This window comes from Pelodiscus sinensis, chromosome 6, assembly GCF_049634645.1.
Source record: "Pelodiscus sinensis isolate JC-2024 chromosome 6, ASM4963464v1, whole genome shotgun sequence".
Lineage (NCBI taxonomy): Eukaryota > Metazoa > Chordata > Testudines > Trionychidae > Pelodiscus > Pelodiscus sinensis.
This window is the reverse complement of record NC_134716.1, coordinates 53,890,295-53,951,242: the sequence shown is the minus strand read 5'-3', so window position 1 is coordinate 53,951,242 and position 60,948 is coordinate 53,890,295. Positions and strand designations below refer to the sequence as shown.

The window sequence follows — 60,948 nt, the reverse complement described above, 5'->3', positions numbered from 1 at the left end:
TGTCTATTAGGTCAGTGCCAACCCCAGCTTTGGCTAATTTAAAGAAGCATTCAACAGTGACTGAGGTGGTGTGGGTGGAATAGCAGAAGCTTGGTTTTATTTTTCTTCAGGCAGAAGCTCTGAGTAAGAAAGAGGTAATACTTCATAACTCTGTGCACAGAAGTTAAATGTGCTGGGGAAAACTAACTCTTGGCTTGCTTTTAGGTCAACGAATGCTTTTATTCTTTGAGAATTTTATCTCCCCTTTTTTCTGGATTATTTTTCAAGCCTAGCCCAGTCAGCCAGCCAGTGATGGAGAGCACCTCTACTGTTACAGCATCTTCCTTTGGCTACACAAGTGGTGAGTTGTAACTGCTGCTTCTGATTGGCTAAGAAAAGCTCATATTGTGTAGTTTAGCTCCCTTACCTGCTTCTCCCCTCACTCAAAGCCCTTCGCTTTTCCCATCTATCCTCTTTGGAGCAAGAACTGCCACTTCTTTATTATGTGTTTTTACAGTGCCTTGTACAATGGGACCCTGACCTAGCTGGCTGCTAAACTCTACCACAATATCGGGGCTAATAATTGGATGTCTACCTTTCTTCTGTGTGACTGTAATTTGTGTACTATCTAAAAGCACTGCTGCTTTGGGTATACACATCCTGATGGTAGGACAGTATCTTGGTTTGTCTATGTAAAAAAAACTTTGTTTCTATTAGTTTCTCCATGATTTGTTTCTATACTCTGATAACCTATAATCTGTTCTGCTGCTGTGGAATGGCATGTTTGGATGTGGAATGTCCAAGCTAATGAATCAAATTGTCAGGTCAAGGTCCTGGTATATAAAGTTGGGATGAGGGGCTCATATTCTGTCTGTAATGCACCATCTATGCCCATGGTGCCTTGTGTGTATGTGTATATGTACAGTATAGTAATGTAAAAAAAAAAAAGTAATAGAGGGATAGACCACCTGATTTATTTTTTTTTGGAAGCTCCACTTTGCAGCATTCTCAAAGGAAATCTAGTGTTTCAACACAAGTCACTGGAAAACTAAATATTCTATAAGTCTTGCTTCTCATCATGTTTAACAGTTAGCATGTACTGCTGAACTTTCCTGTGTGCATTTTCATAAAGGGGATAAAAAGTACCATTGCTCTCAGAAATTAAAATGATGTAATGATTATTCTGTGTTCTGAGTATGTTAGTTGGGAAAATGTACGTCATTTCCTTCGTTATTCAGAAAGGATAAACTGTTCTGGGAATAAATATACACAAAGAATTACATTCAGAACTGTATCTAACTACCACCACCATCTGGTAAATTTTTACTTGCTTTTTTCCTGTTAGTCCCAGGATAGCACACCACCATTCCAAAGAGGGTACTTTGATCACAGTGCTGACTAACATTTCCCATTACATCCAAGATCACATATGGATCTTATATGGCAGGGGGAGGAAACCCAATACACTTAACAATTCTCTCATCTTCTTTCTCATGACTCTCTCAGCTTTTAATTTGTGAGTGGTTTTAGTGCTAATGAAAATGAGGGGTTGATTGTTGGTTGATAGATTAATGTGTTTGAGCTGAAATAGTGTGATCTTTATGAGCTGATCTTGCCAGATACTGATTTCGGTGGAAATTAGACATCACGGAGGCTCAGACACCCAGTAATGAATAAGCCATCACTATGAACATTGGAAATGTTGTGACTTCTTAGTAGTTTAGTAACCTGAATTAAATTTTAATAATTAGAATTTGGTTCCACCATCAAGACAATGCTCACATAACACAGTATAATTACATTAGGTATACAAGAACTGAACTGTTGTCTGGTTGCTAGATACCATCACTTTAAAGGAGGGTAAATTGGAAGACAAGGAATTAACCTGGGGAAGTTTGTGCATAGTATCTCTCTTTTTTTAGTTAATCTCATTGAATAATAACTAGATACTTATTTATTGTTATCAGCACACTTTACAAATAAGGTCAGTATCATTATCCCCATTTTGCTTAGGTGGGAACTGAGATGCTTGGTAGTGAAGTGGTTTGCCTAATGTCATTCAGTAAGCTAGTTTCAGATTTGGGAATAAAACCTAGATCTTCTAAGTCTCAGTTTAGTGCTCTAACCCATACACCATGCTTTCCACAATAGCCTCTTTCCCAGGTGCAAAATTTCAATTTAAACATTTTTCAAATATTTTATATTTCATGAGCCTATGTAGGAACTGCTTTTTACACACACTTAATCTTTTTCTCTCTGTGGCCCAACACTCTGGGTGATCATTTCCCCTTGCTGAGCATTTCTTTTGTATTTGTAAATGCCATTTTCAGATTTTAATATGTCAACCATTTTTGTTCACAGCTGGTAGAAATATAGTACAGAAGTAGCTTAGCTGCAATCAGAGTTATTCACAAAAACTGTCTTAATCCTTAAAGTAGTTTGTAGATTGGCAATGAAACCATGCATTTCTCAGCTTTTGGGAGGGTTTCTTTCCAAGCGCTTCAATAAAAATTCAGGTTGATAATCCTCAACAGTTGTTGTGTAGAAGCCCTTTTGGTGTTTTGAAGCAGTGAATGAGGTTTTTTTATTGCTTTTGCATTATCGTTTTGAAATATTACAAATAGGTTCCAGATGCAGAATTCTGAATCAGAATTTAATTCCCCATTCACTCTAAAGTTGAGTGCTGTGCTGATCTGGGTCTTCAGTTTGGCCTTTTATAAAATAGGGTTTGTTTTCAAAATTTGGACTTGAGGTTTGTTTTTAAAGTCCTCTGAATTCCAAGGGAGATTGTAACTGGCATTTTAGTTCGGGCCAGTCTCTAGTATTAGATTTGACATTAATTTCACTGCCCATTTTAACAGCACTTGAAATGAGAATAGTATGCAATAGTATTTCATGATATGAGAAATATATTTTGGTAAACATATGTTTATTGCATACAATAAGATGAAACCCATTGTTCTATGGCCATTTTAAAAAAATGATTATTCGAGAGTCCACTGATCAGTTATCTCCTTTCAGTGGGCTGTTGGAAATAACTGGTGATCTCAACACATACCGTAATAGCCTGATAACTATATCACAATCTTCCCTCTCTCTGTAATAGATATTTGACTTTATTTTTGGGAGCCTCAAACAAGAAAGCAAGGAATCAATAAGAAACTTGCCCCATCTCAAATGTATGTGGGTATCTAGCTTCCATTGAAATCAACAGGAGCTAGGTGACTTTGAGGCTAGGGCCCTTGATGGTTAGATACCTAGATAAGTGCTTTAAAAATGCCTAATAGATTGATCTCTGCCTATTAAAATCTACAGACATTGTCTGAGTCCTGAAAGTAGCACCATGACTGATGCTCATGATGAATTCTAGGACCACCTGTTCTTATAGCTCTAATTATGTAGTTCATGGCTGTTGGGTTAGTAAAGGGCACATTTTGAAACAAATGTAGAAGTAAATCTTAATTTCAAATCCAGGGAATTTAGATCTGACTTCAGAGTGATTCTTTAATAGAAGAGGGTTAAGAAAGTAAAAATAAAAAGTGGGTCTGGCCCACGAAAGCTCATCATCTAATAAACCACCTTGTTAGTCTTTAAAGTGCTACATGGTCCTGTATTTTGTTTCACTTACTCTGCTCCTAACTCAGTTTTGAGTTGCTAGTCTTGCAGCTTAAATGGCGTCTAGTTATAGGCTGGGAGTAGGTAATTTTATATGAAGGGAAATAACTAGTGTTCCTTTCATAAAGGCAAGGAACTGCAGTCTGGAGGGTATTTGGCACTGTCAGGGTACATCTACACATCAGAGTTATTTTAAAATAACCGATGTAGTGCGTGGCTATACTACAAGTCTTTATTTTGAAATAATGTCGAGCTGGAGGACGACTTACTCCAATTCATGCTAAACCTCATTTCATGAGGCATAAGGGAAGTCAAAGGAAGAGTGTTTCAGTTTATGCTATTTCAGTTTAAGCTACTCAATTGACGTAGCTGAAGTTAGGTATCTTAATTTGACTTTAGCCCTGCTGTATAGACGTACCCTCAGTGATTTAACAAATTATTCAGGAAGAGTAGACTGAGGAAAGGAATCCTTTTGTGTCTGACATTTCCTTTTCTGTGTCCATAAACAATTGCCCCAGTTGGGTTTTTTTGGTTATGTTAAAATTTAATTTAAAAATGGAATTTTGGGTGAAATGGTTACTTTCCTGCTAATACATCCTAAGAGCTGCAAAATCTAGAAAGGGGTCAAATTGCCCTTCTTTTGGAGGACTGCTCTGTTCTTAAGTCTAGATTGCCTTGTTTTGGTGGGTAACTCAATCCCATCTCTACTGATGTTATGATTGTATTGCTATAATATGTTATAATGCAAACCTGAGGGAGCTTGTATCATTGTCTCAATATTCAGTCATCCCGCGTCAGCCTTTTCGAAGTTTGCTGATAAAATGTCAGTACTTTGGGGAGAGCATCAGTGTTTCTAAAATTCCATCCCATTTTCTTGTTTGAATGAATGTACTATTGTGTCCCTTCCCCCTGGTAAATATAAACTTTCCAAGCCATATTGCCTAAATATACATGTATCAAATGATCAAGCCTTAGAAGCCTGGACACACTGCAGATATTTTCTGCATATCCCATGACAATCTGCCAGCCAGTTATCATGAGCTTTTAATACTGTAGCATACTCAGGCTGTGTTATATTAAATTTCCTTTCTATGCTGAATGTGTCTTACAGCCTATTGCATCTGGTACACTGTGATTTTTTTTAAACCCTCCTTTAGGGAGTTTGGATTTAAAATGATCTCTTTGCCACATATTACGGAAAAGCACACATCATTCTTGAGTGAGGAAACCTTTTGTGTTCAAAGGCTTTATTAATCACAACCATCTCTCAGCAGTATGAAAACTGAAGGATTTATGGGAGTCATTCTTTAACTGTGTTTGAAATGACTACCGCATGTTTATCTGAAATAACTCAGTCTTAATATTTTCTTGCCTTTGTATACATTCAGGTTTGAATTAGCTTGTTTATAGGAAGTCTTCAGATCCTTTTTGTTGAAACTTTGGACCCAATCCTTCAACCCTTCCTCAAGTGAAAACCCTTCTTTAAGGGAGTAGTCCCTCTGAAATAAATGAAACTATGTGTGGTTGCCAAGGTTGCAAGATCAGGTTTTATCTGAGCTAGGCTTCAGCCTTTTTCTTCCTCAGCTATATGTTTTGTTCAGAGCGCCAACAAAGACATTCAGATGACGATAACATACTGTAAAGAAGAGCCTGTCTCAATATTTTTGTCTTGTATCATGAGCCAGAGAGACAGCTGTTTTCTCTCCTACTGTAAAGAAGTAGATGCATATTAAACTGGTTTCTGGCTGCCTTTCAGAACAATAAGAAACTGCACACCTGTCAGCTCTTGGCAAGCAAGAATAGTAAAATTACTAACTGTGTTTCCACAGCATTCTCTCACTGACACACACACCATTGGCTTCATTTTTCTCTCCATCACTTCTCAAAAGGCTTAGATTTCTCCCTCGAGGCACAGAAGAATTAAGCAGTTTTTTACTACTGCGTCTCATAAATGGCTTACTTTTTGAAAGGGTACATTTTCATGCTAGGCTTGCTTTATTACTACTATTCTTCCTGAACATTTTTTCTCCAATCAGTGTTTTGCATCTGTAAGCATTTGTGTTACACAGCATCCTGCTTTCCTAAAGGCAATCCAAAAACTCCTTTAGCTAAGGGCTCATTTAGTGATCAGTTTGTCAAATAATGTTCGCAGATGTTTTTTTTCTGGTAGTACAGTGCAGCTAATGGCCATATGAATGATTTCTTCTCATATGTGGCTAGATACAGAATTTGTTTTGTGAAGTGTAGCTTAGCATTGAAGGTTCTTAATCAAACTAATTACATTCGTGTTTCCTTCATCCCTGATAAGATTTTAATCATGGCACTTAATTTTAAATATAGAAATGTGATTGAATAATACTGAAATGTTGTGTGTCTCTAATAGCTTGTGAGATCAGCCTTTGGGGTCATGGTCCTTAGAATAATGGTCTGATCTTATATACTATGTCAACTACAATATCAAAGTACGAAGGGGGGACTTAAGGACAGAATTTGTCTTGTCTCTGCATTTCCTGTATTTTGTGGCTTTGAGCCAGACCCTTAATGGTATGAAAACATAGGCTTTTTTCAACCTCCCAGTGCATGAATAATATAATAATAAACTGAACAGAGGAAGACAATTTAAAATGTGTTCTATACCAGCTGATCATCCCTTACTACCCATCCCCAATCCCTGGTGTGCAAAACAGTTAAAAGCCCACATCAGGAATTCCACAGAAACAATCTTTTATGGGGAATGCTGAAAACTTTGAAGACATTAATCTGAAACGATCTGTCAAAGATCTGGAAGAATGGAATCCAACTGAACTTTAACTACTTTATCCTACTTAAGCCGGAACAGAACTGCTGAGCCGAGCAATTTAAGATTCCCACAGCTGCACTCGCTATGTTTTCGTTCATGGTACTAAATTGTTTCCATTAGCCTGAAAAGGGTTATAAAACCTACAATCAATTTAGTTTCTGGGGCATTGTGTTTTGAATACCGTTTAATAGGGTGTGACAAAAACACATAATTTCTCCACATGTTCTTACATTGCAAGCAGATTTTGCTTGGTGCTAGGCAGTGTACCAAATGCTCTGGACAGTAGAGAAGGCTTTGCAGTTGGAAATAAAGGAACAGTATTAGACAGCTAGAATGCCCAGAGCATGACAAGAATCTTAAATGGAATAGATGAGCACAAAGGAATAATAGTATCTTTATCATCCATTTGTTCCCCAACTCAGCATTTGCTATGGATACAAATCATTAGATATATTTAACGTAGGGGAAAGAATAGGGTCACATTCTGGAAACATAATTGTAAACTCAACTGGACAGGAATAACCAGAGATGGGCTAGGCATTATGAGCAGATGTAGTCACAAGGAATTCTTGCTCTCGTCTAGTTACTTTTTCAATCCAAGACAGTTTTAAAAAGAATAACAGCATTAATTTAAATAAGACTTGTTGTTTAAAGGGCAGAGGAATGAGTACCTAATCTGCTTATATAATAATAATAATAATAATTAATAATGCTCCTAATCTGTTTATATTCTGTACCTCCTCACAAGTTAACTATAGTTTAATATTTACAATGTATCCTGTATGAAGCTACAAAAACAGATAAGTAGCATTTTAGTGGTTTGTCAGAAACTGTGAATGCATATTTTTTAACACATTTTGTAAAACTAGGTTTTTCTGAAATTGTGATGTACAGGAAAATTCATCAGCCCTCAAAACTACATACATAATGGTGTAGTGACACGCTGCATTATTAGCAAACTGAAGTGCAATTAAAAAATGAATATTTTCCATCACAAAATCTAACGTGTTTCCAATAATGGATTAGCTTAATTGGCTTTTTATATGTATTTCATTGCCTATATATACTCTGCTCATTTTAAAAGGAAGCAGAATAGATCTGAGAAGGTTAACTTTGGATGTGTGACAACTGCCCTGGTACAATTTGAAAGTAAAAATGATCCAATGCATGATGTTCCAAAGAATGGACTCATGTACATAAATGGCTGTTTCTAGCTTTCTTTGCTTTAAAATAGAGGAGAGTGTATCTTTATGTTCAGCACCCCCTTTTGGATCCAGAGCTGTGGAGGAGAGACACCTACCCACCCACACAAACTCTGGGTGCTCCTGGATCAAGGTGGCACCTCCCAACACATGGGTAGAAAATAAACCGCCAGAAAGAAGAGCAACTGCCAAAGCAGGGACCTCTGGACATGTTGAGAACTTCCTATAGTTCTGACTGGACTTCTTTGTCCTCAGCTGATTGGCAGTTTGCTTCAGCCTTTCCCCACCTTTTTCCTCATAGTTGTTTCACCTCAGTTTCATTCCACACCTGCCCCTCCTACGCTGGCCCTCTCTTCCTTCCCCTAGGACCCCCACCATCTCCCTTTCCCTTCCATTTAGCTTATACTCTCCTAACTAAACAACACTTATACCCCCTACAAAAAATTGTGGCACTAACATATTGTTTCCTGCCATTCCATTGCTCACTCTGCTTGTGTGTTCTACCTTTCCCCCACTCTGAGTTTGTCTCATCTATTTAGAATGCAAGTTCTTTGGGGGCAGTGGTCATCTATTACTTTGTCTGTATACTTGACTAGAATAATGGGGACCAATATTTGGTTGGGCTTGAGGCATTAAACCTGCAATAAACCTGATTATTATTCAGATTTGTCTAATGTGGGGTATTAACACTATTTCTACAAAGCTCAGGTCATTTAAGCTACAAAAAGGCTATTTGGGAAAGTGCTTGCCAGTTTTATGTGGTGGTTGGGGATTGATGCATAAAACAGAAGAAATAGTAAAACAATGTCAAAATTTTCGCCAAAGTCAGCAATGTCTATACATGATCCTTTGCATCCTTGGGAGAAGCCAATTATCCATGGCAATGAATCCACATAGATGATGCTTGACCCATTATGGGATATACACTTTTGAAAGCAGGATATGCCCACCCTAAATGACCTGAATTAAATTCAATTAATTCAGGACATACTGTGGAAGTTTTAAGACTATTATTAAGCAAAAGACAAATACTTGTTTAAACACTGGTCATGTTTAAAATATTGTTAGTGAAAAAATTTGATTAGAGATGGATGCTGTGCTAGTTATACTGAAATTTCAGTCAGCACAGTGAATAGGGAATTACATAACCACCTCAGTAGAAGTTTTGAGGGAAACCTTGATGCTGCCAACACTCCTAATGTCAATTATAAAAGTTTATTTGCCTTAGACAGTAATATGTAGCTTGAAGGACTATATTTGGTATTGAATGTTCTCTTCAACTTTTTAACCTTTCCTTGGATAGAGATGGAATATATTTTAATTATTGTATTAAATGGAAAATGTTCAAATTGGTAATTGAGAACTAAACTAGTAAATGTGTGTCTATATAAATTTCAAACTAGACATTGTAGAAGGGAGAGAAGGAAAAGTCAGAACTTAAAACAAACTGAAAACATTCTTAACTAATTGAAACAAAGTCTTGTAATTCAGACACTTGAAAAATTTTAGAAACCATCAAGTTTCTAAAATACCCGGCTCTGTCAAGGTCCTTGTTTCCACTATTAATGTAATATATTTCCATGCTAGGATTTAATTATCTTATGCTATCTTGAGGAGTGAAAGTTATAATCTCACAAAATATAGCCCAGCCCTAATGGAGCATGCTCTGTTGTCATCACCATTTTAGTAAGTTACTAAAGCAAAGCAAAACATCCCTGTAACCAGAAATAGTTTGGACCAACTTTTCCAAAATGGATGCTTAAGCTGTACTCATAACATTTGGATCCATGATACAAGGCAGTAGTTATATGAGAGGAAAACTGTAGCTGCATATATACGGCACTCTTAAGTGTAAATTAGTGGTTGTGCAGTTATTCACCAGTTTATGCATTAATTTGCATGAACATCTAAGGCACCTACTTTTGAAAATGTGGTTCCATACATCTAGTATCAAAGACACTCTAGAAGCACACTCCGGGTGTACTTTGGTGGCATTACAGAAGTGATGAGATCTTGGAATGCTGAATGGCATATTTTAGTTATCAAGTAGCCACAGATCATTTTAAAGTCTTACTGGCTGTCATGCTGTTGATTAAGAGAAAGGAGACGTATGGTCAAGGACATGTCATCTTAGATTTAAACAGAAAAAGATCCCAGTCAAAGGAAATCAATCTCTCTCTCTCTCAAAAAAAAAAAGTTTTGGTAAAAATGTATAAGTTTTTGTTGGCCTTCTGTGGCTATATCAAGGAGTACGTATAATATAGTAAATTCCTATTAAAAATGTTTGTCAGTGGTTGTGTGTTCCTGGTTCTCTTCAATCAGCACACAGATGTGCTGAATCATCATGGGGCATACAAGAATTTGCAAGTAACTTCTCTCTCCTCATAACTTCATAGGTTCTAGGCCCATTAGAAGAAAAAAGTCAACTATCTTGGTGAATGTTGTTTCTCTTAGTTTTAGTAAGTGTCCTGGACAGTTGTTTACTGCTAAAGACCTAGTTTAGCCACAGAATTAAGATTTGTTACTTTCTAAGGCTTTTCCAACATGGAATCCATCTTGCTACTTTGTCAGATGTATTTCTCCCACCTCTGAAAATTTTCATATTGCCACCTATGGAAAACTGACATTATGAGCAGGACAAATTGCTTACATCATTTTCATCACAATGTTACATCCTTGTTGCATCTCTGGCAGGTTGAATAATATTGTTTTTACCACAAATACACAGTAAGTGTATTTGATATAAATTATCCTCACGTTTCCCTTTTTAAACATTTCAACTCTGTAAATACACATGGGAGTAGGTTTATAGGGGCCAGTTATGTGCATAAAGTTACTAACTGAAGTGTTGATAAGGACACTTTGGTGTTTAAAACCCACACAAAGTAGGCTATATTAATGTAAAAGCTATACAGAGGTCAGCACTACAGTTATTGACAGGCTCAACATAATGGATAGGAAAGAGAGCTCCAAAGATCTAATGAATAAGTAAGTACAAAGGTGATGGAAAGGAAACAAAAAGAGACAAACCTCTCCAATTGAATCAAACCAGAATTACTTATGCTTCAGCTTTGGTTACTGATTGGCATGATAACTGAGCTAGAGTACAACTAAAAGTTGATTTTTGAACTTATACAGTGCTCTTTTTATCATTTTTCATGTGCATATTTTTATCTTAAGCTATCGGAAAGATGAATTATTCCCACCTCCCCCCATTATAAATGGTGTCTTTCCTGAAATGTGACACTTGTAAGCATTTACTCAAAATTTAGTTCTCTTCCAATATTTTTTACGGAAACTTTGCCACTGAATTTTGATAATGATTAGATGGTGCGCATTAGAGAATGATAATCTACTTGTTTTGCAGTTTTCCTTTGCCTGGACAATCAAGCAGTTTGGTTTTAGAAGCTAAAATATAAAGTTTACTTGAGTTGTGGTACTTAAGAGTCCTTTTTGCAAGACATCAGGGTTTGCAGAAATCATATGTTAGCAAATCACGGTGTCGGTGAATCTGAATGACAAAGGGGAAATTAGTAAAGGGGGAGGTACTGAAGAGTGACTGCCATTATAATCTGATCAGCTGGCCTTCATAAATATAAGATTAGACATGCTGATTGACTGTCAGCCTAACAGTTGCACTTTCCACCCCTGGAAAATGGGTTAATACCCACATCAATGCAGCACTTCATTGCGTAGCCAAAAGGCTTTCCAGTGGGAATGGGGTGAACTTTTGTATAGTAAAATCAATTCACATTTATTCATTGCTGTAATTACTGAGATTTTTATTTAAAAATTCTGGAGCAGGGATCCCAATAAAGGAGGGGTAATTATTTCCCCTAACTAGCATCACTAAGCCATTGCAATTGTCTAATTTTTCATGGTAGGATTCTTGCATATAGATACTATAGCAATAATTTTCACTATTTGGCTCAGAAATAATCCCTCAGAGTGTCTCAGAAGCCTTGACATAAAGGCTTCTGTACACTGGTAATTAAAGCTTCAGAAGTCCCTTCATGGAATAGAAACAGGATATGGACACCTTGGAAATGATGAGCTCTCTGGAGTTATGGGCTACGTCTACACTGGCATGATTTTCCTAAAATGCTTTTAACGGAAAAGTTTTCCGTTAAGCATTTTCGGAAAAGCACATCTAGATTGGCAGGATACTTTTCCGCAAAAGCACTGTTTGCGGAAAAGCATCCGTGGCCAATCTAGACGCGGTTTTCCGCAAAAAAGCCCCAATGGCCATTTTCGCGATCGGGGCTTTTTTGCGGAAAACAGTACTGTGCTGTTTACACTGGCCCTCTTGTGCAAATGATTTGGGCAAGAGGGCTTTTGCCCGAATGGGAGCAGCACAGTATTTCCGCAAAAGCACTGATGATCTTACATGAGATCGTCAGTGTTCTTGTGGAAATTCAAGCGGCCAGTGTAGACAGCTGGCAAGTTTTTCCACAAAATCAAATGATTTTGTGGAAAAACTTGCCAGTCATGGCACAGCCATGCTGTCAGAACTGTTTTAAACCATTTTTCATATTGCTTTGCAAGTAATGAAAAGTACCAACCGTTTTTATTTCACTATGGCAACCAGAGTTTACAATTGAATAACACCTAAATTACTAAAGAAAATCCTGACCTAAGTTTTAAATGTTCTGTTACTACATTGACTTTAAGTTTTTATACTTGAGAAGTGAATGGTATGTTTGGCTGTGATATATTGACGGTTGGACATTTTTTGAGAAATACATTTTGTCAGAAATTGTTGTTTGTTGGACATCAAAACCTTTTGCAGGAAAGGGTCAATTTTGACGAAAAAAATTAAAAATGTTGAAATGAGAATTTGGAAAAAAAATGAGATTTCAATTTTTTTTATCCTAATTCAAGATTATTTCTTTTTTTAATATATATGAACATGTTTTTGTATGGTAGAAAAACTGTTTTTTACCTTTATCTGTTTGCCTCAGATTTAAAAAAAAATAAATCCAACTACCTATTTGTACTGCAGCTGCAACAGAAGGTAACCCTACTGGATTAACCCCTTTTCTCTCTTTCTGTATTTCCTATTCTGTATTTCATTTCAAAGTGAGTTGTGCCCATGAAAGCTTACGATACCATCTACATGTTTTGTTAGTCTTTAAGGTGCTACTAGACTATTGGTTGTTTTTTTAAAGTTTTTCCTGTTACAGACTAACTCGGCTACCCCCCTGAAGCTTTTGTATTTCATATATCAACCAAAGTTTCTGTGCTGAATTTCTGTTTAATTGTATAATTGAAATAAATGTTGCCATTTAAACAGAACTCTCCTCATCTCTGACTAAATGAGTTCAAAGTAGGAACTGATAGATGAAAGGCATTATGCCCTACTGTTAATCCCCTCACGTATTCACTTGCCCATATTGAGCTTTCCTGAAATGGCTTATTCAATACTATTAACCTTACATTTTTATTGTCATAGCGACCTTAAGAGGTGGAAAATCCTGAGTCTTCATCCATGAGAATGATGCAGTGGAGAACATACCCCGTGATACTGTTGAAAGGGCACATAATATAGTGAACCAAAACTTCTAAAGCTAAATAATAATGGATTGTATTTTTGGAGGATAGTAAACAATTCCTAAAAGTACATCTAAACCCAATTTATTTTGACACTGACAGAGTGGTTAGAATTTGCACACTACTTCTTGCTATTTGTGGCTACCCTTTTAAATGTATGATACATCAGCATGGGCCTGGTCGTGGTGTAAAATGTCATGAAATTATTACATCATCAAGAGATACCATGCTTTTTAAATCTTGAGGAAATGTGTATCCACATGGGATGTGGGGGAGGGGGAGGACTGAATTTAAAAAAAAAAAAGACCACAAAAAAGAGAGCTGAAAGGCAGATGCATCCCAAGAAGAGAATATAATTAGACCAACACTTCTCTGACCTAATTAATATCAGTAGTAATAATTATAACGATTCATAAGTGTTCCCTTTTCCCTGCAAAGCTGGGGGGCACTCTACCAAAATTTCACTATAAAATTGTTCTAAAATACAGTGATAGATGTTGTACACTCATGAGAAAGTCTAGAGGTGGTTTCTTGTTGTTTTTTAATCCAGAATATTTTGGGAATACATATCATCTGAAAGGATCAATTTTCCCTTTAACTGGCTCAGTAAGGTAAAATTCTTAGTGAAATTGCGGTGATTTTTTTTCTTTCCTTTTATACATTCTTGTGTGCCTGGCTAAGTGGAAACAAGTGTGGGTTCTAGTTTTCAAAGAAAGAAATGAAGTACAAAATTACTGGCTGAAGAGGAATAGTCCATATGATTTACTTCTCCACAATGTAGCATGCTGGCTAACTGATTAACCTTACCAGCAGCCTGCCTCCTTCTCAAGTTATTGCTCTGGAAATGAATAGACTAGAAGACAAAGCTTTTCATCTTAGAAGGAGTGCTGATTCAGAATTTTTCAATGGGAAGCAGAAACAAACAGATCATGTATACAGAAACAGACATGAAGAAATACACGTGTGTGTTATATATGTATATATGCTTTTCATATCTAAAATCTTTATCCAGTAGGTGGGTGAAGAATTATAGAGGGTTTTAGAAATGATCTATCATAGGCTTCCAATGCTTGCTCAGTAAGGTATTGTCTGTTTTGACTGAATGAATACAGTGACATTTCCAGATTGTAAACTGCACATCTGGGATTTTTCTGCATGTTTGTTTTAAAAATAGAACAAAATGTGAAAGCATAAAGAAAGGGACGTGAGCAATGACCGGTCTCAGTCTCTTGTACAGCTCTGCCACATTCTGCAGTACAAACAGCTATTAAATCTGAGCACACAAAGCATGTAGTAGGCTTAGTAATGACAAGCAGTGTCAGCACACAATAATTAACATAGGGTGGTATAATTTATAAGGAATGCACCGTGTGGTTTAACACCAACGCAGAAATGCGGGTGGGGGGGTGGGGAATCAATTGTTAGTCTACAGACTTGAAAGTGGCTCTTATCACTGGATGGAAAACATCTTATTTTTCAAATGCTCTTTAATTTTTTTTATTGCCAACAAAAGGCCTCTGTCATTTTGAGTTAAAGCACAGTGCCAGGCAAGAGTGTGTCATGACGATGACCTCTGTCCTCATGCCACCATAATAATCTGAAAGGGAAAGTCTCAACAGACTGTTTTTACTGTACATAATTAAGCAATTCTGAATGCTCAGTGAAACTTGAATGGTGTGGCACAGAGCCTGGTAATATGACAGTTAATGAGATGAGACTTGCATTTATTCTGCTCCTCTAATAAGTGAAGGCTTTTGCCTACAGATTGAGGGCAGACAGAAACTGAAGAATTCATTATAACGCTAAGGCCAACAAAAAGGGAGCTGTTTTGTGCCTCTGTTTTATGACCATCTTCCCCCTCTGCCCCCCCCAAAAGAGAAACTAGATGACATTACGTCTTAATTATATTTATTCAGTGTCTGTAATAGTCTATGGCATCTGCATTCATGGGGGAGTGGACGAGAAAAGAGACATTCAAGAAAACCAGTAACAAGAAGGGGATGATTTATATTACTTTACCTTTCTTTCTGAATCTAAAATAGTCACAAACTGGCTGAAATAATTAAATTTGTTCTATATCTGTAATAAGCAAACAATTTTGCCTTCAGAGGACAAGAAAAGGAGTGTTGAGAGAAAATAACAATACAAGACTGTTTGTGTTGTACCTCTTTGCTTCTCAAACACTGATACATTCTTTCTCTCCCAATGAAATTGCTCAATGAGCAGAAAATTCTATTACTAGCGTTGGTGTTTGCAGCCATATGACCTTTGCATCAATAATATTAAAACTTTATTTGGGTTTCCCCATGGAATACCAACATTAACAGTCCAGAACAGTGTTTGTGTTGCAAAAATATATTCATTTGGACAAAAAAATGCAAATTAGTTTTGGTACATGCAGCCTCTTTTTGGGCAACTATTTGTTTTAGCAAATTTTACTTTAAAAATGTTTACGAGAGTGTCATGATTCTGATTCTAAATGTGCATTTCCACCCTGAAATCTGTGCATTTGATTTTCCTGAAATTTCCTTGTGAGTTTGGGGAACTGCCAATTCCAGGATAGTTACACTGCCATGTGACTTAGGTAACCAACCACACAGGAAATAAGCATACTGAAGGTATGTCTACACTTCTGAGTTTTTCTGGGATACTATAGGTAATGCTTCTGCTCTTCCGAAATTTTTTTTGAAAGAGCAGACGTGCTCTTTCGGAAGCCCTATCTTCCTCATTTTATGAGGAATAAGGGCTCTTCCGAAAGAGGAGGTTTTTCTGACATTTGGCCCCGTGTAGATGGGCCAAATGTTGGAAAAGCCTCTTCCAGAAAAAGAAAAATACCCAGCAGTGTAGATATAGCCTGAGAGCAAGACTTCAATGTTCAAATATACATTCTATTGTCTTTTGATCTTGACTTAACACAAATGGAACATGGACAGGTTCCAAATAACCGTGGTTACTAAATATATACCAGCATGCTGTTCCTAGCTACTGTTGTTCTGACTAGTTTCAGGTGGCTTCTACAACATATAGGGTTGGCAGGTGTCCGGTATTGACCCGGAGAGTCCGGTATTTTCGCCTCCTGTCTGATTAATATATATATATATATATATATATATATATATATATATATATATATATATATATAATATTTGCATAATTACACTCAGGGTTCTTTTTTTTGGGGGGGGGGGGTATGTTCGGTATTTTTGGTTAAACCATCTGGCAACCCTAACAACATAAACCACAATGAGTTTCACTAGACTGATCAAAATCTTTGTAAAGGGATAATACCTCTATAAATAAACTCCTTAGTTCCTACTCCAGAAGGGTTAGAAAAGAAAAAAACAACAATAATGGGTGGGAGAGGGAAAGTGAACTGCCCAAGGTCACACACAAGAAGTCAGTGTCGGAATATGAGATTGAGGCAACCCGGTTTCATCTAGTGCCTAATTCACTGGCCCATGCTGCCTCTCACACATAAGTTTTATCATATTTTCTAAAGATGCAAATTATAGCATTTAAAAACCAGCACATAGCACTTCCTTGAGCTAATACTTGACTTTGAGTTACTCAGGGAGATTGGTGTTTACTAATTACTAATGAATTACATGAGAAGGTTACATTGGGAGATCAAAAAGAGTTCCTTCTGTGTCCACTCCAAAAGCAGATGTATTTTCTTTGTTTCCTGGAGAATTGTTCTGTTCTGTATGTTTCTTTAATTGTTGGATGTTTTGGCAAAGGATCAGGAATTGCCAGACATAAAAAAACCTCTATAACGTAATGACTTCAATAGATCATTTTATTTTAAAGTCAATTCTATAATTGGCTAGAAAACATAATATGTTGTTTTGTATTATGTCAACAACCAAGGTTTTTAATGACTGAGACATGACTTATTTAAAGGTTTTTTTTTGAGACAATGGGTCGTTCCTTAGACAAAACTCCTCTCCATGGCAATGGAAGTTTTACCTATGAATGGGCTGCAAAACCAGCTCCACTCTAATATTTATATATACTCCACTGAAACTGCTTATGCATTTCAACAAACACTAATACCCAATCCTTTTTAAGATATTTTTATTCTTATTTTAAAAATCATGAACAGCGAATGAATGAATGGTAGAAATGGAGAATGTTTTGTAATTCTTGCAGGCTTAATTGCACTATTTATAGATCTAACTATGAAACGGGGGGGGGGGGGGACCCTCAGCATGACCCTGCAGGGTCAACATAGTAATAGCAACCTAAATGGAGCTCTGACCAGTCATGAATTACTGTCTGTGATAGTGAGAATGCTGACAGTTCTATCACAGCACTGTTTCAATAGAGAACTCCATATATTTAAAGTGCTGATACTGTTTTCCCTCTAAATGACAGGCGTGACAGATGGGCCGAAAGCACTGCAGACGTTTGAACAAGGAAATAGAGAGGGAGCCTGCTGGAAGCAGGGCTTCACGCAGCCAGCCGCAAATGATGAATAGAGTGTGATTGTGTCTGACAGGTAGTAATATAACTATTCATTCACCACAGAACACCTGGAGCACACTATATTAAATGGTACAAGATGGAGAGATTCTGTGACAGGAATAGGAAGTGTGAATCCCATGCTGAGTTTAGGTACAGCAATATAAAAGGTCAAGGGTCATGCAATATAAACTGCCTCAGAGAACACTCTAATTAAATTATTTGCTTCTTAAAATGTTTCTCATGTTTTGCTAACATGTTGCCAGGATCATTATTTCAGCATGGCTGTAAGGCTGAAATGAAAGTAGCAAATGCCTCTTTGCTAATTAATGCTATTTCATTTTGCATTTGGAGGCTCACTAGTGTCATCATTATTATATGTCATTGAGTAGGAGGGGGAAGAGATGAAGTCTCTGCTGTCCGTATAGACCTAAAGCCAGTGAGCTGTTTGATAGATAATGTTTGTGAAGCTTTTTGCTGATCTCATGTTTAGGATGTACTGGGCCGAATTCTGCATTGGTGTAGCAGCTGCTAAAGTAAATAGGCAGTGCCCTCCTGGGTGTTGTGGTACATATAGTTAGGTATCTGTGATTTTATGTGGTTTTGTGCTATGAACCGTCACATTTCTACAAAGAAGCTGCCATTTTGTGCTGCATATTATGAGATTGTCCCCTCTCATGGAAACTTTACTTTTGCATATTGTTTTATTTTCCATAGATCTAAAATAAAATGTTGTTCCTCTTAACAGTAAATCTTTTCTCTTTGTGTACAAAAACAGTTTCAAAATAGAATTTTACATTAGTTGTCATTGTACCTGAATGACTGAGAATATAATGTGGACAGTTTATATCAGAGGACTTTTTCCAGGTTTTTTTTTAAGAAGTGTTTCAAAATATTCAGTAAATTTAAACCATTTGAATTCATGTTGGCATTTAAAAACTATTCAGTAAGTTTCTCTGATGATTTATGTGTAGTCTTGCCAGAATTTGATTATTTTAAAAATAATTTTGATGGATAACATCACTGTTTATTTTTAAGCATTTCAAAATTTTATCTATTTAAATGTTCACAGTTGTGGGAAATTGAGGGTCGGAGAATGGGAAACAATAGGGGTGGGGATCCAGACAAGTTATTTAATGACATTAGATATTTAGATTAAAAAAGCTAAGCCTTCATAGTTGGTAAAACACTAATTGTTGACATTGCACATCAAAACATACAAAATAAATATCCATATATCAAACTCTCACGGGGTGTCAAGCAACATTTTTCATTATCAATATTTTTTTAGTGGTTTGTGAATGTATGGTAACATTGACATTTACTGACATTTACAGCTAAAAATCCAATCCTGCCAAGCTCATTTATGTTTGTGTGTGTTTATTTGTGAGAATGGCAGCTCCAGTGAGTTTTGCAAATGTCCACAGAAATAGTTGTTTATGGGAAGCTTTGCATCGGAAGTGCACATGTTGGTGCTGAGTCAAAATTTAGCGGGAGTGACACCACCATTTTAAAAAAAGGATATTTTTGTCTTTTATGTGACTGTTTTGACACTCCACAAAGGGTCACCACAAAAATATGGTCACTTAATGCATTTATCATTAACTTTCTTGATTGCATGAATGAAGGCTTTACATTTGCAAACATAAGCTGAGCGGCAGAGATAGAATATGATCTCACAAATTTTGCATGACACAATTTACATAGGCTTATTGAAAATCTGGCTCGTAGTGTCATGCTCAGAAGTATTGCTTTCAGGGCTGGCATGCCTGACATTGAGTACTTAAAGCAGAGCTTGGAAAAATTGTTGATGAAACAGTTTTCAAAATCAAAATATTTCATGGAAATGTGTACATTTTCAACGGCATTTTGGAAAAAAATCTAAATTAATTCCCCCTAGAATGACAATTCTGGTTTTAACCAGCTCCAACTTCAAGACAGTGCTGGTAACTTTATAGTTTGGTGATAAGTCTAATGTTCAGGATACTTGACCTCTCTGTAGATTTCAAGAACTGCTCTATTTTTCTTTTCTGGCCTGTTCTAATTTCTAGTTATAATAATAGTTGATCATCACACTCCAGAAACTTGCCTCCTGTGATGATTGTTATCAGGATTGAAGATGGATGACTTTATTAAATAATATGCTCAGACATTTTGACAATTACTTCAGACATCTTATGCAAAATAATCATCATATTCAATATTTCTGAAAGTACAGAGCGTCATGAGTCCTGACATTTTTTCAAATGTCCTTTTGAAATGAAATGCTTGCTTGTTGATTTTACATGGGAGAATGTTCACTAGCTTTCTTCTCAAATTAGTTTTGCTTGTCACTTTCTTTATTCACAGAATCCTCTGACTGAATCAGTTACTGTCTCTGTGATTATTTAAGGACCTCTTCTCAAAGCAGAGACACCAGACACTTTTCTCTTTCACTCTTTCTTTTTATTTTCTCCACTAATTTAGCCAATGAAAGAGAGAATCAAAAGAGAGGATTTCAGCAAAGGTGAAACTTTTCTGCTGCTGGATTTCTTTGCAAAGAAAAATTGAAGTTTTAAAATATCCCTTTTTAATGAGAGCAAAATTTATACAGAACATATCTATTCATCCTTTTCTTAGTGCACTTCAAAGAGAAGACACAGCTCTTGTACATCCTAGGAAAGGTTTTAGCCAAAACATTAACACATTTGGCCTTGTGGGTTGGCAAAGGCATTAACACTGTTAGCTAAATCTGTTTCCTCCTTACCACATGGTTGAACCTGTCTGGGATGATTTCCTCCAAATGGTTTATCAGCTACCTTGTTGGAAGGTTGCTACTTACCCACTTATTGCTAGGGGTAATGTCTTTCATTTTATTCTGGCTAAATACAAAGTCTCCCAGACCATAAGAAAAGGCCTAAACAAATAAAATAAATCAAACCTGTTCAGTGTGTAAGCATGAGTTTGATTTTTAAAAAGCAAACAAACAAGTATTCTTAATTTTTCAGATTCAGAAGACTCTACTGTCTTCCTGTCACATTGAGAGTGGGGAGTATGTATGTTTATAAAAAGCACTCATGTGCAAAAGAGAGTAGATACTGCATAAATCAGCCAGGTAACCTTTTTTTCAGAGCAAGAGAGATGGAGGTGGGAGCTGAGAGCAATCACAACTTTCGATGATCACATGCCTTAATTACACAAAGGCAATTAACGTGATGCTTAATACACAAAGGCATTTTCTATTGCCCTCACAGTATTTAGACAATTTTCATTAGTATTAAGGGAGTCATGGGGTACGACTCAAGGAGATATACTTGGCAAATTTACTCTTTTGTGGTTGTTTTAAAACTCTGGTGGCAGGAATGTGTTCAAACTATGAAAACATAGTTCAGTTGTGAGTATAATCTTACTGTATTTGAGGGAACAGTCATTTGGGTTCCATAGTTTGGTCTTTTGTGTTGAAAAATGCTTACTCTTTCAGCTTTTTAATTTTTAAGCTAAGTGTCATGAGTGCATGGCAGTAGGCACCAATAGACATGATAAGCAAATAAAATTCAAACTAAACAGCTTGTCACTGTAGACATGATTTTTTACAAGACATTGTGGCTGAATGTGCATGCAGGAGCAACTTTCAGGATCAGGGCCTAAGTTTATATACCTAGAAGAAATACTCTAAATAGGGTTACATTCTGCCTATGCATAAAAGTCCTGCTGTCCTGTCCTTTTCTTAACCCCACAAAAAAAATTGAGTTTTTTAAAGTGCCCCTTTTTAATGAATAAAAATATACAGATTAGATCTATATATTCTTTCTTAGCCCACTGCAAAGTGAAGACGGCTCTTCTCTATCCTGGTAAAGGTTTGTATATCAAGAACATAACCCCTAATAGGGTTACATTCTGCCTATGATAAATAGTTGTGTGCAACTCCTCTTAAAATCAGTCCTGCCTTGAATGGTGCATACGCTTAAAACCAAGCTTCCCCCTTTCCTAGAGCATGGCTGTTCAAAACAGATCAAAAATGTGTCCTTAATTTGCACTTCCCTGTGTGAATCTGTCAATATCTATAAAAAGGTATCTTGCATCAGACAGCTTTTTTAGTGCTATTTTGGTTTCTTTCCTAAGTTATAAAAAGAAAAAAATTAAGTTAGATCATCACTATCTCTTACTGTACGTGTCTAAATGTAGTGTATGTTTGTGCATGTGTATATCTATAATTTATATAATATCCAGTCAGCCACCTGAAAAGATATAAAGTGATTCAAAATTTATTTCCATAGCTTTCATTTTAGCAGCCCTACAAGATAATCATATGAAATTGACATGTCACCCAAGAGATAACCTTTAGAGTTGACCACATTGATATTCAGATTATCAGTACGTACAGTACCTGATGGTATTACTTTGAATAACTTTCTATTTCAATTTCTTCATTGTTTTTGGCTTTGAATGAGATGCTAAGATGTCTTTAATAAATTCTCAATAATTCTATAACTAATACAGTAGACTATTAGAGTTTGACTAACGGGGAAGACAGTGTTGCCCAGTGGACAGAGACTCAGGAGCCTGGATTCTATTTCTAGCCTTGTGACTAGGATCCTGAATGAGCTCAGGCAAGAATCTTAACTATTTGCCTTAATTTCCCCATCTGCAAAATGGGGATAATCATATTGCATATGCCTGTGCAGGGTATTTGCATGTCTGGTGCTGTTTTATCTATTTCTCTAGTCATTTACATGCCTACCTGTCACTAGAGTGTTTGGGCATCTCATTATTTAAAGATAGAAATAACAGTATCATTTTATCTGCCTTCCTTCACAAGCCAGAAGATTAAAGAGATTACTTTATAAAATGAAAACTGAACAAGGAACAGTTAAGATGGAGAAATAAGTTTTGCATTTAAGGCTGCAATCATTCTTGTCTTGTATGGGAATTCTAAAATCTAGGTCTAGCTCCTGTGAAAACTGCTTCCTCATATTATTAAACCTCCTTTCATGGCCTCTAGTGATTCCAGGAAAATGTGGCTCTCATGGTCATAGAGGATGGAACATGCATCATCAGGTAACAGAGAGAAGTAGCCTCTGGGTAACTGTGGCCCAATCCTATAGAGAGCTTTGACTATTAGGACAGAATTATTCTGTTTCTGTGGTGCTGGCCACTTCTTGTTCCCTCTTCTTCATGGAGTGAAACCTTTGTTATCCAGCACTCTGTTAACCAGAAAACTTTAACTGGCATTGCCCCCAGCTGCAACACTGTCACATCTTCAGGCGCACAAGCCTGGCTTGGTTTACCATGATTGGTTTAACAATTTTTTATTTAAGAAGTACTAATCATCTTTAACTCAAAATAGAAATGTGAGACCAACTGCCTCACATTACAAAACTACCAATATTTAAAAACTTGAGTTTTACTATTACTGTCCATTGGTTTTTCCTGGGTTGATGGGACCCTCAGATAACGGGAATTTTTAGATTGCCCTAATCCCCGAGCATGCCGGATAACACAGGTTTTACTGTACTAGGTTTCTGTCTGCTGTTCTTTTTCTGCTCAGCAGTGAACTCAGTGGGGAATCAATTGGATCTTTTAATGAGTGTTTCTAGCCTGGCTGGTCCTGGAGCTGAGCCCTTTAATCCAGAGGAATAAAGGGGAATGTAGTCCCAGATCAAATGACAAAAGCCTGCGTGACTATCAGGACTATGTAAAGAGATGCCTGAAGTTCTGCCAGGTAGAAAGAATGAGAGAGCTGTAAGGAGGAGGAGGATGTTAATGGAAAAACCTGCACGGAGTTGGAGGCAGGGCAATGAGGTGGGGTGTAAACTGGTGAAAGATTCTCCACAAATGGGGCTAGGGAAGCACCTGAAAGGGGTCCATAGAAAAAGTCTGGGAGGAGGCAGGAATTAGAAGGACTCCAGCCAGTGATACAACAGCAATATACCACTGGTGTGGGCTACAGCATCAGTATTTGGCCATTATTTATGGAGCCTGAGACCAGAGGCTTCCATGGAGGGAGAAAAGAAGGAAGTTTCTTTTCAGACCATCTGTATTAGAATGAGGAATTTGGTAGAACGGAAGAAGGAAAAGACTATTGGATGATACTGGGTATTAAGGTAAATGGTGGTCTTGGAAAGGCCAAGGACATGATTACTTGGAGTTACGCTGACTGTGTGTTAATAGAGAGGAAGACTGACAAGGACTGGAAGACTTATTTTGGACTATTTTATTTTGTTGATAACACAATCTCTAACTGAAGTTTAGCTGGAAGGTTAAATCACAACAAAGCACTAAATTGCTCTTGCACTGGGAGAGGCATAGCTATGGAGACCCTGGAGATGTAAGAGATGTGTTTATACTCATGAAGACTGAAAGACACAAATCTTAGACTCTAAATATGCTGTTTATCTCATTCCTTGTTCTTGTAATCTGAATTAGCAAAATGTTTTACAGATTTCAAACACTTTGTTTGAAAGAAGCACCTTCGAAGGATTTAGTTATCATAACCCTTGGGAGGCCAAAAATCTGTGTGTCTTCCTCATTCTAGAAGTGACATATGGAGGAAGTACTCATATCAGTACTCATGAATAAAGTGAACAGAATGTGTAATGCATCTTCATGTGAGGTAACTTGGATGGGATAGGTCATCAGTGCAGTAGATGGTAGAGTTGAACTGCTATTGCTTGGTCTCCTCACTGCTCAGTATCTGACAGTGCTTCATTTTTATTTCCTGGAAAATCTACCTCTGAGATGTAGGTATCTTCTCAAAATTCTCTCTAAAAATTGACACCAATATATAGACTCAGACCACTTCTCCAGTTTGCCTAGATCATTTTGAATTATAATCCTATCCTCCAAAGCACTTTCAACCTTTCCCAGCATGGTGTCATCTGCGAATTTTACAGGTGTACTCTCTATGCCATTTGTCATATTACAGGATTTTAAGGGGAGCAGCCAGATCACTGCTGCACCCATAGGGGGCAGGGAAGTATTTGCCCCAAAGGGTATACAAAGGAGGCCATGTGAGGTGTCAAACAAAAGCTTATGCTCTACTGATTCTGTATATGCTATTCATATACTTGTATAATATCAGTATGTGGAGTTATAAACGTACTCTGTGTTGATGCTGGAAAATTTCTCTGTCTGAGGCAGAGCAAGGTGCAAGAAATGTTTGCTCAGTGGCTATGCTGATGAGCAAGGCTCCAAGGACAATAGATCTCTAAAGGCCAGAGACATACCTGAAGGAATGCATGGCCACTGACCATGTGACCCACTCCAGCTTGGAAGAGACCCAGGAGAAGGATATAAAATGCTTTGTGGCAGACTCCATTTTGGTCTTCAGCTCAGCTCTTGATCCCAGAGGCAGCATTTTAGGAAACCATGAGCTGGAAAGAACTGTGGACCCATCCTGACATAGGATGTACACCAGAGACTTTTAAGCCAGCACTTATAACATCTCTGCTGCAAGCCTGTATCGAGACCTGGGTGATTCGATGCATGTAATGTATTATTCTTTAACAATCTTACTCTCATGCTTTTCTTTCTTTTAGTAATAAACCTTTAGATTGTAGATTCTAAAGGATTGGCTCAGTGTGATCTTGTGGGTAAGATCCAGAGTATAAATTGACCTGGGAACTATGGCTAGTTTCTTGGAGACTGGAAAGGCCAGTTCGGGTTAGGTGAGATTAAGTTCTATAACCCCTCACCTGTGTGTTAGGCCCGGGACTGATTGGGGCATAAGAAGAGCTGGTGTGTCTGAGGGGTTTTGCTCATGAGGCTTCAGGCTAGCCAGAAAGTAGGCAGTGGAAACGCTCTGTGTGACTGGTTTGTGGCCTATTTGGGAATGGCCTCCAGTCAGGGGCAGGAAGGAGCCCTGAGTTTAAGCAATTTGCCCTGAGCGGATGCCCTCAGCTGTGCTCAGACCCAGCCTGGTCTGTCACACCGTTAACAGACAGGCGTGGACCTGTCCACACTCCACCCTGCCAAAGTCCCTCAACCCTGGTGACCACCATGAAGCATGTAGTTCCTCCAGTCCCCCTGGGCTTCAGCCAGGGCTGGGAGGCACTATGGCAGGACTGCCCACCCACTTTCCTGGAGCTCTGAGACTGGAGAGGGGGGGCTGTTAGACTGCCTACCCTTGTGATGCTCTGAGGCTATGTGCCATCCTGGTGCTCCTTTGAGATGAGTGGACTAGAACTCTGGGACTGGTGGACTAGCTGGGAAAGGCTCAGGGCAAGTGGCCATGGTGGGAGAGCTCATGGCTCTGCAGGGGGGCATAAGGGATGGGTTTTGGATCAGACACTACTTTTCACTTGCATGTGGCTTGCAGTTGATTTTTTTCCTGAGAGTTAATGAGCCGTGATAATAAACAGTTCCCTACCCCTGACTTAGGGAATCCTCTACTGAAGGGTTTCCCAACCTATGGGTCGGGGACCCAAATATGGGTCACCATTACATTTCAAAAGGGTCACCAGGTGTCTCCTCAGGTGGCTCTTAAGGAGCCATTCACATATTTTTTTGAACTGCCCTGGGTCACCAAGTCTTCCTGAATTGTCAAAATGGGTCCCCATTGGGAAAAGGTTGGGAACCACTGCTCTACAGCCATCTCTTGAACCAACTCTTGTGTATTACATAGGAATTAAGTTCATGATAGCCTCTTCTCTTGTGTGCTCCAGACCTAGCTATTCCAAGAGACAGCTCTTCACAGTGTTGAGAAATTACTTTTCTAAACTGTCCCAAGATGCTATTCAATCAGTTTATATGCAGATGATCCTTATTACTCTTTTATTAGCATTAGTTGACTCTTGGATCTCCCTCACCTTTGTTCACTCTACAGCCTTCTCCTAAGCTGGAGGTCAGCCATATAACTCTAGTAAAATACTAATATTCTTATGATTTGGAATTTGTGTTCTCACCGGCCTTCTTCATTCAGAAAGCATATATGATTGGATGTTTGCATTTTGAAAATGACAGTGAATTATTAGCTCCATAGCCATTTAGCTTCATTTCTAAATGATATTAATGAGTATTTCTGATGATCCCATAATAGTTTACTCAAATCATTTTTTAATTGGATGGCTGCAGAGACAATAGCCTGTGTGATTTTACATGTGGAGGTGCTTTTCTCTCTCTCGCTGTCACTTTCTAAAGCGCCATTCATTGTGCAGCCAGTATGCTTAGGATCTGAATTTACTTCATGGACTGTAAACAAGAGACATCACTGAAGTCCATAATCAGCTCATTAACATTCTGCTCATGCCAGCCAGCGTGAGTACAATTTTCAATGGCCTAATGTGACAGGTAATCATAAATTAGTATTTGCTTTAAAACAACGCCACATTACACAGCCTGCATGCTTAAAGAGAATAACTTAGTAAGTAGTACAGCCCTATAATGAAGTGGGAGCTCATTAAACAGATGCTATCTCCTTCAGTGATCTACATAAGCAGCAACAAAACCAAATGGAAATGTTTCAACAAAACACTGCAGTCAACCAGAACAAGTTCAGGTTCATTTGCTGTGGCATGATCTATAGGAATTAGTCACAGTAATAATTAAATAGTACCTTGCTAATTTATCATTTTACATTTGTTATTGAATTTGCATAATGTGTTTTCATGTTTTTGGTTACATTAAAATGCCCTCATTTGTGTGTATACTCCTCCCCCTGAGAAAACTGAGGGTGATTTTACGATTTCTCAAACTACTAGCATTTAGCATTTGGCTAGTGATATCCTGTCTGCTCAGTTTACATATTTAAAGCGTCCTTTTCTGATTTGTTAGATTTTTGCATTGATGTGCCAGTAATAAGCATCCAGAAAAATGCCTGATAAAAGGCAGAGAATGTAAATGTTGTTTTTTTAAATGGAGCTAGGCTAGAAGCAGGTATATAGGAATAATGATTAAACAGCTAACGTTTCTGGAATGAATGCACTGGGAATAGCATAGGCCATCTTTTCAGTAAGCAGGATGGCCAGAATAACAATTCATTTGACTAGGACTTTGGGCACAATTTTAAAAGGTCAGCATTAGTTTCACAGTGCATTATCTGAAAAGGACTTTAAGTGGTTTAAAAAGGTGTGCAACTGTTAGGGAACCATAGTGATTTGTAGAAGTATTGCACTTTGTATGAAAGAGATTAAACATAGCTAACAACCAGAACTTAAAAAAAAATGATTCTGTTCCGAGTACCCTCCGGTACCAATTATCAACAGATATTTCAAACTATCCAGAAGTGTGAGAGAGCTGAAGCTATTCAAATAGATGCAAATTGATTCTGTGAGTCTGTGAGTGAAAGAGAGAGATTGAGAGTGGGAGAGAGAGATTGAGAGAGAGAGATTATATGGTAGCCTTGAATTTTGATCCCTCTGATAACCCTCTTATAGTTTTAATCCTGAAAAAGTGTTTGTTTTTTCTCTTTCTCCAAAGCTCTTAGCAACATAGATACTGTCCTAAAATTACTTGTTTTTAGAAGTAACCCATGGTCCCACCACAAGCTTTGTGACCTGTGTATATAATTGTGAATGGAATACGTGTAGGACAAAGTTATGTTCTTATATGGTAAATAGTGTTACCTAGAGTCTTAAATCATTATGAATGTGTGGCTGAGTTACCATGTCTTGTATTGGGGAGAAAAGAGAGAGAATTCAGACTAGGGATGTTAAAGACTAGTGTGATGGAGCGAGCCCGTCCCTGTCGGCAGCACGGAGATGCCAGGGGCGCTGATGTCAGCGACTGCGCCGTCCGACGCTCCCCAACGCTGCTGTACATGCTCTAGCGGTGCTGTGGGGATTTTAAACACGGTGCTGGGGCTGCAGGAGGAAGAGGAGCATGAAGGATGAGGAAAGAGGAGTGAGGGGGCTAGGCAGGGAGGAGAAGGCCCAAGGGCCAGTAGCCCCAGGGGAGGTGGAGCCACAGTGCAGGGGGAGGAAGACCTCGGGTGGACGGCAGAGGAAGCAGCCCCAACCCCAGCGGACCCAGAGGGGCAGGCGGAGGAAGCCCAGAAGGACGACCCCAGCGAGGGGGTGCCCAAGACTGGCCTTGGGACTATGTGGCTGCTGGGGCCCTGTGAGTCGGCAACCCCACTACTCTGGTCCCAGGGACCCCTGCACCAGCTGCATTGGGTGAACACCCAGACGGGGCCAACAGGCGGCAGACACCAACGCAGCATCTAACCTTGGTAGGAAGAAGCCCAGGATGGGGGAATCACTGAGGACAATCCCCTGAGAGGGGTTGTGAGTGCATCTTTTCTGCTCACCATTCAGATAGGGCCCTGTGGTCGTACCCTTTAGGGTCCTGGGCTGGAGCTCAGTTGTGAGGAAGGGCCTGAGTTCTCCTACCCCAGTAGTGACTGGACTATGGGTGGAAATAGGCTTAAGCCACCACCTGCTGCAAAGACTAATAGGGCTACGGCCCAGCCAACCCCGTGTAGGGGAAGAGGCGTCGGACATGGAGGAATGTGCTAAGGGGAGGAGGCGCTGGGTCAGAACTTTTTATTGAACCAGCTGCCATAAGCTCAGATGGCTCCCCAAGTGGTGGGTTGTGGTGAGACAGGCCCAGCCCCAGAGGCCATCAAGGGGATGCAAGGGGAGTCAAGATTAAACTCAGTACAGGGCTATACTATCTAGTAGGAGGGAGACCTTGTCCCACATAGACCACGGGGAGGGTGGGATAGGTGACAACTAGTCAATTCTCTCCCACCACCCCCTGCCGTCTCTATCAGATAGAGGCAGCAAAGGGAGGGAAACTTCAAAGGGTCAGCACTGCACAGCTGATCCCCGGCTTAGCTGTGCAGTGCTGTCCCTTTGAAACACCTCCTCAGTGTTTGAAAGGGACGGTGCTGCACAGCTGAGCCGGGGATCAGCTGTGCAGCGCTGCCGTACATGGAGCCTGGGCTTAGCTGGGGACTCCCCGGCTGATCCTGAGCTCCAGCGTGGCATTTCCGCGGAACCTGGGATCAGCTGGGGAGTCCGTAGCTGATCCTGGATTCTGCTGAAATGCCGCATGGAACCCCATGTCAGATAGGGAGTCTCTAGCTGACCCCAGCTCCGCGTGGCATTTCAAATCAGCAGTGCAGCATGGAGCCTGGGGTCAGCAGGGACTCTGCATTGCAAAGCCTGGGGTCAGCTGGGGACTCGTGTGCAAAGCTGGCACGCCGTGTGCAGCCCAGAATCAGTGGGACTTCCGCTGGCCACAGGCTGCATGCAGAGTTCCGAATTCCTCCTTTGAAATGTACAAGAGCTCCAGCAGGGGCTCTTGTACATTTCAAAGGAGGAATGTGGAAGTGCCTATCGAGTTGTTGATGGAAATTACATTGACTACTCGACTAGTCAATTAACTGTTACTTAACAGCCTTAATTCAGACTGCATGAATGGCCAAATAAGAATAATAATGTGTATATTAAGGGAGAACTTAATAACTTTACCTAGAATGAGATGGTAACAGAGTAGAGATTTTCTAGGAAATTAAAATGCCTCCTTGTGATTAAGATAGAGTATCAGAGTCAGACTCTCACTTCTCTGTTATTTCAATAAGGACCTGTCTACACAGGGACTTCCAGAAGAGTTAATCCTCATTAACTGCAGGTGTGAATTTGAAGTAGACTAGTTAAACCATATTGAAAACCCAGCTTGAACATTCTCATTCATAATAAAAATGGCCTTAATTTGGTTAATAATAATTCATTTCCAAAATCATCAAAATCAATTATGCATAGTCTACTGAGAATTGTAGAGATAGTGAGAGTGAGCTGGCTGCTCCAAGTTTCCCTGCAAGTTTTTGACCTGTCTAGAAATAGAAGTAGTACTCTGGTTTGATAGATCCTGAATTCTGTCTTAGCACAAAGACTTTTTTTGTGCCCACCAACAAGACGTGTACTTAATTCAATAGGTGGCAAGATCTATTCATCAAAGGACATCTGATTTGATGCAACTGTTTGCACTTGGTTTGCAGACCAGATAAATGAACTCATCAGTGTTCTCCACAGTAGTTGACTTCATCTGCGCTGGGCTTCTGGTGGCTCATCTCCAAGGTTCCGGACATTAATTTTAAAATGAATTAAAATAAGCCAAAGAACTCTCACAGGAAAATGATAAAAGACAAAAACACCATCACCAGCAAAAATCCCTCCAATTTTTTCCATAAATGTGCAGAATAAAGTTTATGTTCATCGAGTAGGTGTGGATGTGCACCACCAGTAGAAACACATGCTAACAGCTGTGGGAGCTCTGCCAATCAGCTAGGCAGTATTTGAATCTGTTCTGGGTGACCACCCAAGTGCTCAGTTTATAGGGAATCCTGATCACCAGTGGGTGAACATTGCTTATAAAGCGACCACTCTATAACTGACCTATCAGTCCTTAGTTTAAAAAGAAAACTACACAACACTTTTAAAAGATTAGCCTCGCAGCTTAAATTCTTAACTTTGCTAGACATGAACAATCATGGTCTTACTAAAAACACTGGATTTAGGGTTTATTACTATAATCAGAAACTCACTGACCTATCCCCTCCCCCCTCCTTTTTTGTCTGATGATTACAGGGGTGCTAATAGGTCACTTCACCTTGAAAGTCCCTTAAAATGTGGGTGAACTTTTTAGGCTAAACTATCTGTTTGCTCTTGTATCTAGCTGTGACTCTTAATACCTTTCCCAGACCTGAAGAAGAGCTCTGGGGAGCTTGAAAGCTTGTCTGTCTCATGAACAGAAGCTGGTCTAATTGACAATTTTTACCTCACACACTGTGTGTGTCTAACATCCTGGGGCCGACATGGCTACAACAACACTTCCTACATATTTTTGTATGTCCACGAGGCACTTTTTAAAAAGAAAATTATTCTACTTGAAGTCAGGGATTGAGATGTCTTGTCTCTTTGAGCAAATTAACTTATTTGATCAGAATGCAGTTGTTGAATACAGGGGTTCATGGTAAATGTTCCTTGGTGTTGTAAAATCAATCAAAAGCATATTTGGATTTGTGGATACAGGCAGTCCCCGGTTTACATGGATCCGACTTACATCAGATCCCTACTTACAAACGGGGTGAAGCAACCCCGCACTAGCTGCTTCCCCCCAGCAGACCAGGGAGACGCGAAGCTAGTGCCCCCCCCAGCAGACCAGGGAGACACGGAGCGGCTTTTCTCAGCAGACACCTCAGCTTGAGAATAAAGGACTGAGGGAAGTGAGGTGTGGGAGAATAAAACTGAGCTCTGGAGAAATGTTTGGCTAGAGTTTCCCCTACAATATGTACAAGTTCCGACTTACATACAAATTCAACGTAAGAACAAACCTACAGTCCCTATCTTGTACGTAACCCGGGGACTGCCTGTATTGTTAGAAGGTCTAATGAGTGAATAAACTTCTTGGCAAAGGCAAAATTGGATTGAGTTCTAGACTGTGTTTTCTTCAGGCATAAAATATAATTGTGTGGCATTTCAGACCAAAAGTTAAGAAGAAATGATCAATAAGTCATTAAACATAAATACAACTGGTATTGAACTGGTTCATGTCCATATTAGTTGTTGCTAATATGAACACTACTGCTCAAAAAATGCAAGGTGTAGATGAGTCCTGGTCAGTCATATTTAACTAATGATTAACAGCGTACATGCTGTTTAGATTTAGATAGCAAGCTCCTTTCTATGATCATTTAAATGTATTTCTATGACAGTGTCCAGTTTTTCATGTAGTTCTCCAGAATGAGGGCTGGAAGTCCGAACTATTCTTGGTTTATTTTTTGTCACTGAATTATTGGTAGGGTTATTAGTAGGTTATTAGGGTTATTGGTAGGTTGTGCAGCCAGTGAGGCCTAGAATTAATGTTGCCCAACATGTTCCATTAGCCCATATTTTCAGTTGCTTAGAACTTGGCCAAACTTAAACCATTCAGATTTTCGGTTCCGGATGCTGCCTCGGGCTAACTTATTTTTGTTTAATCTTTAGCTCAATCACTTCAACCCTTTTGAAAATGAGATGAGGGGAAAATGCACTGTTTTGCCCATATGAAAGAAATTCTTATAACTTTGATTAAGAAGTGCTAGTACACCCATGCTTCAAAGCAGAGTCTTGGAATTGGGCAGGGGAGTTGCACTGGTGAGGGCACTGGTGAGGGGGATGACGTCTGACATCCCTGGAGAAACAAAACAAAACGAAACAAAAACTACTCAAATGTGATCAAAGCAATAAGCTTCTGAAAATCTGTTTGCACATGATTAGTAGAAACATGTTATACCGTGGCAGCACATTCTTCAATGATTCCATTGGCACTGAGCCTTCTCCCTTCCACTCTCAGATCCTACATGATAGTCAGACTGCATACACACCATTTCCACAGAGCAACAGAACCTGCTTCAGCCTAGGGCTGCAGGAGCTTATATGTGACAGAAGTCTATAAATCATGAATGATATAGACAATGCGAATAGGGAAGTGTTATTCATCCCTTCACACAGCACAAGAACCAGGGATTACCCAATTGCATTAATAGACAGCAGGCTTAAAACAAACATAAGGAAGTATTCCTTCGCACAATGCATAGTTAACCTGTGGAACATATTGCCAAGGGAATATTGTGAGGGTCAAAAGTATAATGGAGTCCAAAAAATAATTCAGTTCAGAGGAAGGATAGGGCTATCAATGGCTGTTAGCTAAAATGGACATACTCTTGATGTCCCTAAGCTTCCCTCTGCCAGAAGCTGGGACTGGATGAAAGGGGCTGGATCACTGGCATCTGGCATCAACCACAGTTAGAAGACAGGACAGTGGTCCAGATCGAACATTGTTTTCTCCTGGTATGGCCATTATGTTCTTGAGTGGAACTTTCCTTTCAACAGCTCCAGCCAGCATCTGAGAAGGAGAGGTACTATGACCCTGAGCACTGGAACTGAGAACCAGGGCACTGTTCTTAGTGGTGTCCCAGAATGCAGGGGGCAAGGAGGAAACAGCTTGTTTCAAATGCCAAGAGGTTGGAGCTGCTAGTGATATATCCCTACTTCATTCCTTGATCAACTTCCAGCCTGTGCACTGAATGAGGCAGGTGTACTGTGGGAAAGATAGTATGTGATAATGTAATTCATAATTCATATTCCTAAGGGACTAGATTAAGAATGCACAGACAAGCTTAATACTGGTGTTTCCTAGCTTTAAGTGCTTAACTCTAACTTGGTGTTCTTTTTAAACTTTTCACAACAATGTAATAAATATGTATTGTGATAAACTAAATTAAACCCCACACTGGATAACCATGGCTTAAAATAAACTGGAGACCAGTTAGGACACCCAGAGTCACCTATATGAGTGTTAGGTATAACTGAAGATCAAACTCAACTGGGAAGGAGCTCAGTCTTCATAAAGGAACGAGTACCTGATAGTGAAAACAAGCCTGGGAGGGAACTTGGTTGAGAAGGTAGCTGGGTGTTTCCACTCTTGGGCTAAAAGCTGAGGAAAGCCTGAAGTTTAAAGCCAAAAGCAGAAGGTTCTGAGCCAGAAGGAGGCTTCTGAAGAGAGGGTCAGGGAAGACTCTGGCAAGGGCTTGGTTGTCCTGAGGTAGAAGGAAGCAAGAGGCAGCAATGCCCAAGATGCAGTGATGGTAAAGGACACTTGGACTGGAGTTTGAGGAGCTACAGGGAGAGAGGGAAGAACCTGGCAGTCTCTATGTACTTGAAAGTGGAGATACCTGGGAGGCATAGGTTTGGAACAAGATCCTCTGGCTTACCCTGACACACAGATCAAAACCACATCTTTGCAAGAAGCTCATTACAAAAAGCCCAGGAGGGACCTAGGAGAAAAGGTCTGAGGAAAGACTAATGGTAAGGAGTCCAGGGAGGCAGTGGGTTGGGTAGGTCTAGATTCCCCTACCAGCCACTGGGATGGTGTAATGAGGTTTTCTGATATTAAAGGGGGAAAGGACAACTCAGAGCCTAGAGAGAGAGCACAATTAAATCCACTGTACCTAGAGTCGGGGCTGGAGACTTGACATCAGGATTGGAATTAGTTGTTGGACTTTCTGTTGCCCTGATAGAGGTGCAGAATGAAAATGTGATCTGGCTGGAGGGCAAAGTGCTAGAAGAGGTGCACCACTATAGGACTGGAGTCAGCAGCAGCGGGGGGCACTAAAGAAGACTCAGCTGTTGTACCACACCCAGCCATGAGGAGGTGTACCGATGGGGAGTCCACTCTTCTACAGCATATTTGTATAAATTAAAACACCTCATTATTCTATAAACATTTATTCTATTATCAATTAAAATATCTGCTACCCAAAAACCAAGTGTCTTGAAGTATACTTTTAAAGAATTGTGAGTAAGGAGTTGTGGTTATTGGCTAAGACTGAACCTCTATGTCCTAGCATAATTCATACATGTTCTGTTGATCTGTTTCAATAGCTGGTACCATTAAGTTACTTGATCTATGCTGAAATAATGTAGTTAGAAGTTGATACTTCATATATTTGCAAAGAGGGAAACATTTTTATTGAAGCAAGAAGTAGGTAGTAATGATGATCTGCACATATTAGAAATGTTTCTCTATCATTGTCTTGTAAATTGATTGGGTATTTGAGATATTTTTAATTTTAGTCATCCGGTAGTTTCACTGAAAATTAGTATTCATCAGAACATCAATAAAACCTTAAATGTTTAGTTCATAAAGTCTACATCTTCATCTTCATCAGATATGAAGTTTCCAAATAGATGCTGTATTGAAAGAGTACCATGCTGGCTCTTGTCAAGACAAAGCTTTCAGTGAATAAGCCTATCAAACTGCAGGAAGCAGAGTAAATACATGCTCATACATCTTCCCTATTTCATGTAGTTTACTGTTAGAATGGCAAAAATCAATATGCCTGGAAACTCTAACTTGGCATGATTCCCTATTGACCAGTCTGTTTTTTAAAATATATTGGATTCAAAATATATTGAAATGAGAATATATTGAAATGGTCAGCTAGTGAGTCCATGTACTTTGTTTGGATTTCTTTCAGGAAAGCTTCTGTTGCTGTTATTGCCTTTACTCTATTTCTATTCTTGTGCAAGTATCTGTAAAATACAGTCTTGTACATATACTCCGTTGAGATCTGCTGACAAACTAAGTGACAATTCAGAATCTGCTGAATTCATCAAGGCTGCTGCAGTACTAGCAGTGTCTCTTAACTTCTTCACTTTTGTCTTTTACAGAAAGAAAGGCCTTCAATAATATTTAACAGGTGTCACTCCTATTTGATGGAGTCTGGTTGCTGCTCTCTAGAGCTGAGGTAACTTCATGTATAATGCTGCTCAAATACTTTTAGACTTGGAAATATTTTGTGCTTAAGCCAACTTCTTTCACAGTTTTAAACAAACTGACTCTTCCGTGACTTCCCTAATAACTGCAGTTGACATCCATAACCAAAAAGGTGCGATCATGAGGATTTTTGGCCTACCAGTAATAACTTCAATCTGTATAGAAACTACATAGTGGACATATTACATTTTTCAAGTGTCTTAAGTTATTCTAGTTTGTTATAATTCCAATTTCTCTGTGTAACTTTAATAAACAATGATAACCTCTGATTTTGCCATCCTCCTGGCCATTTTAATTACACATCAAAGTGACTGATACTGTATTCTACAGTTTCCTTCAGGTGCATTGTAGTATACATGCTCATAAGTGCACCATTCTTACTCACATTCAGTTGCACATATTAGATTGAGATCCACTGAATTTAGACTTTAAGTGATGTTAGGTCCAGGTTATACCGTGTCTTTAATAATTCAGGTAAATCAATGTGAATTATAGATTCTTCACAAAGTGGATCTGATTCAGAGGTGATGTGCAAGCTCAGCAACTGGATATAAAGAAACATGAGAGAATCTAAATTGGTAGAGTAAAAATGAGATTGTAACTGGATTGTCACCCACCTCTTACAAGTGCCCCCTTTCTGACTGATAAGTGCCTTCAATCACTCAGTTTGAAAGGGGCAGCACCCACTTTGCATGGGCACCCCTTTTCTGGTGAAGTGTGAGCCTGCTTTTCTTTTTTTTCTTATAATGGAGTGGCACCTGCCTCTTACAAGCATGGCCCAGTGGGTCTTCAGCAACTAAAACCTCCTTCTAAGTCACATACATTGTCCCCCTTCTGAGTAGATAATCTCTAGTTCTCCCTCCCTCTCCCCCCAGTATGGGGCTTCCTTATTAGAGACACTGCCTTCTTTAACTACCCTATGGGAGCCTAACTTGGTAGTCTCAGTTACTGCTCTTTCAGCTTATTGTTCAACCAGGGCTTCAGGGACCATCATAGAACCTTTGCCTGGTTTGGCTAGATTCTGAAACCAGTTCCCTGGACTCAGTCCTGCCTTCAGCGAGCTGTTTGCAGTCCTACTATTTTTTGAGTCCACCAGGCATCTAACCCTCCTTCTATGTGTTCCAGGCAGCAACTGACTGCTCTACCCTGGCTGCTTCTTTTTATAGGTTTCTTCTGGCCCTGATTGGTCACTTCAGCAGCCCTGCTGCTTGATTACTTCTCTCCAGCCACTTTAGGCTGTATAGAGAACTTCTAGTCTGCTCTTTGCTGCATTGGGGAGAGGTAGGGCCTATGAACCTCTAGCAGGACCTATGAATCTAGTTTGCCTTGTCGCAGAAGTAGATCTCATCTTCCATCATTCTCTTAGGGTATGTCTACACTACATTCCTCTTTTGAGAGAGCAATGCAAATGCAGGTGAACAAAATTGCAAATGAAGCACAGATTTGAATTTCCCGTGCTTCATTTGCATAATTGCATCCGGGCACTATTTCAAAATACCCTATTTTGAAAAAAGAAACACTGTCTAGACGTGGTTATTTCAAAAGAAAAACCTTCTTTTGAAATTACCCTTAAACCTCATTTTATGAAGAGTAAGGATAATTTTAAAAGAAGGGTTTTCTTTTGAAATAACCGTGTCTAGACAGTGTTTCTTTTTCCAAAATAGGGTATTTCAAAAAGGAATGCAGTGTAGACATACCCTTAAGCTTCTTTTCCTTTCATTCAGCTCCTCAGAGTAGGTTAAGCTCACTGTAACTGTGTCCTTGAGTTACAATTGAGAACACCAAATTCAGGTCACACCAGCAAATACACACCAAAATGTTGGTGGTTATTCTCCCATAAGATATACCAAACTAGTCACAAAAGTAAGCTTCTTTCTCACTGTAGTTAACAAGAAATCAGAAGATCAATTTGCTGAGGCATTTCAGTCCTCGTATCACCCCTTCTCTCCAAAAATCTCCCCAGTGAATGTAAAGATGAGTGGTTCTTTAAAACCCATCTTATCAAATACGTTATTCTGACCCCAAAGAACCAGCCATACATGCAGGTCAGATCAGACCTTACTCCAAAATCATGCTGTTGCGAACACTTCAGTATCTAAAACTTAAAGGTTTGTTTATAAAAAGAGAGAAAGGTGAGAGTTGAAACCTGTTAAAGGAATCAAATACACAAAATAATTGCAGAGTTCTTAGTTCAGGAATGTAGCAGTGATGGAACAAACTGCTGGCTTAAGTCAAGTCTCTGGTTGCTTCCAAATCATTGAAGGACCCTAGTCCCTTTGTTAGAATTCTCCCATTAGTATAGTTCATAGTCCTGTGATTGGAGCAGGAAAGAGGCAACATGGAGATGTTTCCAGGGTTTTTTATGGCTTCTGCCATGTGGCAGGAATCCCATTGTTCTTACTGTGGAAAATTACATGTGAAGATGGAGTATGGAGTCACCTGGTCAAATCACAGATCCATGCGCAATTGTTCTAAGTTCACAGAAGAAGCTTCGTGGGCTGTAAAATGTAAATGTAAATGTTTAGACTTGGTTTGGAGCCTGACTTCTGGGACCCTCCTTCATGAACATTAGGGGCTGGAGGCCTGGGGTCTAAGACCCTGAAAATGGGGAGAGTCCCACCGGAGCCCCGGTTCTAGCCCAAGCCTGACTGTCTATACAGCAGTTTTATAGCTTTACTGCCCAAGCCCCTTGAGTGCAAGTCATCTGGCCTGGGATGTCTTATTGCCATGTCTTATTGCCATCCGCCCACAGGTGTCTTATTGCCATGTAGACATACCTTAAGAAAACACTGTGTTGCTTCTGTGTTCTTCTGGGTCCTATTTTGACTCTGACCTCATGTTGTTTTTATTCCTCCAATGCTATTTTTCTAGCCATTGCAACCTCTTACTTGGAATGTGTCATCAAATTTTTTTTCTCCCAGTACATGACACATGAAGCGGAAGACATTGTCTGCACTTAGGCTGTGATCAAGCCACAGGAATTTCTGAAACCAATGAGGCTAAAATTTCCACTGATGGATTCCAAATGTTCAGAGAGCTGCACTGTCGATTGTGGCACAGTAAGTCTAAGTGTAATATATTTCATATGTGCCCATCTCTTTGAATATAATAATGCTAACCACTGGATGGTGATCATATAACTTCCTGTGATCCTGATTATCAGCTAATTTAATTTGATTACAGGAAGTGTCCATCTAAAACCAGATAATTGTAATTCTCAAACTTTTTAAAATAATTAACCACTTCTGAAAATAAGTCTGGAACAACTTCTCTTTCCTCAGTGGCCCAATATTTTCCTTATTACAAAATTGGGGTTTGATTATTTGTTGGGAGAGAAGAAATATTAGTAAGTTTCAATGAGAATTAATTAATGCACTAGCTGTGGCTGTATGGTTACATTCTCTGCCTTTTTTCTCTTTTCTTTGTTCCCTAGGTATAAGGCTTTGTGTTTATTATTCTTAAATTTTCTCTTGTTGGGGGGCCAACTGAGCCTTTACTCTTGCATTGCTTGGCTTTGCCCATTGCTATTCCTCTGTAAGAACTATGGGACTAAAACCTGGGGCCATGGGATGGGAGGGTCTGGGCCACTGAAGCTTCTGGATAGGAAGTTTAGACTGGGTTTCTGATAAAGGACGCTGGGAAGCTAAGTTCTGGAGGAAGTGACACCCAGCAGAGCTATTTTGGCCCCTCACAGTCCACTGACTGGTGCATACTGCTATATAAACAAGAAAGCCAACATGAGAAGCTGTTTGAACAACACTGCAGACTGCCTGCTTGTCTTTGTTTCAGATTGTGCCTTGCTGTGTAGACCCTAGACTCTGGCTTCTGACCTTGGGTTAGCCTGGATTTTGCTGTTTGCTTGTTATCTGTAATCAGGTGCCAACCCTGATGTATTGGTATCCTGATGTGGCTTAACCCCAATTCTGGTATTTATCACTTGCCTGCAATTTGGTAACTGATCAGTACACCCATTCTGCCCATAGGCCAGCCCTGATAGCCTCCAATTTGGGTTTTATCTACAGAATAGATCAGGGTTTGTGTATTCATGGATGAAACACCTGGCAAAGAAAAACAAGAAGCAGCTTTACTGGGTGAAAATTACATTCTCATGTTTCATCGGTATTTTGATGATTTACCTATCTGAGTTGTTCTATGTGGCATTTTCAAATAGGAATCTAATCAGACTCCATGGCTGTGTCTACATTGGCACTCCTTTCCGGAAAAGGGATGCCAATGAGACCAGTTGGAATTGCAAATTCCGCGGGGGATTTAAATATCCCCTGTGGTATTTGCATGAACATGGCTGCTGCTTTTTTCCGGCTCGGGATTTTGCCGGAGAAAAGCGCCAGTCTGGACGGGATCTTGCGGAAAATAAGCCCTTTTCCGGAAGATCCCTTATTCCTACTGGTTGTGTCTACATTGGCACCCCTTTCCGGAAAAGGGATGCTAATGAGACACTTCGGAATTGCAAATCCGCGGGGGATTTAAATATCCTCCACGGCATTTGCATTTACATGGCTGCTGCTTTTTTCTGGCTTGGGGTTTTTGCCGGAGAAAAGCGCCAGTGTAGACGCGATTTTCCGGAAACTAAGCCCTTTTCCGGGAGATCCCTTATTCCCTTGAAAGTAGGAATAAGGGATCTCCCGGAAAAGGGCTTATTTTCCGGAAAATCGCGTCTACACTGGCGCTTTTCTCCAGCAAAAACCCCGAGCTGGAAAAAAGCGGCACCCATGTAAATGCAAATGCCGCGGGGGATACTTAAATCCCCCGCGGATTTGCAATTCCAAAGTGTCTCATTAGCATCCCTTTTCCGGAAAGGGGTGCCAATGTAGACACAGCCCATGTGTTTCCCCTCACTGCAAGGCAGGAAACAGGAAGACTCCTTATCTTAGTGTCTCCTCAAAAATTCACCTATCTTACACCTAACTTAGTGGGTGCTTCTACCCCCAGTTCATCATCTTGCACTTTGTCGTGAGTGCACCTGTCCTCTTTTTTCTCCATTCTATCCCCAGTCTTTCCTGTGACCTCTGGGAAGTAGGGAGCAACATTCCCCTTAACTTTTCCAGAGTAAGTAGCTTCACCTTAGGAAGGTCTCTTCATTCTCCACTATTTCTTCTTCTACTGGGTCTTTGAAATTATTCAGACACAGCATTAGAGTGCCATGGTCTATTGGCCTAGTCTCTGAAAATGGGACTTTATCATTTAAAGTTATACGGTTGAAGTGCTCAGGTCTGCTACTATCACATGTAGCAGGATGGGCAAGTGGAATAATGATCCAAGTGAATGTGTTTGTTGTACCAAATAAAAGCAAGCAGGATCTTATGAGGGGGATAAGGCAAAAAGCCACATTTATTGTAAAGATAATAATAAAAAAATAAAGATAGAAGCAAACAATGTTGTTTAACTACTTATTCCTATCACTACTTAACCCTTATACACTTATATATATATATAGAGAGAGAGAGAGAGAAACATTCATTCATACATCCATTCATTCAAGTTCTGTGTATAGTTACCAGCCTGGAAGTTGCTTGTGACAGAATACTGGCCAGGTATTCTGTACACAAGTGATGGTAGTGGGGAGCGAAGTCCTGATCAGATGCGTATCTGAAGCTCCTGGTGGGCTGGCAGCAGAACCTTGGACTCTGATTCCATAATTTTTTAGTCCAGTTCTTATAGGAATTTCTTCCTATGCCAGTCTATGGAAATTGCTGCAGTATGCTGATGTCTCCAGGGTGGCTGCCAGGTGCTCATCAGTGATCTCATCGGGTGGACCTCCAGTACTTGGTTTTCTCCACTTGACACCTTTTGGTTGCACTGGCACCTGATGCCTTCTTCAGCCCTTTGTTGCTGTATTCTCAGGCTGGCACCTCTCAGAACCATTCATTCATCGTCCAAGCACTCTCTCTCTCTTACATACATTCCCTAATTAATTTTTCCCATACAGTATTTTGTATAATAACAACTTTACATATTTAAGAGTTGTAGTTACAAAAAAGTCAAGTTTCTGGGTGGCATTTCTTGAAACATTGTCTGAGTGCTGAGTTAGTTACAGTTGTTTTGAAGAGAACAGGCGTCAATTATGTAACAATGCCCTTAGTCAATTAGAATAGTGATAGAAATGTAGCTGTGTTAGTCTGGGGTAGTTGAAGCAAAATGCAGGACAATGTAGCACTTTAAAGACTAACAAGATGGTTTATTAGTCAATTACAGGGCTTGGAAAATTGTTCAAGGTAAAAGTGGAAAGGACAATGAGTGATGAGAAGCTATCAAGAAACCAGCAGTGAAGATGAACATCTGGTAGGGCAATCTAATTTTTTATGTGAACCTAACACAAAGATGGAAATAGAAAAAGTAGGATTCTAGAGTGTAATTGGATGGAAAGAAATGAAAACAGTAAATTGGATGCTCTTTACAGAATTAGTTTGGCTACTTGTAAATTTCTGGAAAGATGTGAAATCTTTTTTTGTGTGTGACCATGTCAGTTATGCAGTGGTGAAATTTTGGATCATAATATAGCACAGAAACTATAAACTCCTCTTGGAAGGGAGAAAGTAATGCACAATAAAGAAAATGGTTTCGAGGAACTAATAAATAACCTGACATGAAATTGGAAATACAGTGTATGCATGGCAAAGGATAAAAGTAAATACAGTATTGATCTTGTTGTAGAAATTATTTTTACTGGAGACTTGCCATGTAGAACATTGAGAGCATATTGGACTTTGCCGAAGTAAACACAAATTGTGCAGAGTTATCCCTGAGAAGTATAGGAAATCAGCAAAAATAAAGAAATGAAACAAAGGAAATAACTGAATGATGAAGATGTAGAAGTTTCTCAAAAGACTAACAAGATGGGGTACTAAGTATCTGGAGAATACAATCTTGTGTTGGGTGCAAATGATTATAAAGAGAGAGAACTACTGATCAAACTGCAGTTGAGTTTCGTTCTGAATTGAGAAAATAATGTCCTGAATTTTTGAAGATCAAGTATGTGTATAAGAATGAATGTTATTTGACTGGCATCTTTGGGCATGGATAATAGCTTTAATTGTCAGTTGAGGCCAAACTATAAATTGGCCAACAAATCTAGACAAGCCTGTGTTTAAAACAAATGTCAATGAACTCAAACCTGAGACTGAAACAAAAACTCTGTTTTGCCTGTGTTTTGAAGAGTAGGTCTCTCCCAGCCAGCTATGGGGGGAGAGAGCTAGCCTCCTCTTCTTCCTTAATGCTGAGGATGAAGATAACTGTTTTTCTGTTGCTGCCTCCTCTGTAGCTACCCACACGGCAGGATCAGCCTTCCAAAATACTGACTCTCTGATTAATACAGTGTTTGTTATGCTGTGGATGGGGCATTAAAGCCTATGGCCAGTTTGGCAAACAATAGTGTTGTATGTTTAGGTGTTCAGATTTCTTTCCAAAGCATTGTGTCAGACTTTAACAAAAGAACAGGTTCTGCAGTGTTTCAAAAATATCAGGACAGATGGAAAAGTATGAGCCAGTATTAATTATGCTAATAATGGCTAGACCACCACTGGTTGCATCAGTGAGGATGGATTTTAGTCCCATGATGGTCTCAGAAGGATTACAGGACAGTGAACAGAGGTGCATTTTGACTAAGGGCAGATGAGTTAAGAGAATTTGCTATTGATAGGAACTTGGGTGTCCTGGGAGTAGTTAGCCATTTCCCTTAGTAGTAACTAGCAATAGAAGAAATTGGGTACACGCTGGAGCATAATTGACTGAAGGTCAGGAGGAGAATAAATGAAACCATTGCTGAAGAAAGAACTTCTGTTCTAGCATCTAAGAAGGTACAGAAGCAAAGTCAGATTTCAGACAGGCAAAATGAGTGAAGGGGAACAAAGTGATACTGGGGTTTGAATGGATAAGCTCCAGGTAGTCAAGGAAAGTGAAAATGGATCATCAGCCCTAGGGTATAATATACACAGAGTTTAGATGACTTATACAAAGTTGGCAAATTATGCTTATGACAGAGTTAAAGTCAGAGGAAAGGGTACAATAGTTGATTTATCTCTCTTCACATAAAGGGTAGCTTGTAATGGGTAGGAACTAAAGAGGCTGGGCAAGTGAAATGCAAATTGAACCAAACAGTGTCAATCAAGTTTAGTTTGGGTTCATACTGCACTTGCAAGGAAGCTGTGGTTTGAGAACTTGCAGCCTTTAGTAGGTCTTGTAATATTCCAAAGTATGTGGCTTCCACTAAAAAGGAGATCATGAGACTCTATTAATCAATTCTGCTGCATGCAGAGAGGCTGCAGCTCCTGTATAGGATGTCATCCAGCTACAGTGTTGTGATTGACCATCTTTCTAGCTTTAGGTGAAGTTTTTGAGTGACCAAAGGCATCTTAGAAGGTGTGTAGAAAATTTTTATGTGGGAATTTGAAGAGCTTATTTTTGGAAGACATCAGAGGATTGAGTGCAAATTGACTGTGTTTTGTCATTTGCTACATATTAGCTAGCTACAGACATGAAGAAAATGACAAGAACAAAAATTGCAAAGACTATATCTAAAAGTGTTACAAATTTGGTGGCTGTCAGCCAGAAAATGGAGTGTCCGTGGTTGTCACGAGCATAAGGGAACAAAAAAAGATTTTTTTTTTTTTGGCTAAGGAGAAAGATTACAGGGTTTGGAATAAAGAGTTTAGAAAGGAGCTGAAAATGAAAACTTAACCCACACAAAATGGGGACAAAGGAGAGTTGAGTGTTCAAAGAAGGTACATTCAGAGCCAAACAGAGTACAATGATCAGTGAAAAACCACAAAGGATCAGTATGTCTAGGGCTCTTTAGTAAATGCACTGGTTTTATTCTTGGGGACGAATTCAGAAGTGACACGTAAGTTACATATCAGTAAGTGGGTGTAAGAGACTCTGAGTGTAGCTTTTAAGCTAAGAATGTGTAAGTTAAGGAAAAGAATGGTGCACTTTAACTTACACTTTCTTGCATCTTTTTCCTCCATTTATTACCCTTCTCTTCCTAGCCCTCTGAGTAGAAATTACACCAGCCTCAGTTCCTGTAGACATAACTCAATGGATGAAAATCAGAAGCAATGTGAATGGGGTTTGATTTACCTCAGTAATTAGGTCCGAGTCTGAATTGGTATAAATTGAGAGGGCTGGAAGAAGGTGTAAGTTACATCAGTTTAGTATCAGAGAGGTAGCTGTGTTAGTCTGGATCTGCAAAAGTGACAAGGAATCCTGTAGCACCTTATAGACTAACAGATGTATTAGAGCATAAATTTTCATGGGCAAAGACCCACTTCGTCAGATGCATGTAGTGGAAATTTCCAGAGGCAGGTATAAATATGCAGGCAAGAATCAGGCAAGAGATAATGAGGTAAATTAATCAGGGAGGATGAGGCCCACTTCTAGCAGCTGATCTGGAGGTGTGAACACCAAGAGAGGAGAAACTGCTTTTGTATTGGCTAGCCATTCACAGTCTTTGTTTAATCCTGAGCTGATGGTGTCAAATTTGCAGATGAACTGTAGCTCAGCAGTTTCTCTCTGAAGTCTGGTTTTGAAGTTTTTTTGCTGCAGGATGGCTAACAGATCAACAGAGCCAGACGTGTACCCTGAATGCCAGATGTAACTAATGTTATGAGTTAGGGCTAGATGAACAACCCTCTCTTTCTTTCTCTCCTTCCCCAAAGACTGCTGGGTCCAAGTGGGCCCAAGCATAGTATTGTAGTATTTTTTTAAGTGGTGTGTTTTTTACACTCTTCATTTCTCTTCAGATTTTCATGCAATTCTGCTATATTTTTGATTTGCTCACTCCTGTTTTCATTTGTTTACTTATTTCATTTCTTTCATCTGTTTTCTTTGTTTTTTTTCCCCTCTCTGTACCATTTTTTCAGTCTTTCCTATGTAGAATATAAATCCAATCATATTTAAATTCGAACTTGAAGTTTTGAACCCACTTTGATATTTGACTTGAATGAGTTAGACCAATACCAAGTTTATTCTTAGCAGTAGAGCCCTGCATGGATACAAAATTTGTATCTGCATTTCACAAACTTGGTCTGCGGCGATCCATGTCTATTTCCATGGATGAGGATATTCATGGATATAAAGTAGATATCTTTGGATTTGCAGTGCACTACTTAGCAGTAGAACTTTGTAGGATTAGTTTCCATCTAGCACATGGGAGACAAATTACGGTTATGTCTGAGTGTTTATATAATCATAAGATACTCTGATAGGTTTTATCACTACTATTTTTATCTAAAGAACTAATTTTTTTATTGAGGGTGGGTACAATATACAATGTTTGTTTTCAATTACATTTTAAATAAAGTAATGCCATATCAGGATTAGTGCCTCATGGTGCTAAGTATTGGACTGCACCAAAGAGTTAAAAAAAAAAAAAAAAAGAGCAACAAATATTAAATGATATACAATCAAAATGTCAAAGGTCAAGTGACATTAGTTTCTCATGATCCATCTCCAAGATGTGAAATAATATTTAGTGCAAGGGGAAAGAATTAATTAAAAAGGCAACAGCAGGTGCGTGTGACAAGGTTTGAGTCATCTGAAACTAGTAATATAATTCTGGCTTGATGAGGGCGTATGGCATAATACCATGTCACTTCACTTCACAGTTCTTAGACAAACAAGAAGGCATTAAAACAATGACACATTTTCTGGTTAGTCAGTCCTTGAGAGAACAGAGGTCACTTTTTACCGTGCATACCTAAAAAAAAGTTTTATTTTAATTATGTTTTAGTTTATAATTGCAATCAAAAGCTGCTTTTATTTGACAGCTCAAATTGGGTCTTAGATTCTTTGATATGAGGCTAATACCTGCTTGTTCAGAGGACAATTCTCCAAGGTCAGAGAGATGTCATAATCAAAAGTAGCAGCCCATGTGCAATGTTGGGGTGAAGATTTTTGTGATCACTATCTTCATGCTGTGCCACAAGGGGGTTGTTGGGCACCAGAGAGTGGGTATGGAGGTACTAAGTTTAGCAACGAGGGAGTTGTGTGGGATGCCTGCAGAAGTGCTTAAAGCAAACACCATATGGTCCAAAACCTAACCAGGCAAAGATCCTTATTGTGTAAGTTGCTGGGGGACTCCCTCAATTCCCATTCTTGGACACAAACACCTCACAGGAGTTTCTGAACGTTCTGCAGGATTTGGCTCTGACAGTATGATTGGGAGAAGAATAGAATCCCATCAAGAAAGAGAGATGTGAACATTTCTTCTACCATAGACTCTATTATATCCTCCAGCTCTGTTTCTATTGACCTTCTGATGTTCCTTCTCTTATTCCCTCTTGCTTCATGTTACTTCCTATAACTCCCTCACTTGAAAGAGATCAGAGGAGCATTAATATCTCTTGAACACTTTTCATGCTCTTCTGTATTTTTATGTTAATAAAATCTGAAGCATCTGTGACATTCTCTCTTCTGGTCCCTCAGTTCTGTCACCAGAAGTGGGATCTAGAAAAAAGCAACAATCTGACTAGTTATTTGGCCTTCAGAAGGACCAAGTCTGCAGGATACTGGGGTTTTGCTTTGATTATGTATAAAACACTGCAACTATTTGGTGTGATACAAAGCAGATGGCTATGGTTTCCATGGCCTATTTGTTTCAGTCCCATCAGTCTCAAGTAAATGATCACATAGGACAGGATATCAACCCTGAAATTTATTGAGGCAAGGGAGGTGGGATAGATCATTTGCTTCACCCAAGTGCTTTCCATACTGTTCCCATTGCTGCTGCATGAGCAGAGTTGTTGGCTCCCTATACAATAAGATTCCAGGATTGTCACTGTGTGTGTTTCTCTGAATCCTATAGTATGTCTGAATCAGTGTGAAGTGATAGAAATAGTTCCAACTGCGTTTGAGAGCTCTCGGTCATCACTGGAATTTTCTATCTGCTACCTTCCAGTTTTTAAGTTCTCAGCCATTTTTGTTTGTTTTACACTTTTCGAGTTACACCTCTGTGGTAGCATAAGTGTTTCCCTATATAGATGACCAAGAAAAACCTTAAAGATTGTCTTGTACTTTAAACTGCGAAGCAAGTATCTGATTCTGTATCCCTGGACGCAATGATCAGTAGATTTGCACAAGTAACTATGGTAGTGACATTTACTAGTTTGACTTAGAGAGTAAATAATTGGTGTATTAGAAATGTGCATTAGAAAACTTCTAAAGGGCTGTAATGGAGTGTGGAACCTACACCATACCTGAAGGGGTTAAGGTGACTCAGAAGGGGTTAATTAACTTAGTAGGCTTCACTCCTGTGGGGAGAAGCTTAACTGTGACAAACACTAATTGAAGACAGAGCCAACCTGGGAAGGAGTTGATAGGAGCTTGTATAAAGCCAGGAAGGGAGAGTAGAAGGGGGGAGGAGAGGAGAGGAAGAGGGGACCGTGGAGACTCTTCAGTCACTTTCTGACCCTACTGAAGAGAGAAGGAGAAAACCTGGGGGTAGTGAGGAGAAGCCCCGGGCTATGGATGTAGAGGGAAGAGGTTTACCCAGAGGGGTGGTGGAGAAGAAAGCCTGCAGAGTTTGGAGTAGGAAGGAAGCACAGGGAAAAACACAGCAGTAAGGGCTGAGACAATGCAGACACTGGTTGTGGTCATAGGGTCCCTGGACTAGGACCTGGAATAGTGGGAGAACCTGGGTTCCCATATTAGCTGCTAGGAAAACTGCATAGCCTGGAAAGAGAAAACTGCCTGAAATGGTGCCCAGATAGATGGCTTGGTAAGATTTTGTTACATTGGAAGAAGGAAATTGTATAGTGACCTAGCTAGAATGCCAAGCCACATAGAAGAAGCACTGTGACTCTTGAAAAGCAAGAAGAGCTGTGGCCTGAGTGACTGAAGAATGCGGGTGCTTGGCCAGCAGAGCTACTCCCCAGATGCAGCCAGAAGAGGATACTGCACTGGTGAGTGAACCCTGTGAGAAGTTATCACAGCACCCTTATTTTTACTTTCACTAAATTTGTTGCATAGTCCTGAATGGGAAAGTGTGGGTACTAGTGTAACACACCAGCCAAGATGGAAATGCATCTCCAATGCAACTTCTCCCACACAGTGCATGTAAGATCATGCTCTGTAGAAGAGGTCATTTTGAGACCAATATGGCATGTACATTTAGCAGAACTGTTGAAAGACTCTCCCCATTGCAGCCTTCCTCAAGGAATAGATGTCTGATAACCAGAATGGACCCCTAAGTCTCCAGATCCCACTTTGGAAACCACTGTTCTAGGTGGTATAAAAGATAGGTACAGGGACACCCTCCTAAATTCCTCCAGAAGAAGCTAGTTTGAAAAACTTGAATAAGAAATGCATAGAGAGACCCATCAAAGATCAGCCCCCCCCCCCCCCCATTCATACTAGGGTGATGCTTCATACCTGTCAAGAGCCCGAGGATAGTGAGCTTCTAAGTCCAAAACCAGTGTTCTTCGGTTGACTTTTCCAGCTTCAGGCCAGCTAAACAGTATGAGGTGACTATGAATGCTACATGATTTGCCTGATGCCACACTACTGGGGTGGATAAGAAATCAAATATCTGAATGCTTTTTATTAGTGGTTTAGCATTTTTCATAATTCAGACTTGAGTCTTTACCTTTTTAATTTAAAAGAGTATTGACTTTACTTACGTATTATATCAATAAAGAAGTAATTCATGTTGTGGTCTTGGGGAAATTATAATATTGCAGCTCTCTGATACCATGAAATATTGTTCAGGAGTCATTAACAGTTGTTTGGTCTCAAAGTACTGACTTTTTGCAAGTAAACATTTGTTAATATCTGAGTCACTGTTCAAATATTCCGCTGTCTTAGGCCTCAGGATACCATTTCTTTTACTTTTCTTTGGAGTAAGAGAGAAAAGAACAAGGCATTTGCTTCCATCGGAATAAACACAACTAGAACCAGAATTAGAAAACAAGTTTAACTTGTAGATGCAAATTAAAAATTAATAATTATGGCTGTCGAGATTAAAAAATTAATCGCAATTAATCACACACACTGCCCCTTTGAAACGCTCCGGCGATGTTTCAAAGGGGCAGGGCTGATGAAGCCTGGGATCAGCTAGAGTCCTCAGCTGACCCCAGAATCAGTGCAACTGCCCCTTTGAAACGCCGCAATGGTGGTCTTTCAAAGAGGCAGTGCTGCACAGAGCCCAGGATCAGCTGGAGTTCCCAGCTGACCCCGGCTCCGTGCAGCGCTGCCCCTTTGAAAGGCTGCTACCACAATGTTTCAAAGGGGCACCGGCAGCGCTGATGGAGCCCGGGATCAGCTGGAGTTTCCAGCTGATCCCCGGGCTGTGCATTGGGCTGCCCCTTTGAAATGCTGCAGCAGTGTTTCCAAAGGACAGCACTGCAGGAGCCCGGGATCAGCTGGAATCCCCAGCTAGCCCTGGCTCCATACAGCACTGCACCTTGGAAACACTGCCTTGGTATTTCAAAGGGGCAGCACCTTGGGAGCCTGGTATCAACTGGAGTTCCCAGCTAATCCCGGGCTGCGTTGTGCTGCCCCTTTGAAATGCCAGGGTGGCGCTTCAAAGGGACAATACCTCACAGATGACCCCAGGCGCTGACTCTTTGGAACGTAGTGATGGTGTTTCAAAGGGACATTGCTGCCCAGGGTCAGCTGGGGACTCCAGCTGCTCCCAGGCTCCTACTGTGCTGCCCCTTTCAAATGCCCTGGCGGTGTTTCAAAGGGGCAGCACCCCGGAAACACCTGCGATTAATGCATTAAAAAATTAATGCGTTACTTGTGCTCTGCATTAATCACAGGGGTTAATGCAGATTAATTGACAGCCCTATTAATATTTTGTTGGTGTCAAACTAAAGGACATTGGAGATCTGCATTCTAGTCTGAGATAACTGGCCAGATCTGAAATCACTCCACTGTTGTCACTAGAGTTACTCCAGATTTATGCGGACGTAACTGAGAGTAGATTCTGGCTCAAGTAACCTTGCCTATTTAAAGCATGATGGTGAATGCACTGCTACATTTACATAAAATGCTCTCTTCTGTTTTAGCAGCAATGTTTGATTGTACTGGCAGGGAAATGGGCTCTCCCTGGTCAGAGGAAGGGTGTTGTCCCTTCTTTAGAAAAAAAGTTGTGGTCTGACATTTGTGGTCTGCTATTTTAAAACTGTTCACATGTGTCTCCATTCTCATGTGAGTCCTGATCATTATATTCTTTGATTGTAAAGTGTTTGAGCAGAGTACTGATAAGAGACTGATATTTATTTCCTTGTCTCGGTCATAGGACATGGATCAGAGTTGCATGGCATTGGATGGTATCTTCTGACTCTATTGGCTACTGCTTCACCATGCATCAAACAAGTTCAAACCTATATTTGAACTCAGTCCTTACACGGGCAAAGCTACCACTAGTGCTAAAAATGTAAGCAAGAATTTCAAGATTTGATTAATAACTTTAGCAATACACAATTATTCTGGGTTCAGAACTATGACTGGATTTAGACAAAAATAATTTAAAAAAAAAAGGTGTTGGAAAATCACTAATCCCATTTCTTGTTTTCTGTCCTTTTGGAAACTCTCATTTTGTTATCCAGTTGCAGGAAGCATGTGTGATTTGGGCTTAGGACAATATGATCCCCACTAGTGCTAAAACACTATAGTGATTGAAGTCATTATAAAGAACTAAGAGAGAATAATAGACAAGCTTTATGATCCACAATAGCCAGGATATTACTGTTTATTTTTACTGTAAAAGTAGAGACATGGAACTTGATTATTTTATTGTATGCATTTTCTTTTGAGATATACAGTTCCATGTGTTAAAGGACTGATCTAGTGCAATGAATGCTGCCTATGGATTGTTGAGAAGCACTGTTTGTATGGTTGCATTGTATATCATAGCTCTTATTAACTCTAGTGCCATGGCTAATGTTTTAATGTGTGTATGTATGTGCCTTGAGGGAGCAGTTTGGGTGTTTTACTGGCCTGATGTACAGAAATGCTCCCTTCCTTTTCTATCTATTATAAATTAATACATACCATCAGGGGACCTCTTCTTGTGTAAAATTGTCGCCTTGTGAATGGTATGGAAGAGATAACCATGAAGTGAAACTGAGCAGTAACGCATACCGTGAACAAGACAAAACTTACTCTACCAACCCCTGATGGCATGTGTTAATTTATTATAAATATTTCACATTGCTTTATCACTTTGTCACTAAATTATGAAGAGAAAGGCACATGCTTCACTACAGTGAATCATTGAACAAGAGGAAAATTAATTTTTTTATGATCCAGTCAGGCTTCTCCCATATTGTGAGATCTGCATGGTTTAGTTGTGCCTAGGTATAACCTTATGCTTTGCAAAATAATTGTTTTATAATCCTGCTGACTTCATGAACCTGCTAGCTCAAGATTGTGTAATTAGTGTTTGAGCTGCTAATGGGTTAACTGTTCTATAGCTTGATCAATGCTGACATAGTGTCTGTGTTGTAGAAGAGAATGGTTGCCTGGCAACTATACCTGTAGAAATGACATATTGTACTTCTGCCTATTTAAACCCTCATCTTGTGAGGTTTTTTGGAAAAGAGCTGCACATTTGCCAAGCTTTGGAATTCTTGTAACATGGCTGAAAATGCTGCTGTACGAACTTCAAAGGGCTTTAAAATTTGACTCTGTAAAATGAAAGCCTTGACACAGTTGCTTTATTTAAACTTTTTCAAGTCTCCTTTCAGTTTTTCTCCTTGTAATTCTATCTGTCTGTCATCCTTCTTTCCTCCTGACCTGAATTCCACCTGTCTCTGTAAATCCCCATACCAACCCCATTGACCTCCCAATTCTTTTTTTGACCTGCAGCAGGTCCTCTAATACCCAGTTTCCTGATTGGCTCTCTAATAAACCCTCAGACTTCAGTTATTCTAGGTCAGTAGGTAAGGGCCCAGCATTTTGTCTTCTAGCCAGTTTCAATGGAATCTCCATTTAGGGTTTATTCAGGTTCAAGGAGTCCCAGAATGCACTGCCTTCCCCTGACTCAGGGGAAAAATCAGAATGCAGATATGAAGGCAGCTGAGTCAACAGAGGAGGCCTTTTTTACTGAGGGCTGAGCCTGAAGGGAAGATGTCCACAGTTGCGATTTGTAGGGAGGAGCGAAAAGGCTTTCTCCGAGTGCTTTCAAGATCTGAAAGGAGCTTTGAATGAGGATTGAGGTTGGTTCATTGTTGTCTGAACTGATTTTCTTATTGCTAGTAGAAAGGTCATTATTGAGTTACTGAAATCTGCCCCCTTGTTTGGAAGAGGCATTGGATTCTATTTGTATAATATCCTGAATTTTGTTCTGTTTATACAAATAACACGGTTGTGTAAGTGGCACAAGATGTTATTGTCAACTTTTTTGTTAGCAAACTTCACTGTTGCTTTCAATCTAGTTTCTGTTGTTCTTACCTGAGAAGTACCTCTGTGTGTAAATGTTACTCCACAAGATTGTAAAATCTACAGTTTAAAAAATATATTTTTTATAAGGAGTCCTAGATTGTTACAAATTTTACAAATTTTCCAATCCCTTTCCCCTATGTGATGCATGAAAGGGGGCATGAGAGGTCATGTGCACCTCTAGATGGGTCAAGTATCCCCATTAGATTTTAATTGCTGAGGATGAATGTCCTTGTTCTGCCTCTCTCATTGCCCCACAGGATGCTGGTCGCCTCTGTCCTGCCTGCACCTTGAATATCTAGCTGTCTGTTCCTTGGCCAGGACTTTCAGCTGTAGGTTAGGAGCTTTATCTGTATGAGGTTCTCTAGTCACACTACCTTTTTCTCATCCATTTGAGAGAGAAGAGAAACCACAGTTGCCTATGACATTTATACACCAATCATCCTTCAAATGTAATAACATGTCACAGTGGAATTTTTAAAAATATTGTTTAAGGTAGAGCCATTGTGATCCAGGGTGCTGTCTTAAGTCTCCCACAGTGAGAATTGTTTTCTGGACCAGCATCACACATAGAAACAGTTTAAAAAACAGGTTTCATGACTCAGGCTTCAGCAAATGAAGCCCTATTCAAATCACCTATCACTTATTGCTTCTTTGTGAACTATTGTTTAATGTCCAGTGTGACAAGTGTGTGCTGCTTAGTTCATATTTTTTATCATCCAGATTTTGTCCCTCAGCTGCTGGAGGCTACATTGCAACATTTTACCACTGTTGCAGGTCAATCTTGTAACTGGCTTGACTGTTTCTTGAGTCAGTTTGCAATAATCTGGAAGAGATATTGAACTCTTCCTTTGCATGGGGGCTGACGGTTCTTTGACATGCTCTGTTTGTCTCATCCTGAGGCCATGTAACTAGTCTGTTTTTTTAGATCTTTGCTAGCGCTGGGCTCCTATGGACTAGTCAGATTAGTTAATGAGATTTGCTGAAGGGGAAAACATAATGAAGATCATGCTCATGGACAGACAGGGAAGGAGGTTGGGGCAGAGGGTATCAAAGGTACAGTAGACAAATTGTTATATCTTTATATATTGGAGCAGACCAGGGAAAAAAGACAAAGTACATCACTGTAAAATGTTTGCATAATGTTGCAAGGGCTGCCTTTCTTTTTTACAGTAGGGCCTACTTGTTCTTTAAGTGATTAATGCATGAGATTTTACATTTGCTGTCAGGCTAAAACTCTGATCTTGCATCAGAATATGGTTTGAATTTTTTACTCGGTAGCTGAATTGCCAATGCAACAAATGAAATAAACTTCAAAAATGATACTGGAGGGCAACAGTGGGGAACCTTTTTTGGCTTGTGGGCCACTGACCCACAGTGAGAAGCAAAACAAAACAACCCTCTCTGACATGGCCCCCAAGTGAGAGAGATAGATAAAGACACTTCCTGCATTCCCTTCGCACACCAGAGCCTAGGCAGGCTTGGGCTTATAGATTTTGTGTGTTCCTGCCCTGCAGTGAGGGGCGGGGACTGGAGCATCAGCACAGGATCCCCAATGCTGGGGAGGGCCCTGACCCTCAGGGGCTGGATCCAGGCAAGCTGGGGACCGCATCTGGCTCTGGGCCCTAGGTTCCCCACTCCTGATGTAGGGTATAATGGGAATGTAGACAATAAGACACAGGAAAACCAAAATTTCCCCTCTGCATTTAAGAGTTATCATCCCTCTCCTTTGTCCCCAGGAATATTATTTTCTTCCAAATACTTTCTAAACCCTGTTTTGCAAATATTTGTATTAAATGTTTCTCTTCTGCCCTGATATTTTATCCCTAACATCAATAACATTATGAAGCAAAAACAATTTTGTTGTCTAGTACCAGCCTGTGGCAGTGCTACAACTGTAGTTTTTGTTGCATAATGCTGGAGTAATGGGAATGCAGTTGCAATATTGTGGTTTAATGGGGTTTATTGGCTTTTTTTTACCCCAATGTCTCTCCTTTGCTGAACTGCAGTATATGATTGGGGCTTTGCTGGTCCACTTCCCACTGGTGGAGAAATTTGTGATGCAGAGTCTGGGCATATTCTAAGTGTAATTTGCTGTAGACTGGGTATCCAGGAAACTCAGTTCAACACTAATCCCAGATTTCCAATGAACCATTTTGCCTCTCAAATGAACACTATTCAGAGCCCAAGATAGGTCAACTTTTTTCTGCTGCGCCAATGGCGCCCTTTCTTTCCTGAAGTTGACTGCACCAAAAATCTTCCCTAATCACAACTAACACAGCATGTCTTTCCAAGAATCAAAACTCGCTCACACATCAAGAAAAAGTTTGTAAAACTGTGTAACTGTGCCACCTGCCATAAACAGTATCATTTCAGTAAATTTTTGTAAAGATGTAAGCATATTATAGTTTGAATCCTCACTTGATGCTTGAGAATTCCATTAGAGATAGGCAAATAAGTTAGCTTTTTTGTTTGCCAGCTAATTTGGAAAATAAATTGCTTTGAGTTGACCTAAAACAAAATTATACTCCTGTTTGACAAACCAAATATTGGTTAAAAATACAAACATATTTTTTTTATTTCTAAAATACAAAATGATTTGGGGTTTTCCGTGACCGAAATATTGTCACCAATATTGTGTGAATTGGTGTCAAATTTACCAAAAACTCTTGATGGATCTAATTATTTGCATTTTATAGCCAAAGAAGATTTTCTATCCAGCTCTAGATCTTACCAGTGACCATGAATTTGGTTGTGTGAGTCTTAAAGCATGGAACTAGCTATCCACTCATTTCTTATCCATTCCTCTTTAGAAAAACATCTTGCCTTTCTACACACAACCATGAGGGCTGTGTCGACACTGGCAAGTTATTCCGGAAAAAACTTGCCAGCTGTCTACACTGGCCGCTTGAATTTCCGGAAAAGCACTGACGATCTAATGTAAAATCATCAGTGCTTTTCCGGAAAAACTATGCTGCTCCCGTTCGGGCAAAAGTCTTTTTCCAGAAAACTCTTCTGGAAAAGGGCCAGTGTAGACAGCACAGTACTGTTTTCCGCAAAAAAGCCCCGATCGCGAAAATGGCAATTGGGGCTTTTTTGCGGAAAAGCGTGTCTAGATTGGCCACGGACGCTTTTCTGGAAAAAGTGCTTTTCCAGAAAAGCGTCCTGCCAATCTAGACGCGCTTTTCCGGAAATACTTTTAACGGAAAACCTTTTCTGTTAAAAGCATTTCCAGAAAATCATGCCGGTGTAGACGTAGCCAAGGTGTTTAAAATAATTACTTGCTTTTCTAATCTGTTCTTTCTTCTGTTATAGCTTGATCCAATATCCTGAAAAGAGATCCATGTAGACAGGTTTTTTTGCCTACTGAGGTCTCCACTGATTTCAAAGGGACTCTGATTATACTTGCATAGATCTCTATGGAGGACTTCAAGTGGAATCTTTTACTTGCTCTTACGTGTGTGTATTTTAGAAGGTGGGTTTTATGTTGTTCCATTGATAGCAGCTTTAGTGGGGGGCAGTGAGGAGGCAGTATACAAAACATGTTCATAATTAGTAAGATTTAATATTCATCTTTATCTAACTAGTAACACACTGCTACTGAATAAAAATATCGTATCTGCTCAGAAATGACTCAGTTTTTCACATAACTCAGTTTTCTGTGAACAAGGGCTGAGCCCAGAATGAATGAAAACTTCAGGATTTGGTCAAATAATAAAATCAGTGTTTAATCAATGGAACAATATCTAGAACCCTAATGGCAACCATACTGACATGAGAACTGTAGAACACTAGTATACAGTAAAATATACCATACAACAAATAAAGTATCCGGTATTTTGGAGTGTGGTTCTAACTATGGTGATGTAGAGCAGTTGTGCTTCAGTATAGTGGTAATAGTTTTATTTTATAATATTAGCAGCACAATATTTTTATGCAATTGTTAATCTAAAATGGTTTGGATTTGAATTCTTTAGTTCTCTATTTAAAGCTTGCATAATTGATATTAATGCTCTCTAATACTCTTTGTGTAACCTGAGGGGGAAGAAACAAATTCCACAGAAGAGCTACAGAGTATTTAGCAGGCAGGCAAAAATGAGAGTTGAATATTATTTGCATTCACATCATATAGTTTGAGATTCAGGGAGGATGCTGGATCTGAATGACTTAGGCTCACTGTTGGGATTAGTGAGAAAAAGGTGTTGGGAACTGTACCAACAGGTGTAGCATTGTGACCTGATTTTTTTCTTCACTCTTAAAATTTGGAGGCAGATGTTGGAACTTCATGGCAATTTCTTATATTGGAAAGTTTATTAGCAGAGTTATTGTATTCTAAAGCAAAAGGATTACAAATTCCTTAGTGACCTTTATTACAACACATAGTTCTTGCTGCCAACTATTTAAAAATAATTAAGGTTCAAAACTTAGGTTGCAGCATTCCTTCTGTGAATGTTTTTGTAAATTAATAAAGGACGCGTGTTTAGTGTTGAATGTTTCCAGAATACAGCTCCTAAACTTAGGAGAAATATCTTACAATAAGTGAAGACTTCCTAAAGGGACCCTCCCATGTAAAGAAATTTTGTCTGAGTTCCATTACTGTATTGCCCACCTCTTCCATGCCCCTTGACCAGAGTTAGTTAAGTACTCTTTTCTTTCAATCCCTAGTGTATCGGGTAACTTCGTTTTCTTTTGAATGAAGTGGGGTCTCTGGGTGGGGGTGTGTGTGTGTGTGTGTGTGTGTGTTTTTCTAAGACCAATAAGCAAAACGTGGCTAGCAATGAGAAATGAATGGAATAGTTATAGCACAGTATGTGATAATTATTAACATTCTGAGGGTAAAATGGTGCAATTTCATTATGCCATAACAAACTCCTGATCTGCTAATAGAACTAAAATGTTTTGGCTCCAGTTTCTCATTGTAAAATGCTTTGATTCTCTCCCTCTCTTTTTTTGGGGGGTACGGGGGAGGAGACGGGGGATTGGAGATGGGAGAAAACTCTATATATAACCTAGGCATTTACTGTTATTCTCTGTGAGAAATAATCTTTTAAACAAATATTAAAAGGGATTGGAGGGACACAAACCTCAAACCAGTGCTTAGACCGCAAAGGCCAAAGGCATTTGTGTCTGTTTCCAGATAGTTGAGAGCAGAGTGGAGGTCTGGTATTTTGCTGGTGACTGTTGAAGAAGATGGATTTGGCTGCTGGCAGAACATAAAGCAAAGCTGACAACAAAGCTTTCCTTTCAAGCTATCCAAATGAACACATTTCTAATCTGAAATTCAAATACTTGACAACAGAGAGCCTGTGAGCTGGGCTTTGAACAGGAAATTTGCTTCATGGTTTTAGCATAATGAATTAGGCAGTTAGAGTAAATCCACTTAGAAGGCATAGAATGCTTGCATATTCCTTGTAAGAGCTAAAAAAACCTGCTAATTTCCTAAATTTCTCATGACTTGCAAAAATGTGAAAATGTTCTGTGCACATGTTGTGCATATTATATTTGACATCTTGCAATGCACACAGAATTTTGTTTTCCACAAAATATGATTTAGAAATAATTGCACATATTACATGTTAGAATAATAAAATACCATAAATAAAGGCCGAGACACTCAAAAATGTGTTTCCTTTAATAGCACAAGTACAGTAATTAATCCTGACATTCTCTTTTGGTCAATTACAATTACACTTCCTGGAGATGCAACATTAGGCTGAAAAAACAGACTGGGTGGATGAACACTGATAAAATCAATCCATGGATCTCGGTTTGAACTGTTATGCATCATGCTGACAATAGACATCTTCAGTTTAGTGTTTTAGGCTACACCCAGACCAGATTGTCATGACTCTCTTCACGCCCCTTTAAAGGAATTAAATAGAGTCAATGTCACAGGTAGCAGCACTAGAGAGGCTGTTATGGGTTTAGGAATGAGGTTTTGTTTCCTTTGTGTACTTACACTTGACCTTGAAAATCATTTGGCAGCCCACCTCGGAGTGAAAGGTTTCATTTTCTAATAATTTGCTTAAAGCAAATAATCAAATAGTATAAACTGGCAAGACAGGGTTAAATTGCATCTCAGTTATGTTTGCAGAAATATTTTTTTATTGGTAATGTCCTGCATTTGGAGACTATAGAAAAAAATGTTTAAACTTGTTTTCAGATTCTATTCTGCCAGCCCAGAAGACAGACTGGGAGTATAAGAAATAGCATAATTGCGCTTCAACGAAAGCACACAAATAGATAATAAAGCATGACATTCTTGTATTCATAACTTACTAGGTATCACAGCAGAGCCATTTTGTTCCCCATGGAAACAAACTACATAAATAAATGGATTTTATTTTAACACATTGTCTTTAACTTTCTAGTCAGAGAGAACACAATACAATGGAATAGTTCTAGTTGGCATAGTGATAAAGGAATTTATGATGGATTATTTTATGGAAGTTTTTTTTAAGTAAAAAATCATTGAATGTCAAGCCTCTAATTAATATTTACAGTTAAGAATGTAAAGGAAATCTGTTCTCTCTCACAGCTGCTAAAATATGAATAGGTCTTTTTTTCCATCCTTGGAGATGCATACTGAGTATATGTATACAAGCAACTTAATATATGCATGATGAATTAAACTGAGGAACACTGACATTTAAATGCATTAGAACTGTGCTGAGCTGGAATAATAATTATCTCCAGCAGCACAATATAAATATTTAAAGATACTGTACCTATTCAGAGGCTGCAGAGGCACTACTCTGAATTTATCAAAAATCAATTCTGAATGATACCTCCAGCAACATAACAGAATCTGGAAGAGAAACATCTTTGAATCCATTAATATGGAAGAAAATTCAGTCCTGCATTGTGTGCTTCCGTGTATCCTATATTGTGTGCTTTGCAACCCTATCACAGTTTACTCACCTTAGGACTCAGATTACTTCTGAATCTCCTGGACAAAGGAGAGGTTAAAAGTTACCCAAAGGGGACCTCAGGTCACACAGTGAAATCCAGGGTCTCATTTATTTCCAGGCACTGGCCTTTTAACATAGAGCTGTTCTAAACACTGGGTGGAAGTTGTGATAAGCGAAACAGTTTTTTTGTTGTTGTTGTTGTTGTTGTTGTTTTTACTAATCAACTTTTCCAGTCCTATTGCTTTCAATGCAACCATGCATCCATAATGCTGAAAGGAAAGCAAAACCAAATAAACAACAAAAACAAACTCCCCACTTTGCTGATTTAGTCCAATTGGAAAAATTACTTCCCAGTCTTCAAAAATGTGATGATCAGATCTGCAACAGAACAAAAACACAGCTTCCACACTGTAACTTAAGGGAAGGTATTTATGAGAGAGAGGACCCAAATGCAAAAGCCAGTCAGCTAACACAGTCTCTCATTTCCAGCCAATCAGAAGGCAGCAGTTCTTAAGTGAAGGCACCCCTCTTGTTAGGCATATACTTTCACATTCCTCCTTCAGGATGCCATGCTATAGCTCTTATAGTCCTGACAAAGTCTGCCTCATCCCATCTGACAGCAAGGAAGAGGGCAGTTTTTGTACATTACTTTAAAATAAAACTGGCACTGCATCAAACAAGGCCCTCCTCAGGCTGTTCCAGCTTTGCCATTTAAGAGCCAGCTGTGAAGAAAGCTTTTACTGAGTGACACTTTCCCTTCCTTTCTTGTAATGATGTTGTACATTCCTGGAGT

At 39.4% G+C, this 60,948-nt stretch overlaps 1 long non-coding RNA gene across 1 annotated transcript; it reads left to right on the top strand.

Moving 5' to 3' along the window:
* Positions 1-263: 263 nt before the first annotated feature.
* On the top strand, positions 264-38,900 carry LOC112546942 (uncharacterized). Its single transcript, XR_012905086.1, has 4 exons — positions 264-340; positions 17,521-17,644; positions 35,742-35,818; positions 38,769-38,900. It is a non-coding gene; the product is annotated as an uncharacterized LOC112546942 (long non-coding RNA).
* The last annotated feature ends 22,048 nt before the right edge of the window (positions 38,901-60,948 follow it).